Raw genomic sequence first — 71640 nt, forward strand, 5'->3', positions numbered from 1 at the left:
TTAATATCAGGAATGAAGTCTGACTGTAAGAGTGAAACAAAACAAGATACTTGACAAATTACAACTTGCGAAACAGTTCCTAGGACATCTCTTCTTGTAAATTACAGTCCAGATATACTCGGTTAGCAAACCTTTCAAACCATCTCTTAACCCTTCACACCACCACATTCGGAATCCCTTCAGTTCCACTTAATTTCTTTTGATTATGCACAATCCCTCACAATGTTCAGCCAAACTAATCAGATGCATACGTCCAAATATAAACTGCCATCTGTGTTACAGTCAACAGAATCGAATCATTTCTGAGAGAAAGCTAAATAGTTATTCTTATATAAATATTTGTATATTTGTGTTGCATTCATGTAACCATGTGGTGGTATTGTCTGGATGTAATATTTTCCTGGGGTTGTGATTGCTCTCTGTCTGTAGACCACGTCGTGTGTTGCCATAGTGACTCCATGGTGATTGATGGGATATTTTTCCTAGACAGCTCTTCACCTCTCTGAAGAAAATGAAAGCTTGTGGCACTTAATGTGATTAATTTGTTTGTACGGTGCCATTTTGAAATTACATATGATTAATATGCTAAAATCACCATGTCTGCAGTTTACATCACTTCACATGGAGAGAGAAGAGTGGGCATATTTTTCTCAGGACAGTTACAGGTGTTTCATATGGAAATAACTGAATATTATTATTATTATTTCATTTTTCTTAATTATTGTTTTGGATAAGTGTTTTGCTAGTCTAAGTCTGAATCTGCAGTGCATGCTGGGACTTTAATTGCTTGATTTAATCCAGTCAAAGCAACTGTTTCTTGTTCCTCAACTCTCCAGACGAGACTCAGGAAGGTTCAGGAGGTGCTGAAAGATGGCTTTTCAAACCTGTTCTTGTGTAATAAGGTAATTAACTGACAAGTGTGTTGGGGAAGGACAGACAACAATGTAACCCTCAGTTATTTCTCTAAAGGTGTGCAGGATTCAACGTGAAGCAGAGCTTTTGACATTCCCCACCCACAAAAGCTTTTTGTCTCAGGATTGAAGTATGTAGCCTATAAACCGCACACACACACACACACACATGAACTCTGGTTCCTCTCGTTGTCCTTATCTGTTACTGTCTCTTCTACTCTGTCCTCCCATTTTAATCTTCTCTCCCCCTGTCTACCTCTGCCCTTCCTCTCGGCTTCACTCTCTTCCTCTCTTCTAGATTCGTCTCTCCTTTTTTTCTTGCTCTGAGAAACAAACTGATATTTCCCACCATCATTTCCATCGGCAATTAAAAGAGCAATTCATTAATCCTCTTTAATGTGGCATACGTGCTTTGAGGTCTTTTATGGGGCAGTGATATATGGAGTTTGTCCACATCCATGTTGTTTAATATACAGTAGGCAGCAGTGTAATACTACGGTAAAGGAACAGGGCTTGTAATTTAGAGCTTGCAGGTTCAAATCAAAACTCGGGGCACTGCTGTTGTACCCCTCAGCAAGGTACCTGACCTTAATTGCTTCTGAAGCTACATAAATCTGTGACGAAGAGAAAGCAAAGTGCTATGCAAGTCATTTTGGATACGGGTCCCAAAGGAATATATTGTAATGATGATGTCACAATGTACAGTGATGTCAGAGCTCATGAAGTGTGGTGAAGTGTGGAAGTCAGTTGTAAATTGCATTGTGAGTTGCAGGTGGCAGATAAGGTGAGGTCAGTCACTTGGGGTGCCATCCATCTGCAAGGCACATAAAACCGTCTCTTCTGAATCTGCCAGTGTCTTTACTGTCTCTGACCTGGATTTACACACCCAGGTTTTTGGCTGCAAGCTCAGATTCCTGACCACTATGTCGAAGTGCTGGCACTCATGGTCTTAATAAACCTCCAGGTTAGTACTGCAGGCTTCCTGGCATTCCTGCTTGCGTTATGACTGACAGTTCAACACACCCACTCTTTGACTGACATATGAGCTCCGTGTTAATGGCCTTAGACTCACTCAATTCTGATTTGCTCAGGTTCCTAAGACTAAGACATAACTACAGTGTCTTCTCTCCCCATTTTTCTTACATCCCTTTGTCCTCCTCCCTCCCTCTGCCCCCTCTTTCCCTCTCCCTCTCTCTCTCTTTCTCCCCCCCCCCTCTCTCTTTCGTAGATGCAGTGCAGAGGCAGGTAAAGGAGACAGGGTTCAGGGCCAGGGGGATAGGGTTACAGCTCGACCGACAGCTCTGCACAAATTAGGCCTTAAATTCTCAGCAATGGTCAAAACATTTAACCCCTCCTCACCTCCAAGACTTATAAGAAAACATGTGTTCTCCTTCAAATGCTTATGACATTTAACACAGACACAAACACACACACACACACGTGTGCACTCATACTTGCATGAGCACTCACAAGTGTAGACACATATACTCATTAATTTATACATATAAGCATAGATAAACATAATAAAAAGCTATCATAAACACAGATACACTGAACAACTCATGCAACAATACACGCAGACACCCACAACACAAACACACACAATTGTGCGCACAGAAATATAAGAAAATATTGATCTGATGGAAACATTTACTGCAGTAATTGCCTATATTTGCAAGGAAAATTAAGTCTCTGGAGAAGTGGTGTTTTTTGGCCTTTCCCCTCACCCTAATGACCCAGGACCAGGTGCAGGTTCAATAACGGCCATTTCTTAGCTTTTGAGAGAGAGAAAAAAAGATTGTTCGCAAGTTCCAAAAAAAAAAAAAAAAAGTATTCCGTCAGATAATGAACACACATATTCACGTGAAGTGCATGTTCAGTGAAATTAAACCCATTCTCATGGCTAATGACCTGCAGAAGTTTAATGATGTTTAATGGGCTATGAGATGTATGGGTATAATTCTATAGCTCCATTCTACAAGTCCTCCAAAGCTGGCATATTCTGAAAAGGCAATTACTTTTAGAAAATTGTGCGTAAAAATGGTTGTTTGTTGGGGAGCCGCAGAGCTTGGGTCCCTGGGTGTGACATCGCTGTTGTACCCTTCACTGGCATCCCAACTCGATTTTCTTCAGTATAAATCCAGCTATATATATGAATTTTGTAAAAAAAATTATAATAAATAATAAAAAAATATATATATAACTATATATAAGCTACATTAGTCACCATGGACAAGGGCCCCGGTCAAGCACCTGAAGCAAAGGTGCACTTGAGCGGGTTAGTATCGGAGGAGTAACGGACCGGATTCCTCCTGAATCTGGACCGCCACCCAGCGTGAGTCATTGCGGGGCATCGTTTATCCACACAACCGTCTGCACGCTGTCCTGAGCCGTCCCCAGCGCTGCCAATTTGGCCCCGAGACCTGTGGCAGGTTTCTGTGTTCGGTTTCTGTTGTACCACAGTTCAGTCGCTCCCAAACATTTTCGTTTAAAACGGACACCCTTTGGCTTAGGGCCCCCTATTGTCCTTCAGCTAACGCTTGTTAGCATCTACTACTCTGCAAATATTTAACACGCTAACACATGGAACTTTGTCAAAATCATGATGATGATACCATTATATCATAGTTCCATTTACGACATTCAACTATTCAGTGCTATATAAATATTTACTAATTGCAACAGTTGCAACAGTACCAAAGATTTGTAAACCTGACAAGATTTATTTGAAAGTATAGCGTATGTGATTTATAAAAGACAAAAACAGTTTTCTTGAAAGGGAAAATGTGTTGTTTTTTCCCCCCATTTTGCTGACCTCAATCTGGGAAACTTCTTGAGTCCACGGTGGCTAAAATAGTGCCTATAAACTAGACACAGCGTGTGCTCTTGAACCGACCTCAATTTGACTCTGTTTCGAATATCACCAGGTGAATAATCCCACAAGGATAGAAATTATGGGTTTTAATTAAACATCGGGTTGTGTGAGCTGGCTGAAAATAGCAAAGATCTCTGAGCAGAGATTTATTGAAGGGGGAAGAGAGGAAGGTGGAGGCACTGAAGAGGGCGTTAATGAGACGTTGATGATATCAGGGCGAGGGGCAGGGTCTCGGTTAGACCAGGGAGGTTGAAGGTCAGACAGCAACATTTAACAACGGTGTGATTTATGGGGTCATTCCCTCTGCACTTAAAACACAATGAAGGTGCTGTACCGCGGGCCTGACTTTCTCTGCCGAGAGACAGACCAGGAAACTAGGATTTTATACCAGGCCCCTACATTTTTTTCTCAGTGCAGTCCTGTATCCGGAGTGACACGACTTACCGACGTTCATTCAGGTGAAGCCTTCGCTTTGGGGAGACGACAGCCACGGGCGAGCTCAGGCTAAAAATGGGAACACTCTGGTCAGACAGCTTGCTTGACCGCCATGTCACATTGTTACATACGCTCCTTCCCAAGCTAATAATGAGTGTTTGCTTTGTTCGAGTAATTGCGGTAACTCCAAACTGTAATGTTTAACTCCCAGCCCCGCCGCTCGCCGGAACGGAACCGCTGTCCGCCTCAGCCGCATCAGCACTAATGGCTAACTCCCTCAACCACAGCAGACACGGGAGCGGCTACTGATTACAGCCATTAATGCGGTGTGTGCTTATGAACAAGAGAACAAGGCCTGTTCTCCTGTGTGTGTGTGTGTGTGTGTGTGTGTGAGAGAGAGAGAGAGAGAGAGAGAGAGGGAGAGAGAGAGATCATTAAAGACTCCTCGACTCTGACATGCTAAAAGGGAGGGGGGGGGGGGACACAGAATGTCTTTTACTGAGAATTGAACCATCACTAAACAGAGAAAGGATTCTGTGAGGGCAGGGTTTGGGAGAGAAAGAGAAAGCGAGAGAGAGAGAGAGAGAGAGAGAGAGAGAGAGAGATGAGGTTCCAGTAACAATCAGTGCCGTTTATTAGCACCTTGTGAAAGAAACAAAAGGGTAAAGAGGAGGGGAAAAAACGGCCTCTCTTTTTTCTCGGAGGCATCCGCTGCAGCAGCTGCTGGGAGCCAGCGGGAGAAAAGCTCCATTCAGGCTCCAGCTTCGTACGGAGACTGTATGGGCTCCTTCCTTTTCTCCTCTCTTTTCTTTAAACAATAGAAGCCGTGGGATTAGTGCGAGCAGACTGTGATTTCACTGGTCAGAGGGTGATAGCTGGTCATCTCCAGCTTCGGATTGTGTGCGAAAGCCCTTCTGAGAGTCCAGGCGTGCAGTGGCTCTCTCACAGGCACACCTTTATCAATCTTTCTTTCCCCCACTAAAGGGACCACAAGCAATATCCCAGCAGGACAGTGGTATCTAATCCAGACCTCTACACTGCTAACACCCACCCCCCCCCCTCCCCCCACAACAAAAAAAACAACCTTCACCAGGAGATGAATGAGTGTGTTCTCTCTGGCTGTCTATAGGTCTGTTTTCAACATCCCTTTGCGTGAATGTTACTCAAATGCCCAGCTCCTCCTATCCCAGCCTGCACTCTTAGGCTTCCTGCAGGTGTTAACGCTTGTGTTTCCTTTTCATTTTTGAAACCAAAAAAAAAAAAAAACCAGACCATATATCCCAGACATGCAAGTTATCTGAGGCACTCGAAGACATGCGAGCGTAAACATTTGAGGAATCTGAACTTTTTATCCCTGCAGGAACAAAAGCCATGTCAATCACCTTATCACCTGTGGACCCAGAGGGGCTGGGGGGAGGGAGGGTGTCTGGACCCAGTCTTCAGTATCTTCCAGGACACACACACTGATTATGGCCAGTTGGAGGCAGGTCTCATGGAAGTTGTTTGTCTGGTGTTGTGTTTCACTACAAGGTTTAACATTCAGTTGCCCACCAGAAGTGTATAAATCTAATCCTTTCCCTTGTAACTGTGAAGGCGAGACATGAATCTGAATGAAATCATCGTTATTTATTAAGAACATAATTATCTATGGAGTTCTGGAGACCATATTTAAATTTGCTGAAGTCTACACTTGATTCAAACTGAAATAACTGTCTGTCTCTGCATTGGTTTCAGATTTAATGCAGAAAATGAGGTCACTGAGATCTGATGTTTTAATTACTTCATGAAACACACGCGAGCACATCGCACCATTACATTTAGTTTAACTTTTCTCTTTCTGCCTTTAAAATATTGTAGCTACCCGGCATTTAATGTGCGCCAACCGTAAAAAAAAGATAAACTTCCACGACCTGAACTCTGACAGGGGAGGGGGGGTTGTGGATCATGTGACACCCTTCTCAGAACAGCGGTGGAACACGCTGAGGTAACTTCCAGGTCTCTGGCGCTCATGCACACGCTACCGCGCCATGTCCTACATCATGAGCGCATTTATTGAGATTGAAAGCGCCGTGAGAAGAAACTTCTTAAATGAGCGGAGATACTGCAGGGTCGCTGGGGGGCTGCAGGGCTGGGTGTCGGGGAGATTTTTTTCTAGAATAATAAAATAGATTTGTTGGCTTCGGGACTGGCGGCTGTATCAAAGGTTGTGAGCGTGCTCACTCTGCTCGGTTGTTCCCTTAGAAAATCTGCTTGTGGTGATGTAGCCCATTCTTGTTCACATTTACAATACAGAATAATGCAATTTGCAGATGAATTTACGGAAACTATAGAGTAATAACCTGAGTATAATGTGTAATGGCTTACAGTTACTGAGCCAGATTAAATTCCCTTGAAATAAAATACGATTGTTATTTTTACTGACAAAAAAAAGCATAGAAAACAACTAATATAAATCAATTATCTAAGATCTGTGGAAAGAAAAGTCACGCCCTGGTGTTAATTAGCTCACAACACATTAACACGTCAACAACTGAGCTATCTGCAAGTGTGATGAGACTAATCCTGGGTACACAAATCACACCGGTACGGACTGATTTTTCAGTCTGTTTTTAAACCACAACTTGTTTCGCTTCTCGTCTTGCTTTTATTTATTCTGCACTTCATGTGAGATTTTTATTGACAATTAATTTTGGGAGCAGGATAATTAAAAATCTTTATAGTTTTCTGGCATCCGTGTTTTTTCTTATTTTTATGAGAAAAAAATTGTTTAGTTTTTCTGTCTTCGCTTCGTCTCATTGTCTAATTTCTCTGTCTGCTGTTAAGGTCCAGGAAAGGGTGGAAAGAAAATGAGGAGGAGGAGGAGCAGGAGACGAAGAAGACGGGGATGGCAGCGATGAAGAGGTGCTAGCGAGAGTGACCTCTCCCTTTTCTCCTGGGACCTGGTGGTGCGCTGAAAGGAAGAGTGCTCGCGGCAGTGAGCACCCACAAATAAAAGGGGAGAGCGTTCCTGAGCTAAAGCAATAGGGGGGTGCCAAAGAAGGGCTCGGCTGGGGGGCCGAGGGTTTGGGGGGGGGGGGGGGGGGGGGTGTCTATCTGTGAAAAGCTTTGGCTGGCCTTTATTTCCACAGGAAAACCTACAGTTGTCCTTCCTGCCTTACTGTCTAGTAGATAGTGACCTTACACAGTGTGGGGAAATATATATATATATATATATATATAGGGAGAGAGAGAGAGAGAAGAGAGAGAGAGAGTGAGTGAGAGACAGAGAGAAAGAAAGAGGGGGAGATGGGGGGATGGGGGAGCAAGCGAACCCTATTCAAGGCACCCCTAGCTTTATAAATAGGGTTATTAGACTCCCCATTCACAGTCAATGGGTGTGTTTTTTTAAAGAGGCTCCAGCTCCCCACTTTGAGTGAGAAAAAAAGCTGTGAACAGATTAGCCATACCCCCCTCCTCTGCCTCCCTCCATCCCACCATCTCCCCTTTTCGAAGTCAATTCCAGAGACAACTTGGACCGGCACAGAGAAGGGGTTCAAGGGGCCCTGTTTCCCAGTTTTTGAGAGATTATTTGGGGGTTGCCCTCTGAGCCAGTCTGTGGAGAGAGAGAGAGAGAGAGAGAGAGAGAGAGAGAGAGAGATTAATGTAATAGAAGAGTAAGTTCTGACAGGGAAAAACTAAGATAAAATAATATTATAAGTCAAGTGATAATGCTTTTGATCTTCAGATATCTGATTCTGTTATCATTTTTTTCCTCTTTTCAATAAACTATACTCATACTCAACAGGTAATGTGTAGGCTATTAATTTTAATATTTAAGTAGGCATGACACTGAGAAATATATTTAACTACTAACTGAATTTGTAGTTATCTCTCCATTTCCCTCATGTTTCTCATGATTTATATTGAGTGAGCACCAGTCTATAATTTTGGTATTATATCCAGAATTACCTTTTATTATTTATTATTTATTATTATTTATTTTATGCTTGAATCTGGAATAACACGAGACGCCTAAATTCCATCATTATTTATTTATCTGAATGTCTCAGGTCACATTTGCAAAAGCAGAACAGTTTCAGTGACTTTATTATTTTCATTAGACTACATCGCTACATGTAACTAAACCTGTTTGCATTTTCAAATTTGTAATTACGTAGTAGGCTACGTGTTATAACATTTTGGAATTGCTTTCTGGAAAGGAGTTTTGTAACTGTTCTTTCCATCGAGTGCGCTGCATTCGATTGTTTATTCATATTAACAAATAATATTAATAAACAATCAAGATATTGTCGTCCTTACACAAGTACAGCACAGTCCTTTTCATAACTGCAGGATGCGCCAGTGCGACGTTCCACGCGCGTTTTCCTGTGTGTATCGGGCACATTGTCCACATGGGGGCGTCGTTACTGTTCGTAGCGTGGATGGGCGCAGGCTTGACCTAGAGGGAGGCAGAGCGAAGCGCTTGGGAACCCGCGATAAACTTTGCCGTCTGCAAGCAAGTTGTGCATTCTGTACTCGGCTGAACGAAGAGGGCGCAGAGCCGGGTGAGGAAAGCGCACTGGCTACACTTCTACCCCGTCAAAGCAGAGCGAAGGGGAGAGAGAACGGTATTTGATTGGCGGAGGAGGTAAGAGCCAAAAACTCCGGCCAGGAAACGGCTCGGGTTTCAGGGGGAGTGACACTCCGAGGAGCCCTGGGAGGGGGCTATAGGGAGCGAGTTTGTGGGGACGTAAGGAGAGAAAAAACCTTTGTAAACCTGACAAAGCGTCTGAGATCACAGCAAGTATCCTCGGAGGAGGAGAAGACGTGCAGCCGACGGAGATTCCCAACTTTAATGGATTCTGTTTTTTCGGAGGACGTCGAAATCTCTTGCTCGCTTTAGGCTACGCACCAGTCTACCCCAAAACTGTGCATTCCTTCTCATTTAGGATGAAGTTTGCAGTACATGGGAAGATTAACATGTTTCTGCGTTTTTGTTTATAAGAAAGTACTGAAAAGTTGAAGGGAGAAGTTTGGCGGACGTATCTCTTCTACGGAACTGCGTTTATTTTTTCGGAATATACAATCACAGGATCCCACAAGAATTGTAGACATGCACGGATTTTGGAATTTCAGCGCAAATTGTCCCTGATCTGAAGGGTGGTTCGGCGGATTTTGGGATAGTGAAACAATCGCTGCCTGGCATTTTTGTTGCAGCAGAGAGAAGTCGCCCCATCGGGAGTACACATTCCTCTCTCTGTTCGGCTCATGCACCCGCCTGCCGTTCCGTGCATGTGGATCGAAACTCAACACTTCAGTCCATCGAGGTAACTGTTACCACAGTAGTAGTATATTCAGTATGTTCGTTTTAAAAACACTGGATGTGGAGGTGATTGGATTATTATGATGTAACTTTTTAGCGGTGTTTGCTGACTGGCGCAAATGTAGGCTATTCTCTAAGCACGCGCAATATCTATTGCCAATTAGCTGACTAGCTCAGCATCTTTGAACTCTGGACAAGCATTAGCTCCCTATAGTGAAATATTTCTGCACTTGCCCGTGGACAGTTCAGTTTATTAAAAGCATTTTTGCATTTGTTGCCCAGGTTTAGTTATTTAGCAGTTTATTTATTGATTATTTCAAAGACGTATTTATTTTATATGCATTTGGATGTTACAAAGATACGCAAAACAATCACGTTTTGAATAATACACCTCGATGTAACGAATTGTGGCAGGTTGTGTTTTTTCTTACTTTTCTTTGCTTACTATTTGATTTCGGTGATCTAGGATACTTTGCACTACTTAGCAATAAAACTGTTATGCACTAATGTTATGAAGCAACATGTTTCATCTTAGGAATTTTATTTATATGTATTTGTGAAGTGGACTATATCTCGGTAGCTTGTCTAATCGTTTGTGTGGCCACCTTTTTGTGCAAGTAAACATTTATGGCTAGAATTTCAGCAAGTTCACTGTGCAGCAACGAAAGCTGCCCACTCAGTGTTTATTTGTCAGCTAAACAACACCGATTTAGGTGAAGTCACGGTTTGTTACCGTTAGCTGGGAAACTACCTAAATCATGGCTTTATTAGCTGTATGTGTTCATTAAGGAATTTACTTTTAGTTATTTATTACATATTTAATTTGCTCCGTTGCGTTTATTGTGTCAATTATCTGAGAATGGAGTAGCTTTTTCAGCGTGGAGAGGGGCATAAATCTCTTGAGCGCACTGCCTGCGTTTTCATTGTGAAGAAGAAAAACTGATTTGAATTTCAATAGGAATCCAATCAGCGCCTGGGAATTGCGCTTAGCAGACCCGATACAAATGCAGATTCCCTTTGGTGTAATGACTTTGAGGACCTATTGAGAAGGGCACTCAGTGTCCTGCTGCTGTTGCGAATGAAATAAAAGGGGATATTTTAAAACTGAAATAAAATATTACGCAAAAAGTTCATCAATGCGTTATCCATTATTTAATTAGACTGATACGCGGGAGTCAGGAAAAGCTTAGTTACTAAACATTATTGGAAGGTTTTATTTAGAAATAAAAATGCAATTAAATAGCCTACATTTTGAACGGAGAATACTTTTAACGCAGTTTTGAGTGAGATACTATTGCCTACAAGAAGGCACTTAGAACATATTTCTAATAGCATTATTAACTTTCCAGAGGAGTATTTTACAGGTTCATGAGTAATATGTAGCTACGCAGTTCTATTTAATCGCATTAAAATTTATTGGGGCATCAATGTAGGCCACCAGGTCGTCTCGGAGAAGATAAGACAGCTCCCTCACGTGTGTATCCACAGTGATGTAATTATGCGGGTACATGTGGTTTTGTTTTTCTTCAAAAACTTGAATAACATTTATCGCGGCTCCTTAAAATGCATCGGCAACTATTATGATTCAGACATGAAATAGGTAAAAACAAGCAAAAGCAAAAAAAGAAAAAGATTGATAAAAAGATATGCGTTTCACTGTCTTGTCGGGTCAATATAAATGAACCAGAAACTGTCAACACGTTTGAAAGTTGCTGTCTGCTTGTCAAATTACACGCATTATAAGGGTAAACCAATCAATATATAACAGCTGGCGCAGAAGGCGCCCACGAAACCATGACCACGGCCGCACTGCGTCGAGGTCTAAAAACCAAGATTAAACCGCTAAAAAGCAATTAAACCGGTTGGACGGCAGATGTGTGGCCACCAGGCAGATGCACATTTTAAGATTGGTGGCTAAAATTGGCGTGGTTTTGGTGAGGTACAGTCTGCTTTAGAACTGAGAAACAAATTCTATCAGGAACTATTGTGGTGAACGCAAAGTTTACTGACAGCATATCCGATCATCGGGTCATTTCATCAACTAGGTGATTATTATCAGGAAATTAACTGTATTAATCCACAAGGCACTGACTGAATTAATCGTTGTTGACGGATGACGCCGCAAATGAAAACGCAGGGGAAAACTGAGAGGGAATAGGCTACCTTTAGAATGTATTATGTAGAGGAATTACCGTAGTTTACAATGCTAGATTGTTCGGAATAAAGGCGCATCAAATCTTTATCTTTTGATGAATATCTATGTTGCTTTTATTTTTTCAGTGCTTTATTAGTAGTTACATGCTAGTGAAATATCAACATAAGCGAAATGGTTTTGTGAACTGTGTTCACTCAGCCATGAAACAGCAACTTGCTTAGCAAAGACTTCTACTACTACTGCTGCTACTACTACGACTACTACTGCTAATGGTAGTAATAACAACAACATTGATTGCACTCTAAGGTTTCTGCATCTTAAACAAATCCCTACACGCACAGTGAAAGCAAAAATTTCTCCTTGCATTGTTTCTGGTGATATCTAATATATAAAATTTGCCATTTTATCTGTAACATTATTCATGTGATTTAATATTGCATACCACTGAAGTTGATGGGAAGATTATTTTATTGCCATTTATATGTTTATTTTGACGTATATTTTAATTAGTTGTTTATGTTGTATTTGTTTCTTTTTAGAAATTGTACAGTTTGAGATTTGTCACTGTAATGTGATGTAACAGAGGAAATGGGCTATGTCCTAAAATAAATAAGTAATTATTAGTAAATAAGTAAAATCATTAGTAAATAATTTACTTTTGTAAAGTGAAGATGTTTGCACATAAATCAAGCAGTATATTCACACAAGAAGTAGTTTGATCTACAGAATGAGAAGAAGGCAAGAGTTACTGTCTGAACAAGGGAGTGAGGCAAAGAATGAGTGGAGGAGAGAAGTAGGAGAGAGACCGAGAAAAGACACAAGAACTGGAGTAAGCTCTAACCCAGTTCGATAGTGCAGCCGCTTTAGTGTTGTATGATATGTATAGGAGTGCTTCAGCTCTAAGGTATGTTTGTGGTAAGGCCCGTTCTACAGCATTTCAAAACTCACTCCTGTTTTCTCGTCATCTTTCTCACTCTGTCTCGCTCTGTCGTGTTCTCTCTCTCTGCAGTTTCAGTCCTGCTCCTGTACAGGTTCCTTGTAATTATCAGTGATGGTCATTGTTGTTGTTGAGTTTGTCCCCTTAAGATGAGTAGAGGGTGAAAAAAGCCTAAGAGACTATGGGTGGAAACATTTAAATGTATAGAAAAATGAGTGCACCCAGGAGCAAAATATTCCTGAGAGAAAGAGTGTGTGAGAGAGAAAGCGAGCGAGAGAGAGGTGGTCCAGGGAATACGTCTTTAGTGACATTTTGTAACTGTTGCCTACAAGTTTGGAAATTTGTGTGTGTATAACAGTGTGTATGTGTGAATCTGATCTTTTTTCACAGGATTCTAACTTTTTTTGTGTTTTTTTTTCTTCTTTTGTCTCCCCACCAAATTCTATTCTTTCTTTGGACTTTCGTACCTGCACCTCTCTCCTCTCTCCCTTTCTCCTCTTCTACATCCACTCTCATCCCTGTTTCACCTCTCATCCTCCTCTTCCTCACTTTTGCCCCGCCCACTCTCAGGTCAGGTGACCGGGGGACATTCCTGTGAGTGACAGGCCGGACAGCCTGCAGTTCATGGTTGGGTGGAGCTCCTCAGATGGGGTCAGAGTCCAGGGGGAGGCGGAGGAGGGTGGGATGGGGAAACACGCCCTCCAGTAAGGGAATGTCCATGTGGGCGTGGTTGCTGGGCGTGGTCCTGCTGTCCCTGCTAAGTGTTGCCACGGCGAGGCCGCCCGTCACTGCCACCGAGGAAGAGGAGACGACGCTTGAACCGGAAGGTGAGGAAGAACTCGTATTGGGGGAATGAGAGAAAGAGGGAAAAGGAGAACAAGGCTGAGAGGAGTGGACTGATGGAGGTTTAGGGAAGAGAGCATGTTCATGCTCATGTATGTGTGTGTGCGTGTGTGTGTTGGCATATGTGGGTTTTTGGGGATGGGGGGAGCTTCACTACTCTACTTTCTCTTCCCTTGTGTCAGCCGTCAAAACCGTGACAATTCTGTTTATGCAAATAAAAGCCCCGTTGCGGTGATTTCATTGAAGGCTTGACGCAGGGAACTGAAATGTGCTATCAGAACTATATTAATGAGGTGCCAGAGTAAAATGTTCAGTGTTAAATCAACTCTGACAGAGTATATTTTATTCCGACAGGGTACATTTACACCTGATTGTGCTCGTGCTGTCTTTGCTTGAATCGATTTAACACTGAACATATTACTGCTTGCCCATTCCAACATTTCTGTGGCATTGGTGCTCCTGCCTGGATCGTACAGTGTTGGCAATATTTAAAAACGTGTGTTTACTGAGAAGTTTCACTGAATGAGGTGAAAATTGGTTAGAAGTGAAGGGATTACCCACAAAGTGTGAATGATTAAAGAGCAGGAAGGGCCTGTCAGTGGGTGGGAGTTTATTGGGGCCCTCAGTGAGGGCCTTTCAGGCTCAGGTAAGGGCTTGGCTCTGCTGCTGTAGGTTAGCGGTTCCTCTTGGCTGCAGCCTTTGACGAGAGTTGATGAGAGCGAGAATGTCACATACTTGTTGGGCAAGTGTTTCCACTGAACAGAACCTCGGAGGTTTTCCAGGAAAAGCAAACGCAGTTCCCCAGCGGAGGCGCATGGATGTGGCAGTGTGGTCGCCAGACCGCCCGCTCTCTCTGCTGTTTGCTTTTACGTTGAAAGGGCTTAATTCCTTCATATCGGTTCCGTATCCTGAGACAGCCAGCTGGCAGGCCGCGGTCTGTTTGTGTGCCTCAGGTTTTACAGAGCTTCCTTCAGGATGGCTTAACCTCTGATCATAAAGGCGCTAAGTGATTTAGGATTTTATTTTGGATTGTAATGGCCTATTGGATGTTTTTGTGTTGGCACTATTGTGTGTGTGTGTGTGTGTGTGAGCTGGATGCAGGCTCTGTGAAGCTGGGTACTGTGTGTGTGTGTGTGTCTTTGAGTTAGGCAGTTTGGCTGCAGGCTGTGAAGCTGGGTAGTGTGTGTGTGTGTGTGTGTGTGTGTGAGTTAGGTAGTTTGGCTGCAGGCTGTGAAGCTGGGTAGTGTGTGTGTCTGTGTCTGTGTGTGTCTGTGTGTGTGTGAGTTAGGCACTCTGGCTGCAGGCTGTGAAGCTGGGTTGCCACACCCTTCATTCCTCCTGGATGGGGCCAGAAACCCACTTCATCAAAGTCCGTACAGCAGATAAGGAGTTAAATTCCTGGGATTTGTTTCCCAGGCCGTAACCAGGGGAGGGTCTGCATGATGTAATGCTCGGAAGTGCCCCTGTGGCCCCTGGCTCCCAGGTGGGGGGCTGGAGGGGGGCTCTCTCAGGTAGCGCTCACCCAGGTGTTGTGTTGAGAGATGGTGAGAGATTGTGTCTGTGATGTCACAGTCCCACAGATTTATTCCTTTTTTGGACTTAAAACGTTTTTTTTTTCTTGCTCCTGGTTCTCTCAGTTCCCAATTTATGGAACTTTTTAAGAGGATTTATGCAGGAGCTCTTAGTCATAAGACTGGATTAGGGGAGAAGGGAGCCAGGGTCATGTGACTGCAGATTAGGAAGGAACAGCCAGGGTCATGTGATGAGGGATTAGGAGGAAGAACCTGGGGTCATGTGACAGGGAGGATCTCTGGTCACATGACTGTAAACTGAGAACTCAGGTGCTGTCCTGTCACCTGTACAGGTAGTAAGGATGTCATGAGTGTAAGGCCACCTTGTCTGCCATCATTACCCCAGGGGTGTGTAGTAATACCCACTCCCTCACCCCCCCCCCCTCCTCCACTTGAGGCCTAAGGCAGTGTCTATGGGAGGGGTAAGTGTTGTAGTTTCCATATCAGTTATGCAGCTATGGACTCTGACGGGCATGCATTCAGGTACTGCCAGAGTCTGTAACTAAAGTACAGAATTGTCCTGGTTGTTTTGTTTGTGTTTTTCTCTGGTGTGTGTGTGTGTGTGTGTGTTTGCTGTTTCACGTAACACGTAAAGTATAGCGTGTTTTTATAAAGGCTGAAAGAGATAGCTCTGAACGGCAAGAGTGCTAAACAGGTCATGGGAACAGACTGTGTAAGGAACAGACTAAGAGATCAGACTGTGTGTGTAGAGGGGACAAAGTTTAGGGCTCTGCTCGTCTTTATGTCAATCAGGCTTGGTGACAGAAAGGGGACACCCCCCTCCCCATCTCCCCTAATAATGGTGATGCTAAACACAGTAATTACAGTGCTAATGATGGTGGTGATGATGGCCATAAACCCCCATTCAGAGTAGCTCTTCACCTCCAAACAATTATCCTGGCTCCCCAGTGCTTACCAGAGACTAGTACAGGTATAGAACCAGAATTACAAGATTGGTATCAGAAACAATGGTGAAAAATGTGTGTAATTTGGACTGGCTTATTAAATTGGCTGAATCAGAATCTGTATTCAGACACCATGTTCATGCTTTGTATAAGACCAGTTTTGTTTGTGAGTATGAACACACTGCGGATAGGTAGTAGTCGAAATGTGTCCGTGTAGATTGTTGCATCTTGTAAATAAAATGTATCAAAAAGACGAAGACTTGCACATATTTGGCGAGTGCTGACTTTTTCTCTATTCTTAAAATTGTATTTTTAGCCTTAGCAACCAAAGCCCAGTTGGACTATATTTGACTTTAGTCATTAGAGCGCATCGGACAGCCTTTGTAGCTCTGTATTAACTTTCCACTTTGTGACCTGAAGATTATATTTGACCGGATGGTGACATGTCTGCGGTTGAAGGGTTGTGTTTGTGTGACATTTTGGGGTCCAGTATGGTCACCACCCCATCCTCCTGCACCCCAGTTCCCTGTGGTCTTTCTCCTGCCTCCCACACTATTCTTCCTCTTCATCTGTCCCCCCCCCCTCCTTCTCCCCCCTCCCCTCTGTCTGCACCCTTTCTCCTTCTCCCTCACTCTCCCAAGTTTTCTGTCTCCCTCTTTCTCTTTGTCTCTTGGTCTTTCTGCCCTTGTAATTCTTCCGCAGTGTCTGGGTAATTTTAAACAGCCTGTGAAATCCAGAATTCCCAAACCTGAAACAGTGCTGCTAGAAAGAATGTTCTGGACCCCACCGTGCAAGAGGTCTTCAGCATGTCGGCAGCAGGGGAAAAAGTGCTTCTTTCTTTCTGAAGTGTGTGTGTATGTGAGTGTGTGTATGTGTGTGTGTGTTCATGTGTTAGTATGTGCATGCATGTATGTGTTCACGTGTGCCTGTCAGAGTGTGTTCAGTGGGTTAGGGTTAAGGACGTTGCGGGCAGTTTGATGTTTTAAAAGAGTAGTCTAAACTGTAAAACCATCGACCGTTGAATGTTAAGGTAGCAGCTTATGCTTAGGGTTTATCGTCTGACCTTTTATTGTCTGTGTGTCTCACTGTTAGCAGAGCAGAACTCTCCCTCTAAACAAACTCCTGATCCCTATTTACAGTGCAGCCTGGGCGGCCTTGTGCTGCTGGACAATACGAAATGGGCTTTTATAGCGCTTGTGTGTGTGTGTGTGTGTGTGTGTGTGTGTGTGCGTGTTTATGTGTGCGCGACTATGTGTGCGTACGTGTGTGTGTGAGTGTGTGTGTGTGTGTGGAGAGATATATTGTTGTCTGTTTGACTTGGCTGATACACCTGAGAACACCTAGCTCCGCAATCTCAACCCGGGCTGATAAAGGCGCTATAAAAGAGGCTTTGTTGTAAGATGGTTTGGCCCCGCTCGCGGATCAGCTCGGAGTGTGGACCGCAGACCACATCTAATGAATAAGGTCAGCTGGTGATCTGAGAATCAGACTTTGCAACCAGACAGTTGCAGGTTCAAGTCCATAGCAGGACACTGCCACGTTTCCTTTCACCCTGAATTGCTGCAGTTAAAGATGTATTTTAAATTGATTCAAAATAAAATGGGAGTTTTTTTAATATGATCTCAGGGGTGGGGGGTGGGGTGTAATAAAATAGCACGTGTTAATGCTTCCCTCATGCCAAAAGGGTGATTTAGGAATGACAGTGTTGCACTTGTGACCAGAGTGTTGTGGGGTTGATTCCCTATTGCTGCTGTGCTCTTAAGGGAACGGTCAGTGTTTAAACCCTGAGCAGCAGCCTGGCTCCTGGGTTTGGGGATGTGACCCTGGCTCAGGGTTCGGGTGCGGCGCGTCGGTGTGAGACGAGGCTGGCTCTCTGCCTGAGGGACACGGAAGGGACCCCCGCCCATTCAGATGGAAAGCAGACGAGCGGAGGTGCCCGGATTCGGCCATCTTGTCGGGCTGGCAAGGTGCCCCTTAGTCGTCCGCGGAGAAGCCCGCTTTTTTTTTTTTCGGAAGGGGGCCTGCTTTTGTGATGCCAATAAAGGCTGCAGGAATTCAGCAATTTGAATGCAAAAAGTGGTCGGAGAGATTAGAATGAAAAAGAGCTAAAGGTTAAGGACGTGACCGGTGAATGAGGAAGAGAGGAGGATGAGACCTGGTGGGGGGTTGAGTGTTCAGACTGTGGGACTGGTACATATCTCCAGCAGAGAGAGAGAATGAACAAGGGAGGAAAACTGAAAGAAGGGAGTGGAAAAGATGATTATTAAGGAATATTTTATCATAGATTGTTACATTTTCACAGGGGGTGGGGCTGGTTCTTTTAGACTCTTTTCTACCGTAGACAGTGTTCAGTATTCCAGCACTAACCTCAGTTCCATTAACAGACAGTGACAGACAGACAGCCAGACTGTGGGGACAGCTGGCTGGCTGAATGAGGTAAAGGAGAGATTGATAGTGTGAAAATTGGATTCTCAGTACCTCTGCAGGTTTTCGGGAGCCAGGCGACACCAATCAGAGACTGCGGCGGAGCTGTGAACAACATGTGTGTTTGGGGGGGGGGGGGCAGAGCGGGGGCCAGCCGTCTCACCTGATCATTGCTGAGCTGGCCGATAATGGCCGACAGTCAGCTGTCTGCGTGAGAGACGAGCTCACTTCAGACTTCTCTCCCAGGGCAGGGGGGTGGGGCGTGGGGGGTTGCAGCCTGTGTGTGCGGGTTTCAGCGGGTTTCAGCGGGTTTCAGTATTGTCCGAGCCTTCCTGGAGCAGAAAAGGAGGCCGCGTTTCTCTCCGGCCCTCAGTGAGAGACGCGGCTTTCTTTCATCCGCATTCGGGCCATCGTGTGGAGGAGAGGGAGGGACCCTTTTCTGGCCGCTTGTCTGGACAGAGGTGCGGAGGTTCCCATGAATAATCTGGCATCCTCAAGGTGTCAGAGGGGTCGGGCAAGGGTCAGGGGCAGGGTCAGGGGTGGCCTTTTGGGGGAGGCTTGCAGGCAGGGGTGATGAGGTGAGAGACATTTGTCACTGAGATAGGGGTGATGAGAGATGGTTTTAGAGGAAGACTTTTTAAATGTTAAAAAAACACTCTTTTTAGTTGTTTTAGTTTTTCTTACTAGCTTTGGCAATATGTAAATTATATGCATATTTTGCCAATACATCACTTTGAATTGACCTGAGTGAGAGAGAAAAAATACATTTTACAGTTTGTTTCTGTTACTGGTTTTTTTCTGTAAAGTTTGGAAAATGTATTTAAACATTTGATATTATTAAAATTAATTAATTTAATAGAATTTAAATTAGTCAGAGGAAAGGAGAGTGTGAGGTGCTTCACAAAGACCAGATGACATTTGTAGTCTCTCTCTCTCTCTTGCTTAGGCTTTCTCATTCAGTATTTGATATATATATATGTATGCCCTGGCCTGTTAGCCTTGCCTCTTGTAGCTCTCATTAGTCTGTCTCTTGAAGCAGTGTCTCCTGGTGTAGTCCTAACTGCTGTACAATATCAGACGGTCTCCGCGCTGAGTTGGAGCGACAGAAACACCTAGCAGCTTGTGCGCTGTAGAGAGAGTGAGCCTTTCCCCTCAGGCTTTCATCATGGAGTACAGGGAAGCACACAGTCAAAAACGAGCAATAAAAACACCTTAGCAAAAGAAAACAAACAAAACAATCAAAACATTCATTTCGTGGAATGAGAATTCGAGAGTAAGAATTCAAATTCCATTGATCGATGACGACACTCTTTCCGAGACTACGCATTCAAAGGGAGAAACAAAAGCTTAATTATATCCGGAGTGAAAAAAAAAGAAAAAAGTGGTGTTACCGGAACCATACCTGCGTGGGGCAGTGTGCCCGGGGGGAGTGTTTAAGCTCACGTGCTCTGGCCCCAGTCTCCCCTGTGCGAGTGAAATGGCTTTCCCTTCCTGCACAGGGGAACACTGAGTACACAATGGGGGTGGAATGCTTTTTGGGGGAGGTGTGCTGGAACAGGAAATGCTGGGAGTGCCTCAGTGTCTCTAATTATTTCTGTCTATCTTCAGCCAAAAACGCACGAGACAAGTCCCGAACACGTTTTCTTCCCCCCCCGTATCATTATTAGTTTTTATTGTTGCTAAAGACTTTTTTTTTTCCCGCTAACTTCATTTCATCTCACCCCCTTTTCCTGAAAAGGAACACACACGTTCCTTTTCAGAGTGTAATAAAAAGGGACTTGAACCCTTGCCAATTTTTTTGATAATAAAGGGTTTACTGTGCGTTGAGGTCTACAGACTTGAGTTGACTCGGAGGTACATGCAGTTAGAGGACTGTGTGTGTGTGTATGTGTGTGTGTGTGTGTGTGTGCGTGCGCACGTACGGTATTAATAGCAGTTTTTTGTGTTGACTCGAAGGCTCTCTCGTTGCCCTCCTTCTCTCTGTCTGTCTGGGAAGCCCGCCTCTATTCTACGTCTCTTTCTCACGCGGACTGCTTTTCATTCTGTCGGGACGAGGGGGGAGGGCGGAATTAAAGGGTTAATTCTGGCCAGCACAGCACTTCCCCGCGCTCTTAATTCCATGCACTTTGCTGGGTTCATAACTGCATGCCTGAGCAAAAGGGTGTAATTATGGCTTACCTGTGAGAGTAAAGTGAGCTTAATGTGGGATCCTCACAGGGTTACTCCAGTCGCTGCTGCTGCGATCGTCACTGTTTATTAATTCATATTTATGATAATATTGTTATTGTTGGGGCTTCTGTTCTGCCTGCATTTGTTTTAATTCAGTGCATCCATGGGGTTTGTGGTGGTTTTTTTTTCTTAAAACTGCTGCTTCTTCCTCTCCCACCCTCCCTCTTTTCTGTGCACCCTGTCACCATTCCTACACCTCCTCCTCCTCCTCCTCCTCCTCTTCCTCCTTCTCCTCCTCCTCCTCCTCACTCCGGTCTGCAGAGCCTCCGACAAAATACCAAATCTCTAAGCCGACAGTGTGCTCCGTGCACCCCGGTGAACTGGTGAAGCTCAGCTGCCCGCTCCCCGAGGCGGGCACCGTCACCTGGACGAAAGACGGCTCCTCTCTGGGGCCCAGCAACCGCACCCTGATAGGCCAGGAGTGGCTGCAGATCCGCGACGCCACGCCCAAGGACTCGGGCCTGTACGCGTGCACCGCGGTCGGCCCCCTGGGCAGCGAAACGCTTTGCTTCATTGTAAACGTCACAGGTGAGTCGTCGGCGGGAGCCGCCGCGGAAGCAGCGGCGCGGGCGGCGCAGTCGCCGAGGGCGACGGGCCTCTGGGGGGGGGGGGGGGGGGGGGCAGGTTTAGGAGCGGGGTGGATGGGATTTGGTTGGGGAGCGATTGGGTGGTGGTTGGGTCGTGGCTTGTAATTGACCCTGGATTAAGAATGCGAGAACATAATGTTAGATGGCGAGAACAGACTGTTCAGCCCCTTCAGGATCAGTATTTTACCGCTGATCTCCAGTATCAGGCTCGATGTCCTGTCTGGTGCTGAACACCCCCGGGCTTCTCTGCTTCTGCCACAAGCCCTGACAGGCTATTCAGTACGTTAGCGACTGGTTGGCTGGAGTGGCTGGTCTGAAACCGAGCAGAGATGGGTGTTCTTGTTGCCTCTACCCTAGCATTATCCTCAGTTATCTAGAGGGACACTTGCTGTGTGACAAACTGGTGAACTCCACCCCCTGACCCTGCACACACATCTCAGATCTTGAGGATGGACTGCGCCCCGTGTTAGCTGTAGAATGCAGTAGACATTGCAATTGGGTTATAAGCTTTTAGCTCTAACGAGAGCTGATGTTTTGTAGCTCTACGTTGAACACGTCGCTCTCGCTGTTGTGTAGATTTTGAGGTTCTCAAGCTTGTGCTGTAGTTTTGTTTTGCATAACCTTTTCAGGGCCAACTTTTTGACTGGGTTGAGCATGTAAGGGCACTGTGGTGAAAGAGACATTTATAGAAAAGGGAGGTTGAGTTTGGCAGCGTCACCTGCTGGATTGGATTGGCCAAAGTTAGCGATGCTCACCGTCCAGCTGTTGGTCTGGTTCGTCATGGCAGCAGGTCCGAGCGTTCTGAGCCCCGCCCCTCCAAGAATCGCATTTCTGCGCCTCGAGCTTCTCGCTGGGGTGGCGGCGTTCCGAGCTCCAGCGCCCCGAGCGCGCCCGCATGATGATGGCAGCCTTCCACAGCGCCAGCGCGCCAAGGCCGCGCGCGCTATATTTAATAACTGGGCGGAGGCTAGCCCCGTGCGCTGCCATCCACCGCTTCATTTTCCAAACTCAGGCGCCCCTGCATGTGCAGCACAGCGCTGCGGAACACCTCACGCTGCAAGCTCTCCAGCTCCCGCCCCTCGTCTCACACCAACACAGCTTCGTTAGGTAGGGTTAGTTCCCAACATGGTGTACGTTCTGTGTAGTGTGCTGCATGCTGAAGAGTCCCAAGACAGTAATCTCACACTCGCAGTGCAGTGTTGGAATTCTCAAATGTCATAAAATCATGGGTTCTGAAATGAGGGGGTGGAGGGGGGGGGGGGGTTGTAACACTGACCAGACAGACAGTCCGTCTGGTTCACAGGCAGTCAGTGGGTGTACAGAAAGGCGGACTGATTTGGCGAAGGTTGTTACGTTCGAGCAAGTTGAGCGTGCGTGACCCCCAGCGTTACTAAGAGGAGAGCAGCTCCACACGAGCAGGTCTATCCTGAGTCTGTCAACTGCAGCCGGGCGGAATTTTGAAAGAGGTTTCTTTTAAGTGGTTGAGCAAGCCTTCGCCTCTGTTTTTCAAAGTTTTGAAATTCGAGAACTATTTCTTGTAGTGTGTTCTTACCAAACCTGTGTGTGCGCATGTGTGTGTATGTGTGTGTGTGTGTGCTCACATGTGCGTGTACTTCCTTAGACATGTTGACACTGTGTGCTCTTCTGAACGGGCGGTGATCTCAGTACTAAGCACCGTGTCCTTTTGCAGACGCCATCTCGTCCGGCGATGATGAAGATGACACCGAGCGGTCCGAGGACGTGCCCGCCGACGGCGAACAGATGCGTGAGTACCTGGGGTGCGGGGGCGGGGCCGCGGGGGCGAACAGATGCGTGAGTACCTGGGGCGTGGGGGCGGGGCCGCCGACGGCGAACAGATGCGTGAGTACCTGGGGTGCGGGGGCGGGGCCGCGGGGGCGAACAGATGCGTCAGCCGGAGTCGGGAACGGCCGTGCCCTCCTTTTTTTTTTCTTCTTCTGTAACCTTCCTGCGGTCCTTAATCTGCAAAGCATGATGGGAATGTTGCTCAGCACCTATGAGCTTTGTGAGAAATGCCACAGAGCTCCCTGCTGTTGCTTTCCCCCAGTGCAGCAGTAGATCTGTAGCGTTAGCGTTAAGAATTGGCAGAGAAAAGTAATAAAAATTGGTTCAGAGAAGTAAAAAAAAAAAAAGGTATGGGCTGTTCAGTCAGGTACTTTAGTTCGACCTCTGTGAATGCAAAAATGTATGAGCACAGAATTTATGTGTGTGCGTGCGCGTGTGTCTTTATCCGACTACGTGATGGCAGCTCCAGACTTCTTGCTGCTGTTATCAGCAGGTGATGTGATTTTAGCTCCGGGGGCTGCAGACTGCTTTGACGGCGGTGGAGACGTGGGGGGGGAGGGGGGGGGAGGGGGGGTGCTGTTTGTAAGACGGGCAGGCACCTCACAGTCAGCGTCCCAGCGTCTGCAGATTCCTCGGATTCTTTGAGTGCGCTCAGGTACAGGGCCTGGAGGGCACTATCAGCTGGACTCCTCCATTATTAAGCCCCCACATGCTGTTTGTCAGATCCCTGATGTAAGACACGTTTTGGAATTAGGATTTGATAAAGATTTTGGGGGGGGGGGGGGTGTGGAGAAGACAGGGCTGCTCGGAGTTCTGGGAAAGTAGTGGGGGGTGGACATGGGGGTGGGCGGTGAGAGGGCACATAAAGTGGAGTAAAGATGGGGGCTTCTTTGGGTTGTTAAATTTCTCCACACAGATCCCATTGCGTTGAGGGTCTCTCTTCGGCACAGATGGGCCATAATTGCTAGAAATTCATTAAGTATGTTAAAAAAAAAGAACTTTAAAAAGTTATGCTGGTAATAAAGCTGTTTGAAAACAAAGCACAATCTGTTCTGGCAGGGATATCCAGTTTCGTCCTGGTGTTTTGAAAAATCAAAACCTAAATATTCAGAAAAGAAAAAAAAGATGAAGGAGGGAGGGAAAGGCTTTTAACTTTCAGGCTCTGGTTTAGATCAAGACCAGGCCCAGCCTGTGTGTGTGTGTGTGTGTGTGTGTTGTTTGTGTGTGTGTGTGTGCATGACTGCATGTGCATGTATGCGTGTGCGTGTGCGTGTGTGTGTGTGTGTGTGTGTGTGTGTGTAGTAGGGCCCTGCAGGGTTGTGTTTCTGCCTTGTCTGGAACACAGTCATATCGCTTTCTGAAAGAGCTAAAACAATGGAAAAAATTCTTTTTTGAACCATTAAATAAATAAATTATTGGATAGAGCTTCTCTTTGAAATAGAGTGCAAGTTATTGGAGGAGACGTCGGACTCTCGCTTAAAGATGATCAACAGGTTTTTGGCAGATGATTTTGAATTTGAAGAAAAGGCCAAACACACAGTTTTTTATGCCTTGTTGGGGAAATTCTTGCTTATTTTCTTTCTTTAAATTTGCGGCTGGGTGCTGATTTTTAATGTGGAGCAGAGCTGTTGCCACAGTGGCAGTTGACCGTGCGCGTGCTTCGACCGGGGATGTGAATGCAGTTCTGGTCTTAACAGCTGTTAGTCTGGAATACGGTCTGCCACAACGTCCATCTACAAAACAGCTCACCTGTGGGGCATCGTGGGTAAAACTTCTCTGTGAGAAGGGGTCGAAACAGATTGGGTGGCTAAACAATGCAGAGCCACTGGAGTAGAAAAAAAGAGCGTCCTGTTTTCAGGATGGGAGCATGTTCCATTTGAGGATCGGGAACGTCCCTTTTTAGGAGAGGGGAATGTCTGGCTTTCCGAATAGGCGAATATCCTTTTTAGAGGAACATTCTAAACTGTGGATGCTGGGATGCTATGTTATAGCTTCCTAACATAAACCATTCATATACATGTGAGGAGAATGTAATATACGTAAAACTGAGTAAGGGCTCAGTAGAGTATGGACAGAATTCAAAGGAAATTTGGAATGAGGATGAAATCAGCAGGTTGTAGGGTCAGTTAAGGAACAGGATGAATGGGGCATGTCTGTGTCAGGGGGGGGGGGGGGGCGTGGGGGGGCTATCATCAGGTGGGTGGGCGGCTTTGATGTCCATCTCCTCCAGACAGGTTCTCTGGGAAATGCGGTTTTGTGTATCAGTCTCCCCTGGCCTGGCTGCAGCTGCCCCAGCTCGGGTCAAAGTTCAGCTCGGGTCAGAGTTTTAAAATAAAGCGAAGGGACGCCGCGCCTGCCGTTTCATCTCCAGCGGTTGATCTGGGACGGGGAATGAAAGTAATTGGCGTGGTCCAGCGGCGGGGAGGAAGCGTCTGTTTACTCCCCGATTATGGAGGTATGCGCGCGCTGTCCGGCCGCGGCTGCCAGCCGAGACGTCGGATCTCTGTCGCAGCGCAGCGCGGACGCGACGCGGTCGCCGCGGCTGAGGGGGAAGATGAACAGAGGAGAGGAGGTGAAAAAGAAAAAAAGAAGAAGATGAGTGGAGGTCAAAGGAGAACACTGCTTGACTCAGGGTTCTCATGAAGACCCTGCTCTCTGGCTGTTGGCTGCTTTTTTTCCCCCCTTTGGGATTGGGGAGGCTCTGTGCTCCTTCGAGTGACTGTCCTGGCTTTTGGGCCTTATGGGCTCCACCCCTCCGCTCCAGGGTGGGAAGCTCACAGTTAGCTCCTCCCTTTGCGGCCTGTCTCTGTCCTCTTAACCCCCTTTTCTCTCCTTCTCTCTCTCTCTCTGTCTCTCTCTCTCGCTCTCGCTCTCACTCCCTCTCTTACTCTCTTACTCTCTTGCTTTGTTCTCTTGAAAAAAATTTTCGATATCAGTTTTCTGAACTGGCATAGCAAACATTCACATTGCCAAAGAGTGTTGCATAATGCAGTGTCAAAAGTGGAGAATATGTCATGCGGTAGAAAGAATAAAGGAAAATAAAATTGTCACATGCTTCATTGGCCCAACACATTTGAGTATATTTCCTTTTGCCAATGACAAGAAATCTCAATCAATAAGGCACAAACGTGCACATCTCTGTCTCTCTGGGAGAGTTGGGGAGGTATTGAAGTGTGACATGGCAGTGATTGACACCAGTGGGACTCCTCCCCCTCTGTCCCATCCCATCCCATCTGCTAGAGTGGTCAGGGGGTCATTCACACAGGTGTAAGGGTTTATTTTGGATGGAGTGGCGGGTGGTGGTGGTGGTGGGGGGGGGGGGGTTTCTGGGATCTCATTAGAGAGAGAGTAAAGACAGGAAGAGAGAGAGAAAGAGAGGATTTGTTTGAATTTCTCATAAAATATATTTTCTGTCATTCCATTATATATTCATAGTATATAGGTATTACTCTTTCCATCTTTCTGTTTCATTCTGTGACACTATATTGCATTTTAATGTTAAATGTCTCTATTTTGGTACTCAGAATGCATTATGCTAATACAGCAAACTGGATACTGAGAGGAGAGGAGGTGGCACTGGACACAAAGACAACTGTCTTAAGTGTTTTGTTGTGTTGTAGTTTATATGCGCACCGTCTGAAATGCTAATGCGTTGCCCTGTCCGTCTTGCCTACTGATGAATTGTAATTGAATCATTTAATTGGATTGCATTATGCTGAACGGGATTGGGCTGAGCTGAACCGATTTGAACTGATTGAAGTTAATGGAGTTAGATAACACAGAGGGTATGGGAGGCCAGGCTGGGTTTGGGGAGGAAAAGGGGGAGCAGCCTGCTGAGCATTTAGGCCCTGGAGATGGGGGGGGGGGGGGTCAGGGGGACCTCTCAAAAAGCAGAGCAGTCCTCTCAGCTGCATTCTCTTTACCGTCCCGAAAGCAAGTAAATCAGGTCGATAAACGCGGGACCTGTTCTCCGTCCAGAGATAAGACAACAGAGTCTGAGCAGAAGGTATTTCGCTAATGAAAAAGAAAAGAAAAAAAATAGAATAAATAAGAACCTCACACAGAATGAAATGAAATTGAATTGGACGCGGTGGTCTGGTTACCTTCTTGGCAGCGGTTTTGAAAGTTCCCCCCGTAAGAAGCGGCGAAGAATTATTGCGAAGAAACCGAATATGTTTTTGTTTAAGTCCCCCCCCCCCCCCCACCCCCCCCCCCCCCCCCCCCCCCCCCCCCCCCCCCCCCCCCCCCCCCCCCTTCACGGTGAGCGGCGGGCCTCTTGTTTAGCGGACGGTTGGTGTGCTGAGGCTCTCCTCCGGAGTGTGAATAACCGTTTTCGTTTGCCCCCTCGGTCACGCCGGGCCTGTTTCCCCCTTCCCCCCCGCCAGCCCGGGGGCCCCATTTCCCCCCTCGATAACAAAAAACCGCGAGTTCTCAGTTTTAAGATAAAACGAATGGTCGAAGTGAATTTTCCACTTTTCGGTGGTGTAGCTGTACAGCTCCTCCCTCGTCTCCCCCCAGCCCCTCTGCGTCTCTTCCTCTAATCTGTGTGGCTTCTCTGTGGCGGTTGTGGTGTTATCTTTGGAATGTTGCCATGACGATCAGGTTGGGGTGAGCACGGAGAGACGCAGACAGCGGTGGGTGGGGATTGGAAGGGGTGGGGGCAGGTGAATGTGTGGGGTCTGTCTGACAAGGCTTTAAAAACTATTGTGTTTCTCAATTAGTGTGCACTAGTTAGGATTTAACTCTGTCTGGAGGCTTGTTTTAAATGTTTAAATGTGTGGAGCTGAAGTACCTGTAGGCTGGAGTTTTCATTTTCCTGCCAGCTGTGAACTCAGCTGTAGCCTGGCCCGCAATAGAACTCAAGCAATACAACCATGGAACACAAACATGAGAAGGGGAGAGAAAGGGGAAAGCAAAATTGTGACCTGATGAAGAATTCCATTCCACTAACATCTGTAATTCCATCTCTTGACCTGTAGGGGCACCGTTCTGGACGATGCCGGAGAAGATGGAGAAGAGGCTGCACGCCGTGCCCGCCGCCAACACTGTGAAGTTTCGGTGTGCGGCAGGGGGGACCCCCCGGCCCAAAATGCGCTGGCTGAAGAACAGCAGACCCTTCCGACAGGAGGAGCGCATGGGGGGCTACAAGGTAACAAATGTCAGCCTAGGGACTCATGGGAAATTGAGTATGTTGACATGACTGCCTGAACGAAGTGAGGTGAAACTACAGAAAGTATATTTGTAGTTGCACCTGCGGATTTCCCAATTGTCACAGCTGTTCTTTATCTTCTTTCTTTTCTTATACATTTTAACATAAGGTTTTTAATGAAACACACACTCCATCGATGGTGAAAGAGGGAAAAAAATAAAAAATTCAAAATGTTCAAAATTAGCTATACACTACAAATAAGGCTGCGGACAACCTATATGGCTTCATGGCGTCAACAGAGAGACATAGCTTGAGCTGATTGGACTAATTTCTTCTGGTCTTAAATCAACATGATATTTCCTTTACATTGTTTGGATTCATGATTTTTGTTACGATTTCCTTCAGTTGCCTTTGGCAGTATGTACTGACTTCTGCAGACAGGGGGTGCCCTACCGATAGCTCAATGACCCGGTGGGAGTGGGGAGGGGGGGGACACAGGGGTGGTGATAGGAGGAAAGGGTGTATGGAATTGGGCTCGCTCAATCATGCCAATGCTAGAAATGGGACATGCACCCTCCAACCACACCCCCCCTTCCCTGCCGCCACCAGCCCCCTCCATTTCCTGACAAAACCACATCATGCAAAAAAAAATGTATATGAGAGAATGACTACATAAACGAAAATGGAAAAAGCACTTTTAATTAGTGGAGAGGGGGAATGAGTCACAGAATATTATATTGAAGTTCCTCAGATATTAAAGCATTGGGAAGTATAGAAAGTTGCATCCAAACCCATGTAAATGGACTGGTTAGCCACAGAGCTGAAAGTCATAAACCCTATAGAAGGCATAGTGTGAAGGGGGGCATTATGGGAAGGTTCATTAGCTGTTCTTTCAGTGTACAGCGCAGCTGTTTACCACATCGCTAAAACGGTAGCGTACCTTCGAATGGAATGTAGTGTTTTCAGAGAGCTTCTAAATGCGAGCGGTTAAAGTTTAACGCAGGACCGGTGTTCCAGTGACCTGTACATCAGTCCTGTTTGTTCCTCTTTCTACACAAAATGAAAAAAAAAAAAACTGGAGAAGCAAACTTTGAGAGACAGGCCGAAAGGTGTCCTTGAACCCTGGGCAACAGGAGTTACCGTGCAAAGAGATTCAGAAGTAAATTAATAAAAATGGAAAGAGATCATTGTGAAACTGATAGTGCCCATTTTCATCCAAGTCTGTGTGACTCCCCTCAGTGCTGTCTGCACCAGGTGAGGCACGATGAGATTTTTATTGTCTGTTTGGAATAGCTGAAGGCAAGGATCATGGAAATCGCGAATATCTCAATATTTTATTCGCTGTCGGTGGTAAATTTACTCCGAGAGGCAGTTCTCCCGAAGATCTTGAATTCCATCTCTGTGACGGACTGCGTTTTGATTTAGGTCTGGTGATTTTTTTTTTCTGGGTGAAGGTTCAGTGCTGTTTGTGTTCCTTTCTGTGTGCTTTTGGATGGACCCCATTCCGTGAAACTCAAAGCAGCATTGTCAGAAACCAAGAGGACACACAATCCTGCTCTTAGGTGGTTCGGGGCCTTTTTCCGAGCTAAACATAAGACTTCAGTCAATGGCAAATGGTCTAGAATGATTAAATAAACAATGGTTAATGGATCCTGAGAACAAATCCCGATAACCTTTCTCGTTAAGGTAAACAAACCTATTAATAATCTCCACATACCTGGTGGTTTTGTCTTTATTTGATTATAGCACTGTGCACTGCTTCATGGATTTAGGTGCATAGGTCTGTAAGTTAGTCCATCATTAGTCTCTCAGGGTGGGAGTGGCCAGTGACATGGTGGGAGTGGCCTGGAACCCGGGGTGGGAGTGGCTAGCTCACCGGGGGTCAGAGCCTCACTCCCCTGCTCACTCTCGCCTCCTCACAGAAACAAAGTGCTCACGCCAACACTTTCCCAAGAGTTTATGATGTGCTGTTTGATGTTTAATGGGAAGGGGTGATCACTAGAGCTGGAGCTCTCTAAGGGCATGGTGCATGTATATATGCATGTATCGCTAAATGCGTATACATATTGGTCCATGTACTGTATATTGTAGTGGATGGATAAATGTGAGAGATAAGCTGACGCGATGGAAAGTATAAAAATTAATTGTTAGATTTCCGGGTTGTTATTTTGCCTTCTTTTTTTTATTAAAGTGGGCCCAGTAAATTTAAGAGGAAAATGTGTTTTGACCCATATTCACAATTGGCAGGACTGCACCAATCAGTTGAAAGGTTTAATTCTCAAAGTTAGAACATCTTGAATCAGCTGATACACTGTAGGTGTGCGTGCAGCAGGTTTGGGCTTGGGTCAGCGGGACCAGGATTCCTGGGGTGGGGGCGGGCGGTGTGTTTGGGGTCGTTCTCCGCACGCTTGAGGTCACTTTCCCTGTAATGTGGCAGAGAGAGTGCAGGGCAAGCAGACCTCACAGCGTGAGCCACAGTCATCTGGGTCAACCCCTGCTTCTCTCTCCTCCCTTCTCCTCTCCCCTCCCCTCTTCTGCTCGCCTCTCTTCTCCTCTCCTTTCTTCTCTCTGCCGTCTCATACCCGGGATTCCCATCTTTATTCCAGTCTGACAGGGCCCCAGCAGCTGAACTAAACAATCACTGATTAAAAACAAAAGGGGGCACCACAAAGATTTGGGTTGAAGAAGTCCCAAACCAGCTGTTTGTTTTACTGGGGGCGGTTGTGTTGTTTTGGAGTTTTGCTGCAATACAAATGTCTGGAGTCAGTCCTCAGTGCATCACGGCTTTTGTGCGGGGTTGTGTGTGTGTGTGTGTGTGCGCCCGTGTGTGTGATGCTCTCAGTTCTTACATTTCGTCTGCTTGCAGGTACGACACCAACACTGGACCCTTATCATGGAGAGTGTGGTGCCATCGGATAAGGGAAACTACACTTGCCTGGTGGAGAACCAGTATGGATCCATCAACCACACCTACACTCTGGATGTAGTGGGTGAGTCAGCCGATGGAGCCTCGCCACCGTGTCTCGAGATCACGTTGAGGAGCATCAGCAGGGACAGGCAGACAGACAAGCTCACGTGCCTCCACGTACAGGCAGACAGGCGGATAGGTCCAGGTGTGTCTGTGCCTTCAATGTGTATCTGTGCAGTCAGATGTCCGTTGATCACGTGGCCTAAATTGTGTTGGACGAGATTCGCGAGGTCTTTATGCAAGCGTCTGCGTCTGCCCCCCCCCCCCCACCCCCCCCCCCCCCCCTCCTCTATCTGCCATGACAGAATTCTCAGTAGGGGACAAAGCAAACACATTTACAGGTTGCTATAATTACAGCCGTGACACCCGGAGGTGACGCTTTTAATATCGTCTAAACATTACTCATTTGACGCTCAGTTAACGCTGCCCTTTGTAACAGCTTTACAGAGTGCATCAGTGCAGGATACTGTGTGTGTGTGTGTCTGTGTGTGTATGTGAAAGTGTGTGCGCATGTGCATGTGTGTGGGGGTACGTGTGTGTGTGTGTGTGTGTGTGTGTGCCTGTATGTGAAAGTGTGTGTGCGTGTGCATGTGTATGTGTGTGTGTGTGTGCTTGCATGCATGTGTGTGTGTGTGTGTGTGTGTGTGTGTGTGTGTGAGAGAGAGAGAGTAGTAGCTGACTGTGTGTACCTGTGTGTGTCAGCTTGGTGGGTTGGTACAGAAGTCAGCAGATTGGTAGCATTTCCTCCCCTTAGCTCTCTTCCAGTGCAGCATAGATACACTCTGAGTAAACCAACCCCCATGCAAGGCAAACACTCAGAACTTGCTGAGTTCACTATGAGCTAATGAGCAACAGAAGTCTGGTTGAGGGACAGGATTTGGACAGTGATTCATAAGAGGGAGGGTTCCCGGTTACACACTACTATGCTCATGGTGGCAAGCAGTGATATTTGTTTAATTATGATCAGATTTCACCCTGGGGGTTGAGTGAACAGGTACTGGGTGCTCGGCAGAGGTCCTGTCCACGTTGTAGGAACCAAGGTAGAGTGACTTTTGGAGTATGTGGCTGTGGCTGGGAGTGTCGGCAGTGAGTGTTACTGGACTGCCTGGGGCTGTGACTCAGTTCTGGGGCTCTTGGGAAAGAAGTGATGAAGCAGGGGGTGGTTTGGTAGCACCCCCCCCCCCCCCCAGGGGTATTGATGGGCAGCGTGTTAGCTGGATGGTCCCATTGCACGGGCCAGTCTTAAACACACATACACACATGACCGTGAGCAGGCCCACCTGTAGGCTTCTGGGTGAAGAAAGGATCCTGGGATAGCGCTAGCCATGTTGCCAGGCCTCTGCGGGATACAATGGCGGGAATGTGAGTAACATAAATCCCCTCCCTCTCGCCGACCTTGCCGGCCCTGAAAAAGGCCGTTTTGGTTTAGTCTGGATCTCCATGGCGATGGCGGTTGAGGGACTGCTGGGGGGGTAGGGTGGCCGGTCAGGTTCTGCCTGTGGGATCCTGTGGAATTGGGTTCTCGGGGTGTTTACCCAGATGGTTCACTACACAACCCCCCCCCCCCCCTCTGACGTCCACATACATTTGCGCATTCTGGCCTCTCCCCCAGTCAGTCTCTGGGATTAACTAAAGCTCTCTTTCAAACTCTTTAGCTCTGTTTTGTTCTCTGTTTTTATTGCGGAGCTGTAAACCCCTTCTTCTGTGTGACTCCACTCTCTCCCCCCCTCCAGCTCCCACTCCCTCTGTTTTATTTGTTCTATTTCTGAGAGAAAAACACAGAAAGAGAGAAAGTGAGATGGGGTGGAGAGAGAAGAAGAAAAAGTGAGGGAGAAACGTCCACATCCATGTTTGAAGCGTTATAGTGTACAATTGTTTTGATTGCGTAAGTACCTGCAGTCGAACAGCGTTGCTGGTTGTTTTTGTAAACCCGTTGAAAACCCTCAAGTACGTCGTGCCAATAAATCGCGTTTTTGATGGAACTGAAAAGTGGGTCAGGGCTGGGGTGTGGGGCGCGAGGGGTGTCTGGTAGACGGATGGCACCCACATTCCCCTGGACGCCCTCGGCCTCTTTCTCTGTTCTTCCTCTCCTCCATTTAGAACCCCTATATTTGGCCCCCCAATTTTCCTCACAAGGCAGCCCATGCAGATGCCCCCTAAACCTCGTCCCCTGGTCGTGACCCCCGGAACAGGCAGTGCCAGGCTAACAAGTTACCCAGAGTCCACTGGTCCCGCTTGGACACCACGGACTGTCCCATCTGTCCACCTCTTCTCCAGCCAGACACGAATACCTCAGTAATGACTTCATTGGCAGATTTATTGAGATTTGAGATGGACGAATGGCTCCTGGTCACAGTAACCTGCAAACGGCCCTCCATTTAATTTTTACATAATGAAACGTTAAAATGTTTCACCATGCTCTACTGGGTTTGTGTGTGTGTGTGTGTGCGTGTGTCTGCGCGTGCGCGCGCGCGTGTGTGTGTGTGAGTGAGTGAGTGAGTGGAGAGGTGTAGTGGTGGCCTGGCCTTGTGTCTTTGGCTCTGTAGACTCTGCCTGATTGCCCAGGGCTGCTTTCATGTGGTGTTTTAAAAAAAGACTTTACACTGCTAGACACAAACCATGCACACACATACACACAGACATGCTTTTACTTTTCTGCTTCTTGGATGTGGTTGCACACTGTTGACATCAGTCTCCTTCTGTTGCCTTTAGTGGTCACAGAAAGCATTAGGTGGATTCATTTTGTTATTCTAATGGTGTTTTTGTTTCTGTTGATGAGGTGAACTTTCGGTGCCCTCTTAGTGCGCCCAGGGACTGGAGACAAATACAGTCATATTCATCTTAAAATAGAACGGGTAGAGATGGGAATACTTTTTCTCCATTGCGCTGTAAGTGTGTTTTATATGTGTGTATGTGTGTGCGTTGTTGTTTGTGCGTAGCAGTACATCAGCAATATTTGGCTGATGTGTGGCCATGCCAGTATAGTATATTTGAATTTGGGTATGAATGAAGGTTTGAATTTGATGGAGAGAACAGCCGTCCGATAGTCAAAGAAACACACAGACAGGCATACAGAGAGATGCAGAGACACATATAATCAGTCACCAAACTAAAGGGAGCAAACTCCTGGCCTTTCATTTACCCTCTTTCTTCCTTCTTCTCTTTCTTTTCACTCTCCATCTGTCACATTCTCTCTATTCTTTCCATTATTTTCCCACCCCCTCACACATCTCTCCCTCCCTCTCCCTCTCTCTCTCCCTTTCTTATCTTCTTTTTGCTCCTCCCATCTCCTCCCCCCCCTCCACCGTAGACCCCTGAGTCTGATGTTGGGGGGCAGAGTGACATCACACAAGTGGGAGGGGGTGATTGTTATGGAGACAGTCAGCATGTGAAAGAGTGTATTGTCCCTGCTTTGTTTGGATTTGCGGACAAAATGTTTGCTGGAAAAAGAATGTGGTGAACTTTGGTTTGGGTAGATTTTGGGGGGCTGTGGGGGTGGGGGGGGGGTGAGGGGTGGGAAGTACTGGATGGTTTTTTAATGAAAAGATGCTTATATTATTCCTGTGACTTTAAATCAGACTGCTCATTTATTGCTGTCTTGAGTATGAAGGATAGGTAAAGGGAAAAAGAAAAAGGAAAAAATGTTGCAATAGAGTTTTTATTGGAAAAGCGTTCCGCTGGCTTTGCGGATGGGTTTCTTATCCAGCGGGGACCGAGCAGCTTGCTTGCTTTGTGAGGGAAGTAATCACAGTCTAATTGGCTGGTGGTGTTGGATATAGTGCAGATCCACTGTCTTTAAGCCAGTATCCAGCATACGCTCTACTGCTGCCACAGCACCCTCAGGGAGAAATACGGCACCCTGGCGTCCTGTCCGTTCCGTTCTTTCTTTATCTTGAGAAATGTTTTTGATGACATCACGTTAAAGATGCTGAAACGCTGCGGCTACTGTCCCGAACCGTCAGGCGCTCCCAAAGTCTCCCATGGACTACTGTTCGCTGCAGTGCTGAAAGATGCGTTTAAATGGTGGAAAGACGAGGCAAGTTTTGTGGACATTACCCAATGAGTAATGCCCACACATCCTACATGCATTACTGCATCTTATGTGCATTACTGATTGGACGGCAGGGAGGAAAGAGGAGCCATTGGCTGGGAGGAGCTGTAGCAATCCAGGCCTGAAGGTTCCAGGTCTGAGACCTGATTGAGGCTTTCTTGCTGGCATAGTAACAGTGGCATGGTACTGTTACTGCGTTACTGTTGCTATGCCAAATGCAACAGTGGTGCAGCACTTTGAATAGTGGAAAATTACTTGTTTAATTCTAATTAAATGAATCATACGGTTTCTGCCCTGGTTGACGTGGTACTGCTTTTGTGTCTGGTGTCTGCATGACATAGCTAGGGGAAAAAATTTTAATGGCCACTCCCCTCAATCTTTTTTTTAATTTATTTTTTTCAGAGCGGTCACCCCACCGGCCCATTCTGCAGGCGGGGCTGCCGGCGAACACCACGGTCCGCGTGGGCGAGGACGCGCGTTTCGTCTGCAAGGTCTACAGCGACGCCCAGCCCCACATCCAGTGGCTCCAGCACATCGAGAAAAACGGTAGCCGCTATGGGCCAGACGGACTCCCCTACGTGCGCGTTCTGAAGGTATGACCCCCCCCCCCATTGGTAACCCCCCTCCTATTCCAGCAACTATATGCTCCTGTCTTCTTCTCTCCATTACTCAGCTTGGGACCTGAGGCCAGCTGTGACTGCATTGTCTAGGGCAGCGATTCCCAACCCTGTTCCTGGAGATTTGCCCTCCTGTAGGTTTTTCATTTCAACCCTAATTTAGCACACCTGATTCTACTGACTCGCTGCTCAATGAGATCTCGAGCTGTTGAACGAGGTGTGCTTTGTTAGGGTTGGAGTGAAACCCTACAGGATGGTGGATCTCCAGGAGCACCGTCACTACCTCTGGGACGACAGTGTAGTGCAGTGGTTAGGAAACTGGGCTTGAAACGGAGGTTTTAGGTTGGATTCCCTGGTGGGGCACTGCCATTGTACGCTTGAGCGAGATGCTTGAATTTCAGTACTAAAAAAATTCAGCTAGTAAATGGGCTGTGTTTAAATAATTAAGTGTGTAAGTCACTAGATAAGAGCGCCTGCTAAAAGAATGAAATGTAAAAATAAATGTACCTCCTACAGCCAATCACAGTGTCTGTAAGACAGCTTTGAGCCAGACAGGAAATGCTATTGTCTGCTTTGATTTCATCACAGTCCTTCTCCTCATCATTGCTCAATGTCATCATCTCAATCGATCTCAATCGATCCTGGCCAGATTTTGAGTTGGTTGGTGCAAACTGAGATTTTTGTTTGTCTCAACCCGTCTTAAGAGCAGTCTGCATTTTTGTGTATTTGTGAATTTTCACATCGGTTCAGTGATCATTTACCATAAAGTATCTGTGCTGTCTACTTTTACACTTTCTTTCCCCCCCAACTCAAGACAATTTTTTTTAACACTACTATTTTTTTTTTTTTGCCACATTTTTGTCCATTTGGTGGTGGTCGCTCCCCTCTTCCTCCCTCTTCTCTGTAGAGGTTTTTGTGGAAAAGTCTGAGTGTAACCCGAGTATCTTCCCCCCCCCCCTGTGTTTTTTCTGGCCTGGTCTCCAGCGGTCGGGCATAAACAGCTCTGACGTGGAGGTCCTCACCCTACACAATGTCACACAGGAGGACGCTGGGGAGTATATTTGTAAAGTCTCCAATTATATTGGGGAGGCGAGCCACTCCGGGTGGCTGACCGTGACAGGTAAAGAGCAGCACCCCCTCTGACCTCTGACCTTGTGACCCTTGACCTGCGCCCCGGTCCCCTCACTCCCTTTTCGGGTTTGGTCGCTGGCAGGGGGGTTCTGGGCTGGTTTTGGTGTGGTGATTCTGGTTCCCGGACCTGCGTCTGCTCTCCCTGTCACTTCCAGCATTCCGCTGGTGTACTGACAGTTACCATGGAAACACCCTGAGGCCCATCTGCCCCTCCCTCCATCGCCTGCCCTTCCAGTGCCTCCCCTCTGGTCCTGCCCCCGTGTCTCCTGTCCACTGTTACCCATCTTTTATGTTTCACTTGTCCACCCTTCCTTTATGGATCTGCCCCAGTGTGTCTGTCTGTCTGTCTGTCTGTCTTTGTGTCTTGTTGTGTTTGGACCGCTTGCAAACCTTAACTCCCCACCATTGTGTCTGTGTCCTGCGGTCCAATGTGTGTGTGTGTGTGTGTGTTTGCGTGTCTGTCTGTGTATCATTCCCCTCAGTGTTTCCTGGTTCTGTGTTCCATCAGCTGTGAAGGGCGTGGCAGTTTTGGGGCGGGGCCCCGGAGCAGGGGCGTGTTCCATGCGATCTTTCCCTCGGTGGCTCTGTGTGCATGAGGAGGTGTGATATGGATTTTGGCGGGGCTGTGTTGGGTGGTGTCGGGACCTGTTTCCATTTACCCCTCTTTCGTTTTAACTGGTTGGCCTGGGACTGTTATTATGGAGGGTGTGTCTGTGTGTTTTTTGGGGGCTCCTCACCCCCAATTTCCCTCAACTCCCATCTAAACTTTCTCTAGATGGGACTGCACACCCCCCTGATGGTGGACGTCACCCCCAGCTCTCCTCTTCTGGTTTTGTGGGTCTCATTATCTTTCTGCTTGTTTCTCCTTTCTCTCCTCTCTCCACCTCTCCTCCCCTTTCTTCCATCTCCTGAACCTATTCCCTCTGTCTTTGGGTCATTCTTCAACCACTCCGCTCTCCTCCTTTTTCTACCCTCCACCTCTCCTTTCTTTATTTTCCCATCTTTCCTCCTCTCCACCTGTTCTCTTCCTCCCTCTTTCCCTGCCTGTCCTCTCCCAGACCGCAGGTGTTAACACCACTGATAAGGAGATTGAAGTTCTCTACTTGCCCAATGTTACTTTCGAGGATGCTGGGGAATACACCTGCTTGGCGGGTAATTCTATTGGGATCTCCTATCACACTGCTTGGTTAACGGTGATTCCAGGTATATATCCGTATATACTGCTACGTTTATTTTCCTGTTTGTGGTGTCATTTATCATCTTCTTAAATTTACGTCTCCATGACGATTTAGGAAGGGAGAGAGCATCTGGTTCTCGAGAAGGAAAGACACTTGAACCTTTAGCTCAAGAGAGTCAAGACTCCAGATTGTGTTTTCCTTTAGCAGTCAAAAGAGGATTGATTTTAATGCCCACTTTTGCTCGGCACAGCTAAATCAACACCCCAGATTGTGACCCGATATTTTCTAATATTCCTGTAAATTTAAGTAGTATCATTTTGAAAGGTTCAAGTGCTTTTTAGTCTGAGATGCTGGGAACTCTCTCTCTTTTTAGTCTCTGTCTCACTCACTCGTTCGGGGAAGCCTGTTGGTACTTAAAATCTTGGCCGTGTGTCTTCTGAATGCATGCCTTAAACCAGCATGTCTGTCTGTCTGTCTCTGTCTTTAACCACAGCATGGTGTCACTCCATGTTGTTGGAGGTGACGTCATTCTTCTGGCTGTCAGAAGAATGGCTGTCATCCTCGCTCTCACTAAGATAACCCTTGTCTCTTTTCTCTCCAAAATAAAAGCAAAGTTTTTGCCTCTGTCCTGGCATTCACTAGCTTGGCTTTCACAGTTATCAGGGCTGTTTATTTAACTCGTATTTGCCTGTGAGTGACTGCTTATGCAAAATGTATGGTTGTCACAGTGATTGAGCTATGGGGTTGTGCTCCCCTTGTATTTATTTGCATGTGGATGCTTGTGTAAGTATGTGTGTATGTGTATGTGTGTGTTAGTGTGTGAAGGCCATGTGCTTTGTCACAAGTAAAAACTTCCTATGGGGAGTAGGCTGTGTGTTTGTGTGTGTGTGTGTGTGCCTGACTGGGGAAGAACACTGAGTGAAGTGGCAGTTGAAAACAGCTTGCACATACAGATTGCTTCTATGCTTGATTAAGGGTTTTGTACCAACAGTGTTTACCCTTCCTCTCTAGTCCTGAGTGTAGGTGTGTGTGTGTGTGTGTGTGTGTGTGTGTGTGTGTGTGTGTGTTAGTCTCAGTATGTGCACCTCAGTCTGTTTGGAATACATGTTGGGAGGGGGTTCTTTTCCCTGACCCCTATATCCACCCCTGAAACCTCAGATGGCCCCACAGACGGGCCCACCTTGTTGCCTCCGGACTACGTGGAGATCGCCATCTACTGCATCGGAGTGTTCCTGATCGCCTGCATGGTGGTGATCGTGGTCGTGTGCCGCATGAGGACCACGGCCAAGAAGCCTGACTTCAGCAGCCAGCCGGCCGTGCACAAACTCAGCAAGCAGATCCCTCTGCGCCGCCAGGTAACAGAAAGTAGATAAAGAGTTCCAAAAACCTTATACACAAACACAGAAACACACACACACACGCACGCACAAGCTCACACACACGCACACACACACACACACACGCACATATAAGCACACACACACACACACACACACACACACACATATATAGACACACACACACACAGTCATTCACAGGGCTGGCTGGATGAGGTTGAGATCTTAATAGAGAAGGGCTTAACCCCGTTAGAGTAATTTTTCTGTTCAACGGGCAAGAAGACAGAGAATCATTCAGGCTGTAGAAGATTGGAAATCGCTTGATGTCCACCTGCAAAGACAGTCGAGTGCTCTTCGGCAGTGATGCATGCAAGCAGACTCTCAGATAACTTTAAATACTTGTCTGTGTCTATATATATATTTATTTATTTATTTTTGTAAGTATTAGTAAAATACACTTTGAATATAACAAAAGGAGAGTTATTATGTGAAATGTAAAATTGGTCCTTTAACTGTTTTGATAGGGTACCTTGAACTGAGCAGTCAGGTAAAATTGAGCTGTCTGATAGGCCACCTTGTACTGGATGGTCAAGGTGAAATTAGGCTGTAGGGTGTAAAATACTCTCTGGAATGGTTTCTCACCTTAAAGCATGTGTGACCATGCCGCTTGCTCGATCGATATGTGATTAATACTTTGCTTTGGAGCGAAAAAAGTAATACCTGAAAGGCGTAAAAAAACAGTGAGGTACAAGGCTGTAGCAGATACCCCCATCAAGGTAAGGACAGAACTCCACCTTACGAGAGAGAAATGGCGGCGTATCCCTCCATCCGAGAAGAGGAAGAAGAAAGGGGTCTTTCAGCTTCCCACTTTACTTTCCATATATTGTGACGTTTGTCCTTCATAATCTCTTTCTCTGTCTTTAAAATAATTTTTAAAATTCAATTTAAAATGACAAAATTACCTGCTTACTTAGCTTCCAAAATTACCTGCTTACTTAACTTCCAAAATGACCTGCTTACTTAACTTCCCTGGAATGAACGGTACTGTGGAATGTATAAGAACACGAGCGTCTGAGTGTGAAACCTCCAGCCCTCGCTCACACACGTTAGCGGTAGGACCGCGCGGTCCGGCTGGCGGTTCGAGGTGATCAGCCGTGTCTCCCTGGTCCCGCAGGTGTCCTCGGACTCCAGCTCGTCCATGAACTCCAGCACGCCGCTGGTGCGCATCACCACCCGGCGCTCCAGCACGCAGGAGGAGGCCATCCCCGAGTACGACCTCCCGCAGGACCCCCGCTGGGAGTACTCCCGCGACAGGTGAGCGACGACGGCGGCGCCTCTGACGCCAAACCGAATGCCCCTCCCTCAACACCTCCCCGTCCTCTGGCCCGTATCCTCACTCTGATGTCAATTAAAAAGAACACACATTTTGCATCCATGCAACACTACTTCCCTCTTATTTTTCCCCTCTTTGTATGTGTATGTGCGTATCTGCATTACCATGATTTTATGGGCTCGAGAAAAGGTACTACATGAATAAAAATTATTATTATTATTATTATTATTATTATTATTATTATTATTATTAATAACCACGGCTCACAACTTCCTCAAAACAATCTTGCAGCAGTCCCCTCACACATATTTTCTCAAGTCTGTCATTTCTCTAATACACATCAGAACGCCCGTGCTCTCTGATACATCGCAGCGATCGATGTTCGGTCCTTTTCTGAAATGTTACTCCTGCACTGTTGTGCATTAGCAGAGTGGTACTTCACCGCAGTTTATTTCTGGACGATCTGTCATCCGCGGGCATGTTTTAATCAATCAAAAGACTCTGCTCTCCACCGCACAATACGATTGTTCACATCATGTGATGGGTTGTCTGGTTTCCTGAAACCTCGCTTTCTCCTCTGTGGCTTCGAGTGTGTGGGTTTATAAAGCGGAAGCTGATTGGATTTGTGGTTTGAGCGCCGCGTCGGGAGTTTGTGGGCTCACGTCCCAGGTAGGCCATCGAGATAGGAGCGCTGCTCTACCTGATAGCGGGTGCACCTGGCCGCGGTACAGTACAGCGTTAGATAAAGCGGTGTTGACACGCTGGAAACGGCTCGGGGAATGTCATGCCTCGATAAAGCAAATCGCAGTTTCATACGCGCTGATACGGAGCGGCGGATTATTTGGCGGGGACCGTGTGGCACCGGGCCTTCGGTTCCATTACCGCTTCACCCGTTCAGTTCAGGCCCTATTAAACGCTCGTGTGTCTGACTTTTAGACGTCAACCTGAAATTCTGCTGATCTAATTACCGAATAATAGAAATTCCTTGGCGTGTGCTGTTCCGCGCCGGCCTGACGTAAGCGTGTTTCTCACCTGCCCTGACACAAGCGTGGCATGACGCGTTCCGCAGGACGGTCCCGGGGTCGAGCGCTGCGTGACGGCTTCGCTCGTAACTTTAATGTTCTGCGTGAGACGTGCGTTTCAGCCCGGGCCTGGAGGTCCCAGAGTGGAAAAGTGAATTATTTCCCTGTTTTTGCCGGGCCTTTTTTTTTTTTTTTGCAGTGCCAGAGAAGGGGGGGGGGGGGGGGTTTGGGGACTGAGGCTGTAGAGTTTGTCATTGCGGCTCTCTGGCGGTGAATAATGTAATTAGCCCACAGTGTTTAGCGACCGTGTGTGCGCAATTTTAACAATGTAGTTCAAGTCATTTCCACCCTGGTGTGGAAAATCCAGATTCAGCCGCCGGTCCATTTCTGTGGCCGAAGCTTGGTGCTGTAGCCGCCGGCAGCATGGTGCGAACAAAGAGAAAAACAGCACCTTGACAGTTGGCTTTTAAAATATACGGTCTGAATACATGGAGAAGTCCAGATTGCCATATCAGATCCAAACCAATTGGAAATATTATGTTCATAATGGTATTATTGTGCTTGAATTTTGTTCAAAGGTCAAAAGTTGATTATTTATGTGCTGCAGGCAAAAGGTGCAGAGATTCTAAGAAAAATGTGAAGCTCTCTTGTTTTTGGACGGGACAGGTTCAAGCAAATCACATTTCAGTCAGCGGCGGCTGTAAAGCCTTTCTATGGTTTACCACGTCTGGTAACACTGAATCTGGTTCTTTGTGCGCTAAAACTACTGTAATCTCTCTCTCTCTCTCTCTCTCTCTCTCTCTCTCTCTCTCTCTCTCTCTGTCTCACACATACACACGCGCGCAAGCACACGCACACACAGGCATTCAGTCACTGCCGCCTGCCTTCGGGGCATTTGCTGTAAATGTGGAAAATTCTGGAATGCTAATGTTTGTAGAGGGTGCGGGGGAAAAAAAACCTCAGAGCAGGGAAAGAAAAAATAACATGGCTTATCTGTGGTGAGCGCGGTGAAAGGCTGCCATTGAGAGAGGGGCAGCGGGGACGCACGGGGACAGAGCGCGGATTGTGCTAGCGCGCGGGGGGGGACGGCCCGGGGCCCCCGCCTGGTGTGAATGTTTGCACAGCCGGGGGGCGGGTGGGGCCCCTGACCTGGGGGGCGGGGCCTCCACCTGCCAATCACACGTCATCCAGGGGCGACCAGGGGTCAGGAGTCAGTGAGTTGTAGCTTGAGCGTGAGTAACACTTTTGTTTGTTTATTTTGTAGGGAGGGCAGTGCTCACTTTTTAAATACTCCATGTTTAAACTAATGTGAGCACTCTGTATACTCTCTAACCCAGCAATCATTTGTAAATAATTGCATAATTTTCTTGGAGCCATGGGAGAGGTCATGCTTCCATTTGCCTCAGTATGTTTTTTGGGTTACGGTCAGAATGTGTTGGCTTTTAGGCAGCTTTATGCAACAAGTTGTATTGCACATTCGCTGTTTAATATTAATACACCATTAATATTATATATTATTTGCTAATAATGTTCTGTATTAAGTAGTAACTTATACTTTGTGTCTCCCAGGTTTTGGGCTGATACTCAATAAGCAAGGAGACTAAGAGCAGTTTTTTTTGGCATTTTATCAAGGCGCTAGTCTGCGCGCTAATCGCAGGATTCCGCGTAGCATAATGGAGGGATGAACCCAGCAGGTCTCCCTGTGGCTCGGGGAGACGGAGAGGTGCGATTAAGACAAAGAGAAGGCTCAGGCAGACGGGAGGGACACGCCTGAACAGGAAAGTGAGGCTGCGAGGCAGAGGCCCTGGTGGAAGCCGCTCTCTCTCTCCCGCGGCCCCGGAGGGAGGCGGAGGAGCTGCCCTGCTGTGCCGGGCCGCAGCGTAGCACGTAGCGCGTAGCGCCGCGGGGCTAGGCGTCGGGTTCCGTGGCTCAGGGCAGGACGCGGCTAACACTGCTACCGCAGCGAGGAAACACGTCGTCTCGCTCGGCGAAACTCTCCTAATTGGGCGATAATTGTCGTCCTGTCGTCCCGTTACCCTGGCAGGCTCTTCGGCCGCTCGTGCCAAAACAGCACTTTGGATTTCGGTTAGATTGAGAGGCCTAGCACATTAATGGTCTAATTAAACCAATGCACTGTTCCTCGGTGCTCACCGCTATATAATCTTCCCCCCTGTTTCTTTCATTCATTTAGGGATTTGCTGTAGCCACCTCAGCGCGCGTAGCCGAATTTGTGTATGAGAGAGCGTGCTCTGAGGTGTACCCGTGCTGTCCCCGCAGGCTCACTCTGGGGAAGCCGCTCGGCGAGGGCTGTTTCGGCCAGGTCGTCATGGCGGAGGCCGTCGGCATCGACAAGGAAAAGCCCAAGGAGGCGGTGACCGTGGCCGTGAAGATGCTGAAAGGTGAGTGTTTTCCCGTGTTATCATGGTAACGGGGTAGCAGTGACTGTGACTGTTGTAGCAATGACAGGGTAGCAAAGCAGTTTATATGTTTAGTTAATATTAGTTAGCTTATGAACAGAAAACAAGTAAATTCACCTTTGTTAAATGTACATATTCGTATCAGAGAAAAAAATCGCAAGGCTATAATCAAAATGTATATTTTTCATAAAAAGGAAAAAAGTATAAGGCTATAATTTTAAGAATGATTGAACTGAAAAATGTATATACCTGTGTGAATCCCAATGCAGATGAGTTGTAAAAAACAACTAATTTTAATCAGTCAGATTTTAAATGGAGGTACTTGACCATGCAAATGATTTCTGCATTGTGGTAGCAGTGAAAGCTATCATGCTGTTCCGGTGAGTGCGTATTATATAACCACACTGACCCAACAGCAGGTGACTCTTATCACTCAGAACCCTCAGAAGCACTTCACTCAGGAAACAAAAAAACACGTAAACATGAGGGGATTTCCACACCGGCACTTTTATTGTGTTCGTGTCACTTTCGATGTCTTAGGGCACAACGGTCACTGTTTATCATTTAACTGGCAGAACTGAAAATATGACCTCGCTCTTCACTGGAGGGTTTTTGCAACTCTTGAGTTTTTGCCTTTATTTTCCGAAAATAAATTGTGATTGCGAGGGTTTATTTTTTTTCATGAATTATCTGTATTTTAAAAGTGGCTCTGGCATTGAGAGTTGAGAGTTTAGACAAGTGAAGGCTGCTTTGTGTCTACCAAAACAGTTACAGAATCAATGAGTGCAGCAGCGTTTGTTTATGAAGCGGTAAGGGTCTAGTCTGCTGAACGGATATTAATTCCGTCAGTCCGGGCGCCCGATGAGTCCATTTGTCATTATAACTCCGCGGTGATAATCGAAGCGCTTTGCGCGGCCCGTCCCAGAGCGGCAGCGTGAACAGAGCCCTATCTGAGGGGATCCTGTTCAAGCGCGCGCCCCCCGTACCCCGTGCCCCTGACCCGGTGTGGATGTCACGGGTCTCCTGCCCGGCCGCGGTCAGGCGGGGCCACCGGGCCGCCGTTATTTCGTGGTGCTGAATGACGGCCCGCAGAGGTGGGTCAGGGGGTGTCCGCATGCCTGACCCCGTCTGCTCCAGCTGCGCAGTGCTCTCAGCACCTGCACAAAGAGGGGGCTGGGGGGGGTGGGGGCGGGGGGGGGGTGGTGGAGAAGTTGACTGAGGCCTTATTTGAAGGAAGCTCCTGGAGGGGGAGGGAGGGAGGGAGGGATGGAGGGAGGAGGAGCGGAGGGGTAATTGTGGGGAGGAATTTGAGCGATGCGATGGCGGTGTGACCGCGGCAGAGGCAGTCACCAAGCGCTAATGAAAAAGAAGAGAGAGAGAGAGAGACAGAGAGAGACAGGGGGAGGGGGAGGGAGAGAGAGAGTCAGATAGAGAGAGAGAGAGAGAGAGAGAGAGAGAGAGAGCGCATGGAGGGTAATTACTCCAAATTGAACGAAGGCTCATAATACCCCCGGACCTGAAAGGATGTTTCTGTAGTCTCTTTAAAGAGAAGATAAGGGGGGGCTGGGGGGGGGGGGGGGGCAGGGGTGCACCCGTAACATTACACTGCGTTGTCTGGATGCTTCGCTTAATTACAGCGATGCAGGGAAGTGGGCTGACTGTGGAAGGACATGAGGTCGGGGGTCAGGGGGTGCGAGGGGGGTGGAGGGGGAGGGGGGGCAGAGGGTCTTGTTTTGTTGTTTATGTGGTGTTTGTGCGGCTTTTGTTGTTGTTGTTGTGTTGCTTAATCCCCGCCCCTTTTTTCCCCCTCTGCATCTCCCAGACGACGCCACAGAAAAGGACCTTTCTGACCTGGTGTCCGAGATGGAGATGATGAAGATCATCGGGAAGCACAAGAACATCATTAATCTGCTGGGAGCGTGCACACAGGACGGTGAGCTGGCTGAGTGGGCGGTGCTTGGTGACATCACAGCCTCTCATCGTACCAACAGAGCAGAAGAGACTCCACACAATAAACAGAGCTTTTTATGAGCCTTGTGAAACAGCAGTCTGGTGGGCTTGGGGGTGGGGCTTAGGGGGTAGGAGGTATAGATTCCTATTGGTTTTGATTAGGATCTGAAAACCTGAGAACCTGCGACCATCTGAGGACAATAAACATCACATGATGAGTTGAGGGCAGTTAAGGCTGGGGACCTGTTGGGAATGGTAGTCTTTTCCCTTGGGAAGAACAGCACCTCTCATTTGGAACAGAAGTCTTTTCACCCCTAGATTGTGCTGGTGTTGTGAGAGGCATGGTGGTTATCACACACAGGTCTCTCCTCCAGGTGTGGTGTTAGAGTTAGAGTCCCCCCCCCCCCCCCAGCAGCAAAGAGCTCTACCCCAGTCACAGACTGTTAAACTCTCCCACACAATGTTCGCTGCTCCCAAGATAGCTGTGAGCGCTCCAAAGACAACACGGCTCCAGCCAGGGGGAACTCCGTCAGGTGATGTGCAAACACGAACGTGAACTGAGACGTGCGCTGAGTCGCAGGCTGTTTGAGGACGTGTCTGTAAACAGCGACCTGCGACCTTCATCTGAAGACCTGCCCGGCTCATGGTGCAGCTGATTTGTTTGTCTTATCGTCCTTGTTTAACCTCTTGTACCTGCACTGGCGCTGAGCATTGCGCGGTCGTGTTGCGTGCCTTGATACGACCTTGCCTTAGTCGCACCTGATAAATTCAGCGGTGTAATCAGGCGACAGAAGGGCTAATGTTAAAGCTTAGTGAGTCTGGGTAGGGGGGGACCCTGACCAAATGGCTCACACACGCTCTGATTATACTGTGTCGCCTGGGCGTGTGGGGCGTGGTCGCTGACCTCATTCCCGTGCACCCGGCAGGTCCCCTGTACGTCATCGTGGAGTACGCGTCCAAGGGGAACCTGCGGGAGTACCTGCGCGCCCGCCGCCCGCCCGGGATGGAGTACTCGTACGACATCGCGCGCGTGTCCGACGAGCAGCTCACCTTCAAGGATCTGGTGTCCTGCACCTACCAGGTGGCCCGCGGGATGGAGTACCTGGCCTCGCAGAAGGTGAGGAGGGCGGGGTCGTGCTCCCCACCTGCCGCGCTTGTTTGCGCTCGCGGGGCCTGTCGGATCTCGCCGTTGCCCTGTCGCGCGGTTTGTTGCGCTGCCTGTATGTGTTTCCTGTTAGCCGGTGTGAAGAAATGAGTCCAGGCGTCCTGTCTCTTCTCTCAGTGTCTTTCTAGTTCAGCCGGAATGTTTCTGTATTTAAACGTTGCATTGTGATGTCACAGTTCAGTTACGGTTTTTTAATTCCTTTCTCTTTCTGTTTCTCTCCCCCACCCCCAATCACGCTTTCTCTGTGTTGTTTGTTCTGTCCCTCTCTTTCTCAGTGCATTCACAGGGACCTGGCCGCCCGGAACGTCCTGGTCACGGAGAGCAACGTCATGAAGATCGCAGACTTCGGCCTGGCCAGAGACGTCCACAACATCGACTATTACAAAAAGACAACAAATGTAAGAATGCAATGGATCCAGCATGTGCGTGCATGTGTGTGTATGCGTGCACATGTGCAGTTCCATCCCCTCTTAATACCTGTCTCTTTCTCTCTCCCTCCCTCTCTCTCTCTCTTGCCCCCCCCCCCCCCCCACCCTCTGTGATTGAGGGGGACGAGGGCTGGCTGTAAAGCCGTGACTGGCTGCCCAGGTAGCACCGGTCTTGTGAGCACTTTGCGATGCTGTGACAGGTTTTCATTGGACAGTATGATAATGATGATGGAGAGGATCTGAAGAACAATGATTGGATTATCTTCTCCCCCTCCGTTCAGCTGCCAACATGTCAAAAAACCACAGCTTAAATAAACACCAAAGGAGGAATCAGATCCACATCCATTTACAAAAGAAAGCTTCCATGTACAGGCCAGATTGTATTTTGAAAGTTCAGAACTCCTCTTATGACATCATTCTTTTTCCATGTCGATTTGTTTTTTTTCCGCTCTCCCTCTTATTCTCTTTCAGTCTGTCCTGTTCAATTGTTTTTTACATCGTGTTTACCAATTTCAGCTTTATTACTGAAAAAAGCTAACGTATTTTCTGTAGCCGTTACATATATTACTACGCCTTTGGGAAGTTCAATGCAAGAGTGTACCAGGTAGTTTCTTTTCATGGATTTAATTTTCCAATTATTGGTCTTTCCTCTAACTAATGAAACCTCGTGTCGATCAGTGGTTTATGCAAATTAACCTTGGTGCTCGTGAAGTATTGATATTGTTTCAGGCAAATAAAATTCCCCAAGGGACTCTTTAACATAGATGTTTTAATACAAAAACTCATGACCTCTGACCTGCTCTGACCTCAGGCTTGTGTTTCTGTCCACAGGGTCGCCTACCAGTCAAGTGGATGGCTCCAGAGGCCCTGTTCGACCGAGTGTACACACACCAGAGCGACGTGTAAGTGCACTTTCTCAGTAAAACACTCACACACACACACACACACACACACACACACACAGTTATTCCCTAATTGAGAACTAATGCTGTCTGACTTTTGTTTCCTCAATACTTAATTGGCGCCACAGGCTTCTAGTACGTTTCTGTTAGAATTGAAAAATCAGCTCCCTGCCCAAAAATGAAATGGTGTGATCCATGAACCAGAGAGATTAGGTAGGGCAGTACAGAGTAAGGACTGTTCTTAAAAAAGGCAGCCATCCAAGAGACCTTCTGAGATTAATTACACCAGCAGAACGTCATCCCTCAAAACAGAACCATTGGGTGTCCCAGGTTTGGAGATCTGCTGTTATTTTGGCATTTTTGCAGCCTTGCAGTGAAGGCATCTGGACTGGTTTTGGTTCTGTTCTGTTCTGTTCTGTTCTGTTCTGCTGAAGCCTGGGTGGCCCACGCTGTTATGGGAAAATCGTTTTCACACCAGAAGGTCAAAGTAAAGGAGTGCACAGCTAGTGCAGTGCCCAGCCCCACCAGTCTGAGGGCTGCTGGTACACTGGGAGTTGTTTTGGCCAACTTGGGGGGGGGGGGGGGGTTAAGGGGGGTACTGAGGGGGTGGAGGCTGGGCAGTGTGTCCTGAAAGTGAGGATTTCACGCTAGACTTGTAGCCAGTGCCGTGTTACTAATCTACCCAGCTTCAAAGGGCAGAATGGGGGCTAGTGCCCACCCTCTCAGGGGCGGAAGCCCCCCCCCCTCCCCCCCACCCCAAAAAAGCTCTTCACACATGTCTGAGCGCAACAATATCATGGCTCAGAATGGCTGCCCCTGCACCCCATACCCCCGCCCTAGCCTCATTTCTTGTATCTTCTGAATGTATTGTCTTTTTCTCAAAACAATTCTTTTCTTCTGAGTATATCTGTTTTCTGTTTTTGTACTTTTTTTATTAAAGAGGATTCTGGACACTTTTGATGTTGGGTTTTCCCACTGACTGACAGCACTGTTTCAGTGTTTCTGTCGTGCTTTTGCAGCACAATGTGTGCACCAATTAGATAAGTGCTATTCATGCTAGCCCCTGGGAACCGCGTTCATGCATGTGTATGACCTGAGCTGTGTGGGTGTGTATGTGCATGCGTGCGTGTTTGTATGAGTGTGTGTGTGTTTGCTCGTGTGTGTGTGTGTGTGTGATTGTTTTGTGTGTGTGTGTGTGCACACGTGCATGTTTGTATGAGTGTATGTGTATTTGCTTGTGTGTGTGTGTGTGTGTGTGATTGTTTTGTGTGTGTGTGCATGCGTGCGTGTTTGCATGAATGTATGTGTGTTTGTGCATTTGTTTGTGTGTGTGTGTGTGTGTGTCCGTGCATGTTTGTGCATGTGCGTGTGCGCTTGTTCTGTGTGTGTGTGTGTGTGTGTGTGTGTGTGCACGCGTGCGTGTTTGTATGAGTGTATGTGTATTTGCTCGTGTGTGTGTGTGTGTGTGATTGTTTTGTGTGTGTGTGTGTGCATGCATGCGTGTTTGCATGAGTGTATGTGTGTTTGTGTATTTGTGTGTGTATGTGTGTGTGTGTCCGTGCATGTTTGTGCATGTGCGTGCGCGCTTGTTCCGTGTGTGTGTGTGCGTGTTTATTCTATGCGTGTTTGCATGCGTGTGTGTGCTGCCTCTCTCTGATCAATCGGCGTTATGCACTGGGGGCATGTATCTGCTTAAATACAGCGAGGGTCTCTTTGTCTGGCGCAGTCAGTAATTACATTTCATCTCTCACTTTCCCTAATTGGCTTTTCTGTGAAAGCCTCTGGGACTGGATTTGCATTGAAATCTCACTGAAAGCTGGGCCGATCTATAAATGAAATCAGATTAGATGACCGAGCGAGTTTAGAGAGACGTTCCCACGACATTGGCTACGCAAACAAAAAACGAGCGGGGCTGAAATTGGGGAGGTCCGTGCGGGGGCTGCGCCTGGTGCGCCCCTGTGGAGCCGGAACGGGGGCGTGGTCAGCGCTGCCAGCATTTTTCTCACAGAGCGTTTGAATTCGACATTGATTTATGAGATTGAAGAGCATTTATTAATTGGCTGAAAGACGTTGCCAGTAATTTTCTTTTGTCGATGGGCGTTTTTGATGTTTATTAACGGTGGAATGATGAATGAAGGATACTGACCCATTTTTCATGTTAATATTGAGACATCGTCTGTGCAAAAAAAAAAGAAGTGCAAGTAAATTAACAGAATAAAAATCAGTTTGTCAGTTGAAGGAAAACTTGGAATGACTTGTGGGAATTGAACAAGAATGTTTAATTTATATTTAATTTTTTACTTTTGTGACTGATTTGCATCCTTGTGATTTTATTGTTTTCTGTTTATTCTGTTTAGTTTGCTTAATATGGTATATGTAAGGTGGTGGTGTAGTGTAATGGTTAGAGAACTGTCAGTTTGATTCTCAGCTGGGTGCTACTTTTGCATTCATCAGTTAGGGTCTTAACTTAAACTGCTTGAATACATTTCCAGCTGTGTAAATGGTTTGTTTGTAAAAAGTTTCCCTGGATAAGTGTCTGCTAAATCCCAGACTGTAATGTACTGAGAAATCAGAAATGAGGACTGCTCTCCATCCTGGTGCAGACCACAGCCCCATACACCAGATAGTGTCAGGTGTGTGTGTGTGTGCGTGTGTGCGTGTGTGCATTAGGGCATGTATTACTATCTTTGTGAGAACCAAATGTCCCCACAAGGATAGAAAGATGAGGAAAATTACGCATGCTGGTCCCCACAAGTTCAAGGGGCTGTGTTAGGGTTAGGACTTAGGGTTAGGGTTAGGGTTAGAATTAGGTTAAGGTTAGGGTTAAGGTTAGGCATGTAGTGGTTGGGGTTAGGGTTAGGGTTAGAGGTTACGGAATGAATGTAAGTCAATGGGAAGTCCTCACAAGTATAACAATACAAACATGTGTGTGTGTGTGTGTGCGTGCATACGTGCGTGCGTGTGTGCATGTGTGTGTGTATTTTAGGGGCTGGTCCCTGGTAGGAGTGATGACTAAGCCTTTGTTTGTTTGCATGATGTGCTGGAATGGATAGAGTAAACAGACAGATACTAAATGTCATGGAGTGATGTGGATGGAGGGATCACATAAATGAGAGGAAGAGAAAAGTTGGTCTGAAATTCATATCTGGATTAAATTAATCGCTGATCTTTAACTTTGACTCCTAAGTATGTGTGACTGCTTATCAAGTTGAACGCATTTCTTTTTAATTAATTTCAGTGATCTTTGAACGAGCCTGACTGTGTTTGCAAAGAAGAAACTATCGCTTGCAGTTTAATTGGAAAAGGTTGAAGACATGTGTTGATTGAATCCAGTCCTCAGTGCTGGCTCATGTTTCAGTGTAGTCTGGTCTGTGTGCAGTTTTTAAGGTTGCATTGTTTTAGTGAGGGCTGGGCTTAGTCTGTGAGTATGCATGGTTTCACTATGTATATTAGTGTTGGGTTGCTGTGTGTGTTTTAGTAATGTTGCTGTGTGTTTGTCAGTAAGCTTGTGTGGCTTCTGTATGTTAGTAAGGTTAGACTGGTGCGTGTGTGTATGTTTAAGTAACATGTTGCTGTGTTTGTCAATTACATTGATTGCATTGTGTGCATATTATAAGTAACGTGTTGCTGTGCGTTTGTGTCCGTAAGATTGTGTTGTTAGTGTGTGTCAGTAAGGTTGCATAGGTGCATGTGCGCGGCGCGTGTGTAGCTGCGCTGGTCAGCGTGTATCAGAGCAGCAGCAGAGTCCGTGCCCAGAACTGCCAGTTCTCCCAGGGGGGCCCAGTGTCGTGTGGGCCGTGTTTGTGTTTGTATGGGAGAGGACAATGGGGAACAGTGGCAGCGGTCAGCCCGGAGACAAAAGCCAGCTTTGACAAAGGGGCGGGGCGGGGCGGGGTGGGGGGGCACGGCACGCAGACATCTGTCGGAGCGGCCCGGTCCCGCGGGTGGCTGGAGGAGGCCGGAGAAGGAGCGGATTGAGCTGGCACAGGCACGCCGTTGTTCACGGCGATGGCCGCTCCCTCCGGCACACGCTATACGATTAGCCCCCTCTGCACCCCTGACCGCGCCCATTCCTGGGATCCTGGTATTGGGCAGCCATGCCTGACGTTACCTAGGAACTGTGATGTCAGTAAACAAACCTGGAGTAAAGAATCTAGATGTATTGGATGCTGACTTGTACAAGACCTGTAGCCTAAAGGTGGCCTTTTTCCATTTGAAAAACAGAACCAAAGTAAGACTAATGCTCTTGTATTAGTAGGCTGATGCTAAAAGGTTAATGCTCACTTTCGTTACTAGTAGATTAGACTGCTGCAGTGGTCTCTACTCTGGTCTTCCAAATACAAATGTGTGAGTGTGGGCATTGTTTGTGTATAATGACTATGTGATCATGTCATGTCATGGACTAAGTGAGGGCTGATTGTGTGTGTGTGTGTGTGTTTTTTCTGTCAGCTGGTCTTTTGGGGTGCTCATGTGGGAAATTTTCACACTGGGAGGCTCCCCGTACCCTGGGATCCCAGTGGAGGAACTCTTCAAGCTGCTGAAGGAGGGTCATCGAATGGACAAGCCAGGCAACTGTACAAATGAACTGTAAGGACATCTTACCCTGCCTCCCTTTCTTTAGCCTAAAATTAACCCATTATCCTCCAGCCACACCTGACACTCAACCTCATCCACCTTCCTACTTCTGTACACATCTATTTATCCAGACACTTCTTGACTGTGCCAGTAGGGGGCAATAGCTGCAGTCATTGCCGGAAGAAGTGCTGACTGGGGCTCCAAAAGACTCTCATCAGATCCGTTACCCTCTCAGACTCTGACCCCCACACGCGTCCACTCCGTCCAGATGTTGCGGACGCAGACAGATGTGCAGGGAACCCTTATCAATGGGACCATTCACTGCCTTCCCCCTCAAAGCGGGTTTGACAGAGGTCCGTCAGTGTGGTCCAGTACAGTAGGAGCTGGGAGTCCCACACTGTACTGAGCGCTGGATGGCGGCCGGGACTGTGGGAATAGAACCGCACGCTCATGTAAACCGTCCCCACTGCGGGACAGTTAGCGATCGAGTGTTAGCGGGCTGATATTTCCTGGCTCCGCTTCAGCAAAGAGCCTGTCGTGACTGGAACAGATTGATATTAAGATGAGTCATAATAATGCTGACATAAGACCCTTCACTATTAAAAAGCACTTTTCTAAATGGTATAAACTAATATTCAGTTCAGATTCTGCTAAGGTTGGTATTTTCAGTCCTGCTAGTATTGAACACAGAACGAGAGCCACTGGGTCACACCAACAGTGGCGACATTGACGATAAATCCATGTCAGCCCTACCAGAAGTGATTCATGCACGCTTTGACTGTGCTAGCATGTGTGCTGGCAGTTTACTTTCTTTAAAATGGAGCTGAATGACTAGAGGTAATGTGGCTTTTTAAGACCGTTCTACTCTACATTCTGTTTGGTATGATGCAGTTGCTCTGCTATGCAGGGTAATAATCTGCTGCACTTTTATTGTTACATTTTTAACCCTATTCTTCCACTTCACTGCTTATTTAAAGTAATTATGGATTATTGTTATTGTGCCTGCTGTGTTGTATCTAATGTATATTATTTAATTGTATAATGATAATAATGAGTAATAAGTGCTCTACAGGTTGAATGAATGTAAAGAGTAGGGTAGGTAGGTTAGTACAGTAATCCTCACCTGTTCTCTTCTGCAGGTACATGATGATGAAGGACTGCTGGCACGCCATCTCATCCCACAGACCCACCTTCAAACAGCTGGTAGAAGACTTGGATCGCATCCTCACCCTGGCAACCAATGAGGTGAGGACACACTAGTGACGCCCATTCACAGTCACTCCCATTTACTCTGCCTACACTCAAACCAGAGTCACTCCCATTTACCCTGTCTCCGTTGAAACCAGAGTTACTCCCATTTACCTTGCCTTTGCCCAAATCTGTGTCACTCCCATTTACCCTGTCTGCATTGAAACCAGTTACTCCCATTTACCCTGCCTACACTCGAGCAGAGTCACTCTAGATTTAAGCCTTCACTCTGTACAGTGACGTATTATTTATCATTCCGTTGTTCCATTCCTTTCTTTATCTTCAGTAAATTCAGTGACACTCACAGGTATTGTATGTACCTGAAACACAGACACACATCAGCATTGCTGTTTTTTCTGCCAATAGAGAGCATGTGGATTTTTCTTAAAGCTTATATTCTCATTGTGTGAGTTTCAGGTCTGAACAAAGCGGCTTATTATGCTGCACAGGTCCAAACAGGCAGCAGCACTTTCATAGTGCTAAACGCAAACATATACAGCTATGAGCTATAATTATAAAGTTATAAGCTCTTCTGAAAAGGAAAAGACTGACTACGACACGTAGTCTCCATGCATTAAAAAAATGTTGCCAGCCAGATGTACAGAAGACATTAGGAGTTTAGAAGTGTGTGTGTGTCTCAGAAGTCTCAGTACTGCCCTGCAATAGGCTTGGTGTTGCTCTTGCTCCAGTACTGAAGAGTTTATTTCTTCATAGTCGAACGTTGCATCTGTGTTCAGGCTTGAACCGTCACCTACAATATCCATCCAAGCATGTCTCAACTGCAGAAATCCATCCAGGGCTCACTGAGGGTTAAAGTGGAATTCTATAGATTATGCCAAAAGCCAAACTTTGAATTTGAACTTTTTTGAAATGTAATAAAGTTTTTTTTTTTTTTTTTTTTGTTTTTTTTTTTGCCCCAAACCGCTCACAGATGTGGAGGGTTTTCAGTAACGCGAGTTGCCTCGTGTTGAGCTGGAAAATGGGATCCAGCACTTGTTTCAGAAACCAAAACCTTTTCTTCTTCCTGCAGAAACTTTTCAATAACTGCCATTACAAAAAAAATCAAATATACAAAGAAGAAAAAAGAAAATCAGCACAAGAACTTGAAGTTGAGAACTCATTAAGGTTTTTTTTTGGTTTGAACGCGTGACCTTTTCTTGCTCGCTGGAACGGCCGCCAGGGTCGTGGCATATTTTTTTCCAGCGATTTTTTCCAGCTGTCACATTGCGCTGAAATGTTCGGTTCCAGTTTCACGTGTCGAGTTTATTTTCCTTTGGGTCGAGAGGCTGACAGAAACCGTGCCCGTGCGGTAGTGCCGGGGCCTTGCGGTGTCCAGAGTCGTACGTTCTGTTTGAACAGCGCTCGCCTGTGTGCGGGGCACTCTTCCCTCCGACACACACTGAACCACTTTGTGCAGAGGCTGCAACAGCTAGGCCAGGCCTTCCACCAGTGAACTGTGCTGGAAAGTTCCGCGCAGTTGTTGATACACGTTAGAGCTAAGTATTAGTTTTAGAAATATTTTTGTACAGACCAAGTTTTCTTCTTCTCTGACATTACGCATTTGTTTATATCTGAAGTCCCTTGGTAGCGACCATGTATATTATGTCTTATAGCAAACGTTCAGCGGTTTTAGCAAAGTGTGTAAGTAAAAGACAGACTCTGTTTCTCGGCTGTCCTTCAGTGGAATATTACGTACCTACGTGTATGTCTGGTGTTCATGTGAGATTCTAACTTCTCATCCTCTCTTTCTCCTTCCTTCTCTGTCTCTTTTTTCTTGCTCTCTTCCCCTTTCTTTCTCTGGTCATTCGCAGGAGTACCTGGATCTATGTGCCCCAGCAGAGCAGTATTCTCCTAGTTTTCCTGACACTCGGAGTTCGTGTTCCTCTGGCGACGATTCCGTGTTTTCCCACGATCCCTTGCCCGACGAACCCTGTCTCCCCAAGTACCAGCACATCAATGGAGGGGTGAAAACATGAGGGGCGGGAACGCAGACTTACCCCTCCCTGCCTCCCACCCCACCCTTCACCCTCTCTGGCACCCAGAAGACTTCAGGATCCAGCGGGTGGGGGGGGTGGGGGTGGGCTGGCAGCTGTGCTGCTGTCGAAAGTGAACTGAGGTGTGTGGGGAACACACACACACATACATACACACACCTACACGCATACACACGTACACACGCACACACACACACAAACACACACGTATGCACAAGCGTGTGAATCAAGCTCTTAACAAGAGGACTGTCCTCTCTGGGTTTCCCTTCACTGACCGACTGAATGGCCATTCCAGGACTTCACTCTTAGCAGTTTTTTTATTGTTATTATTTTGTCTTATGGTTTTTTCCAAGGTTCTTGAATTTTTCCTGAAATTTTCGTCATTCCGCTGACTGGCATTCCAAGACTTTTTTTCCCAAGGGAAGAGCGAAATGAGGGATGCAAGAATGAAAATAAGAAACGAACTGAAAGACAAAAAAAAACAAAAATAACAAAAAAAAAAAGGAAACAGGAGAGCAGAACACAGACACTGTCTCATTTATTTTGTAATATTGTTTCTTTTCTTCTTCCGATACGCCCACACAATTATTATTTTGGAGCAGAATAACACACGGTATATAGTGCTGGGTATATTTGTAAATATATTCAAATATGTATAAATATATATTATATATTTACAGTGAATTATTTTTTGTATGGATTCCCATAATAATCCCCCCCTCCCTCATTCTTGGAGGTGGAAGAGTGAGATTCTGCCCTGGTATGGACCCTGTCCTGAGTCTCACACGCACCTGTCCGTCACTCAATCACAACAGTGGAGTATTGGCCTTCAGGGAAAAGAGGTAGCATGTTAATTTATTGACTTATGTTTTTAAAAATGAATAAAAATGTAAAAAAAAAGAAAATGAACGAAACACAATAATAAAATAAATAATAATATTAATAATAATGATAAATAATCCATTCTGTTTATTGTAATTTAAAATGATCTTTCAGTGGAGGTAACAGAGAAATATTGTAGTGGGTACTTGAAAGATCCTTGCTTTGTGTGTGTGTGTATATATATATATATATATATATACACACACCCACACATAAATAATTCATATGTTAAGTTTAAATTCTGTACAGTCTGTACATTTTAGAGTCCACAATTCCCATCCATTCATAGATTTTTTTTTTCATCTACTTTGTCCACTCATAAGTTGTATTTGAAATGAGAAAATACCGCATATTAATATATGATGGACAGATACCCACTACTGTTCAGTTACTTCATCTAGACTAAATATAGATTCCACAGTGTTCTCATAAGAAAAAATGATTGAAAGTGAAAATGAACAAAAGTATTAAAAATCATTCATGTTTTCTACAGGACCAATTAAAATGTTTTCTGCAGGTGTTCATTTTTTTGACACTTTTGCAAAATTAAAGATGAAAATCTTATGTTTGTGACTGCTTATTTCACTCAAAAGGATTCATTTATGACATATTTTCATACGTCTCAGTTGTTTTTGTTTTTTGCGTTGTAAAACATAGTTGCTGTTTACGCAGAACAGAGAAGCCCACTAACGATATATTTGCGCATATTTGTTAAGAAACTTTCATAACTACGTACATGCAGACAGTGAGACACAAAGCAGCATCAACTACAGATTTAATTTAGGGTAGGTAACATTTATTCAAGTTGAAAAACAAAATAACAATGAACTTATTTTCCAGCGTTCACATTCACACATACACAGGACTTCAAATGATCACCTTAAGAAGCGAGAAATGGGTTTGACGATTTGACCGAGGAAGGGATGCAAACTTAACCGCCAAACGGAAACCGTAGCCGGAGAGTGTTCCGTCTCGTATCCCTGGGAACTAAGGAAACGCTCCCTGGTTTCCAGGAACCAGCGACGGTTTCGAGGGAGAATGTCGACTAACAGCAGGGGCGGAAAAAGCCTTGGGGGAGAGAAGTCGCAGAGTGAAACCCGCGCGGACATTCGCGCCTCTCGTTTGTGAAGTGAGAGAGGGATTAAAATGTTCGGCGCGCGCGGTTGTGGTCTGGGTGCTCTCGGTGGTCCGGTGCAGCCCGGTGACGCGTGAGGCTGCCGGCCCTGCCGGGAGGGCAAGGTGAGCTGGAGCATGGAGAGAGCCGGGGCGCTACGCCGCGTTCGACGCGCTCCGCTTGCTCACTGCAGATCACAGAGATACGCGCTCATGTACGCGCACGCACGCGAATACGAGCACACACACACACACACACTCAACCCTCACACTGCCTTCGGGTAGATTTGAGCTCAGATACATAGAGGTGTGTGCACACACACACACACACACACACACAAGCATTGAGATCAGGGCTGAAACTAGACACATGCCCATTACAGAATACCTAATGTAGTGCCATAATGTAATGGGATGTTCTATTTGTATTATATAAAAATCATTTTAAGCTTATGGGACAAAGATTGATTTATCATTTGAAAGTTTCAATTCATAGAGTGAAATGAGGTTACTTTTAAACTTTGCAACAGCTTTTTAGTTCTTCCTCCACCCACCTCCCCCAATCTCCCTCCTTATCCTGTTATCTGCCCTCTCTCGAAACCCCCCCCCGCCCCTCGGCCCCCTACCATAGCCATCTGCCATGGCCGCTGTGTTTGCCCAAGGCCCAGTCCTCTGGAATGTCAACAAGGGCTTTGTCTGTGGCCCCAGGTGCGGAGATTCATTGCCCTTCTAGTGAAAGGTAAGGGCCTGACAGCATACAGAGAGGGTGGAGCAACGGCTCAGCTCGGAGTTCTTACGTTATCTTACTTTACTACGAGTTAACATTCAACCCAAACCACACACAGTGTGTGTATTGCCAAAGAGTGCATCCAGAGTGCACCAGTTGAGCTCATTGATAGTAATGGTTGTAGTTAGTGGTTGCTAGTGATAAGCAGTGCTGGTTATAATAGTAGTACTGCCTCTGGTAGGAGTTGCAGGATTAGCTGCGGAAGTAAATGGTCATAGTAGCAGTAGTAAAAGTTTTTGCATTCATAGAATAGAACGGTTGTAGTAAGCAGACGTCAGACACACACACATCTCACACAATATCAGAATTTTCAGGGAGATGTCTGAGAGGGATTATTTTGGGCCGGGGGGTCAGAGGGGTGGGAGGAGTTGCTCAGAACCTTTCGGTGGATTTCTTTATAATGTATATTTTCCGTTAAACAAACCAACTCATCTTACATCGTGCTGAGATTTCAGCAAAACGGTTGTCTTCTGCGACAGAGAACCATTCCCAAGAGATTTTACATGGTTTTATGCAGTGTCGGAGATTATACCTAAATCTGGGAATGTGTTTAAGAACATTTAAGGGACTCAGTGTTGGTATAGACTGTGTTTAGGGTATAAGGGACTTAATGTTGGTGTAGACTGTGTGTTTGGAGTATAAAGGACTCAGTAGTGGTGTAGTCTGTATGTTGTTTGGGATATAAGGGCGGTGGTGGTGTAGACTGTGTGTTTGGAGTATAAAGGACTCAGTAGTGGTGTAGTCTATGTTGTTTGGGATATAAGGGACTCGGTGGTGGTGTAGACTGTGTGTTGTTTGGTGTATAAGGGACTCAATACAGGTGTAGACTGTGTTTGGGGTATAAGGGACTCAGTGTTGCTATAGACTGTGTGTTGTTTGGGGAATAATGGACTCATTGTTGGTGTAGAATGTGTGTTAGTGGGAGTATAGACTGTGTTGTTTGGGGTATAAGGATTTCAGTGTTGGTGTAGACATGTAGGCTTATGGTTGTATATTGTGTGGCAGTGACAGTGAAGTTGTGGGGGGTCTGTGAGTTTGAGGTCAGGAAAGGGAGACAATAGGTCTTCTGCTGTTGTTTGACAAGGGTTTACAGAGGATTGCGCCAAAACAATGTGTGTGTGTGCATACGTGTTTGTGTGTGTGTATGTGTGTGTGTGTATGTGTTTGTGTGAACATTATGAGATGAAGTGCAAGAGTAAATAAGGATTACTCAGGGATTAAAAACAGTATCCATTTCATAAATTGTTATTTTACTCAGTTTGATTTATTTCTAGGAGCATTACAGGAAAATAAACATATTGTTCCGCTCAGAATATTGACCCAAATTCAGCAGAGCTAAGAGGGAGATTCTCTGACTTTTAAGCTGTCTTTTGCTGAACAAAACAATATGCATGACATTATTTTTCAATTTTAGCTCATTTCACCCATTTTCCTTCAAACATTCTGCCTCCCAGTTATAATTGAGTTGGAAAGATTGAACTTTCGTTACATTCCTTCTCCTCGGCACAATGTTGTATTTCTTTTCCTATTTCTTTAAGCACAAACACATTGAGAGAGAGAGAGAGAGAGAGAGAGAGGAAGAGAGAGAGGGAGGAAGGGAGGGAGAGAGAGAGGGAGACAGCAAAAGAGAGAGCATGCAGCACATTTCCTTGCAGGAGAGAAATGGTTCAGGCATTGTTTCCATTGTTCAATTTCCTCAAAGATGCCAAAGTTCTATCCCATCAGGCCTCCTGTCTCACAAAGATGACATCATTCATGACATCAGAGTTGTGCAGCAGGATCTCTAAGCAGTAGAGGTTGTCTCATGTGTCTGTCACCCGTACCCTAAATTTTCATTAAGTGACTGGACAATTGATAAGATATCAAGTGACTATATTTTGTTGGAGTCCGCACCGATGTATGGTGTGTGTGTGTGTGTGTGTGTGTGTGAGAGAGACAGAGAGAGAGAGAGAGAGAGACAGAGAGAACAAGAGCAAGAGAGAGAGAGAAAGAGAGTGAAACTGTTGCTTTCTGTCCTGTTAAATGCCTGACCTGATGTAATGACCGCATACAGAATGCAGGGGTGTCTTTTGCACACAGAAATAGACATATAATTCTAGTCTTTCACAGATGGACTGTTTCTCTCTGTTTCTTATTTTCTCTCTCTCTCTCTCATGTAATATATCTCTTCCCCATGTCACTGTTGTGAAATTCTAAATGAAAATAAATGACTAGTGATACAGCTGAGCTCGGTTTCTCAGTAAAGTTACGGTCTCTGAGCTTGTTCTTGCCAATAAGAGTATTCATGGAAATAAAAAAAATGTAAAATGACATTTTAATTGGGACATTTTAATTTAATCTGCAGAAGCGCATTTCAACAGAAGTAGTGATCTCGGAACTGCACGATCACTGTGGAAAAAGATCTTTAAGCTAGAGGAGAAAGAGACGGGAGTGGGCCATCATCTTCAGTACTGTTGAAGTGTGTGAGTGTCTGTGCTTATGTTTACCATACATACAATTGTAACGTCTGGTCCAGAGTGTAATGATCTGGCGACTTCTCTTCTGACTGCAGTCATGGAGGAACTGACCGATGTGGAAGAGACTGGGATTTCCACAGCCTATCATAGTCAGTCCCTGAAATCAGGTACTGAAATACATTTTCAGCGTTTTCCTTAACGGAAGAGAAACAGAATGACAGGCCAGGGACATTATCTAGTGGCATTCTTCGTAACCCGCCTAGCTTGTGCTAGTTTCTCAGATGAAACAGAAGCATGGCTGTTGGTGATTTATGAATACTGTGACAATTCTGTGACGACAAGCATCAGAAGTTAATGGCAGACTGTAACCCCTCCACACCTCATACAGCAAACAGTTAGCCCAGTGTTCCACTAAGCAGTTAATGCTATAGCACTGAGGTTCCTAAACCTTCTAACCCCCAAAATTGACCATCCTTCCTGTTGACATTTTGATAACTTCGCCCATCATTAACTTCAGGTTTCAATGCAGTGAAACATAATACAGATGACAAACTAACACATGTAATCACGTCTAAAACACGATATGTATATGCATATGAATGTATTTATTTGAATTATTTAAATTTATGAAATATGGAAATATGTAGAAATTATATTCAAGTGGAAATTTTTGAATTTTTAAAGAATGAGTTTTGGAGCTCCTGCATATAGTGTTTATAACTATATCCACACAGCTCTCTCTCTCTCTCAACTGGATGCAGTTCCATTTTAATGTGGTTATTAAGTGTTCCGGATTCTTTTGGGCGGGTTATGAAGAACGCCTCCTAAAACAGGAATGCTCCACTCTCAGCAGTAAGACAGCGCGGTGTAATTAAATAAAAGTACTAACCCAGCGCGCCTCGTTACCTGCCTACCAGCAAAAACAAGAGCCACCTCTGTCCTGTTCAGGCAAGACATGGTAATTACTGCTCCCCCCTTAAAACCACTCCTCTTCAATCTCAGCTCTTGTCTCTCCCCCCTTCTCTCTCTCTCTCTCTCCTCTTCATATGTCGTTTGCATAACTGGGCATCAGGCCAACACAGATTAAAGTAATGCAAAAAGATTCCCATGTATAACTTAATGGGCCATTTTTTTTTCTCTCTCACAAAGACAATGCAAGGTGTGCAACTCTGGGTATCCTCAAAGAAACACTGTTCTTCCCTGCCAGCCAGCCCTGCGGCTCTGGATGCGCTCATAAGGGGAGTTCCATTCCACGGAGAGGTCAGATGCTGTGTGCTGTTATTTTCCCAACAAGTCAAGTTGCTCTGGAAGAGACCGGCTGCTAAATACATATAAACTAATGCAATTTAATGTCATATAGTACAACGCCATGTAATATAATGCAATATAGTGTCATGCAATGTAACATAATACAATGCAATGTAATATGTGCCTGTTTGTGCAGAGGTATGTATGCCACATATTTATGTGTTGCTTACGGCAGTAAGTGAATGGAAATGCATTGGAATCTATGAGGAAATATTTATTCAAAAACAGTGAAAAATACAACAAATCTGTCACTTTGAAATTAATGAAAGGTGAAATGAATGAATGAAAAAGTATTTGAATCATTGATTGCAGAAAAATATGGACAAAGTCACTGTGACGTCACCCACTGACTCTCCATGGGCTTGGTGAAAACGGTTTTGAAGCCTGGGAAGTGTAGTTTGTGGGCACCACCATGTTGTACGAATTGGAGCCAGGGACTGCACAGTAGGGATTTGAAGTCCAGTCATCCACTAAGCGTGAGAGATATAGTGACTCGATAGTGACACAACTGAGTGCGTCACTACCTAGTCACTGTATTTCACACATACATAAGATTATAGACTTTTGTTTATAATCAGATTAAAAAAAGGCAAATCATCTTTATTCAAAAATGAAATAAATGAGAGAAAATGTCTACGAAGACGTTTATGATGAAAAATTCACATGGCATATAGACTTTTAAAAGGTGTGCTTTTTGCAGTCAGTTGGATGGGAATCATGTTTCCTCATCAACGGGGCTGAAATGAATAAATGAAAATGTTTTTCAAGACAATTTTTATATAGATAAATATATACCTGAGAAAGACAGCAAGATACATAAGCCTATAGCCTTAAGTCCAAAAGTCAAATACATTTCACTACTTTTCACTGGAAAAATAAAAATACATTCAATACAAAATGCACAAAATTGCTTTAATTAATGTTAAATTGTTTTGTTTAATGTTTTATAACTGCCTTATTTAATTACTTTATTATTTCTTATTTCTTATTTTATTAATTATTTTATTATTCTTCTTAAAGAAATGTTTTAAATTAATTTAAACAAATGTTTTTAACTATTTGTTTTTTCATTATTGTCTTACCTAGTGTCTTCTCCTTTTGTTCTTTTGTTGTTATTCTGAGAACTAAGGGGCAATTACTTTTTTATATATGGGTGTTTGAACTTTTTTCATGAAATAAATGAAATAATCATTTTAAGAAATGTGTTTTGCGTTTGCTCAGTTTTCCTTTATGGAATATTACATTTTTCTTAAATATCAGATACAATTCAGTATGACATACATACAATAATACAGAAATGGGGAAGGGGCAAATATTTTTCACAGCACTGTGTGATATTTAATGACAAAATTTTTTGTGTCTGCATTTTTCAGTGGCTAGACTTTGCTTCTCGTTTCAGCTATTAATATATTTATGAAGAAAATGAGGAAAATAAGTCAAATAACACCTGTTTTGAATGAGCTAAAAATGCCTGTACTTTTATGATAACACATTTTGCAGTGTGAAAGGGTGTGTGTTTGTGCTCTGAGTGTGAATAAACTCATGTAGAAATTGGCTGTGGTTTCTCACCCTCTACGGTCTGTCAGCCAGAGCTGAAAATAAAAATTTGGGAAAAAAGAGGAGAAACGGAAAGGCCGACCTGGGGCCCAGTTTTCCTGCTAGTGCGTTCCTCGACCGGCTCCTGAAGGTAACAGGCCACAGAGTGGGGGGGGGGGGGGGCAGGGCCCTGAAAAGGTGCATTGTGTGGTTGAGAGGGCCTCGATCCATTAGGGTTGTGGTTGTAGGATGCCGGCCAGGCACTCGGGCGCTCGCTGGCACCTCTGAGGCCATCTGGCCCGGGCGACCTTCCCCGCTCCGCAGAGGGCGGAAAAATAAATGATTTTTCTCTGCAGAATTCCTGCGGCCTTCCCATTCCAGAGCGTGGACTGGAGCTCCACTCGCAGCAAAAAACTGCAAAGCTTACTCGGAACCCTGAGTGGAACCCCATTCCAAACTCAGAACCTTGTGGAAATCACAAATCGATTGCTTTCACTCAGGCATTCAGCAATATTCTGGAAGCCCTATAGTTTTCTATTTACTGTGAAATTCTAGAACATTCTGAGATCCAGAATGTGGCATTCTGTCAGGCATGAATTCTGGATTCTCATGGAAATCCAGAATAGAGGTCTTCTACTGAAGAACTCTAGAGCTTTATAAAAATCCACAATGCACTCTGTGACAACAGGATTTTCAAGCATTTTGATGATGTAAAATGGATATTCGCCATAGCTCAGGTTTGATATGTCTGACTGCACTGCTGTAGTATTGTTGATAAATGGCAGGCATACTAATATTGTCATCTGCTTTATTTCTGTTTTTGTAACTTGTTTTGCCATTGCTGTCGGCAGTCATCAGGGAATGTACCTCCATATTTGGTTTATAAATATTTCTTAAAATATAAATGCAAGTTTGCAAGTAAAATTGTGTAGTAAAAACAAGTGTGTAAAACACTTAGCACTTAGTAATCACGGATGTGTATCAAATTAACTTTAAGCCATCCTGGATGTGGCTTTTGATAATATTAATTACAGCAATACACCAGCTCAGCGGAAGTAGATTAGAGCATGGCTTATCATAATGAAACCACATTTATTTTTCCAAAGGTAAGAAGAGGTGAGTGAGCTCCCCTCCCACTCCCATTCCACACACACACCCCCCTCGGCTACTTCCTTTCACCAAATAAAACCTCTCGGCTTTTGGAGTAAATCCAAGCCAAGCAAATTATGGGACAGAATCTTTTATAGGAACCTCCGTCATGCAAAAGATATATCAGTAAACCCCAAACTAAAGCATGTTCTCCTTCCTCTTGGATGGGGAGTGGGTCATCCTGTTTATGCTCCAGACGAGTCACCAAGCCATTGGCAGAAAGAAAGAGACCTAAAGAATGGAAATATTTAAAAAACAAGCACCTATATATATATATATATATATATATATATATATATACATATATGATGTTTTAATAGCGCAGTTATCTGAAACATGAAGAGTAAGATTAACAACTGATGAAAAAACCAGAGTTGCTGCTTACAAATGCAGTATTTATTTTGGATTCTGGGATGACAAAATATTCCAGTAACAAGTAATATATTCCACGTCAAAACATTTCTAAATTATAATACAGTATTTTATTACTCCAAGTAAAATAATCACATTTTTATGTAAAAAAAAATAAAATAAGCAACAATAATCGTATGTGTACAACTGATGTAAACACCTGTTGTTTCCAGAAACTTCAGCGCTACTCATGTGAATCAAACAACTCTGCAAGGCCCACTTCCCCCAGTGAAATCCCTGATTCCGAGCGAGCAGACTTGTGTTACGGTAAAACAGCAGAGCTCGGCGTGCACACCCAGCTGAACTGTGCATGTGGTCTCGCAGACTATTATCCAGACAGGGGCTCTGGCTTCCTCTGAGCTCCCAGAGGGTGTTGAGGGTTCTGGGCTCAGGTTTTGGAACTGCAGATAAAAAAACAGCACAGAATGCACAAACAAACATAAAAAGGATAATTTGAGGGGGAAAAGCATGATTGTAAAAATGATGAAATTCCCAGGGTAAAAAAGGCATGACCTGGTGATCCAGTGGTGCATCACCATGGTGAGATGTTCAATGTTAAATGTCACCTGATATGAGTAGCATTTAAGGATCCTTTTTTATAAACTGTTTTGCCACGGTTAGAGAAGTATGTTATCATATTTTAAGCCTGAAGTCTTGGAAACACATTGAAAATGTGCAAATGCACTGTGATGGGGCCCCAGATCACCAGCAATGGGCCCATGTGGAATTGTTGGTGGCACAGAGGCCTGTGCTGACCTATGACCACATGACCTCTGGACACTCAGGAACCGTTCTCTAATACTTGCATTGCCATGGATACCCAGTACTCATTTTATTTGTTTCAATATATAAAAAAACCCCATAAAAAATATTACTCCAAGCAAAACCAAGGTGGTAGAAGCAACTGACATGAGAGAAAGTGCGTGAGAAATAGAGAGGCAGGCTCAATTTGACTTCTCTTCCCCTCTTTTCTGTCCCACCATCTTTTTTTATTTCATCACACCTTGTAAATGGTTTATGGCCTCTGGGCCGCTTGCATAGCGTAGTGCGCTCTCAGTTGGGCCATGAATGGCTTTTGAGTCCTCCAGGATCAGCTCAGAGAGAGAGGGGCGGGCAGAGAACTATCAGAGTAGCTGAAAAAGTTTGACTGCACTCACACACTTTCTCACACATCGTACACTGCACACTCACACACTCACACTTAGGCAGTATGGATAGGCATACTCACAACTTACAGATGAACACACTACAGTTCATTCGCATGCTGTCATTCGCAACACTCACATAAATACTCATACACAAATACACACATTCACATACCCCTGCACTGTATGCACACACGTACACAATATCTCTCTCAAAGATAATTATGCATACACAAACATGGTCAATCTGCACGCTGCTACTAAATATAGCTATCCTTTGCAGGGTCAAGGGTCACGGAACAATGTAACCATGTCAATAATCGCCTAAACTGAGTCACGCGATGTATGGAAGTTCTTGGCAGGAAATTAATAAAACCATAATAATATATTCAGACGCCACCCTTGCTAATTAAAATCAGGGTTAATTTACGGAGAGATTTATGTGATGCCGATGACCTCTCGGTCCCCCTTGGGCTTCCATGATTTGAAAACGAAAAGACGTGATCCTGACAAATGAGGAGGCCCCCAGCAACGCGCTGTGAGACCCTCAGGCCCCTCCCACCGACACTGACTCACTGCGAGATTACAGACCTGGGAATTCTACTGATAATTTACATTCCCACTGAACCTGTTAGAGCCGCATATCTGAATCTCCACTCCGACCGAGGGGTGGCCACTTCCTCCCAAATCCCAGTGTCCCACGTCTCACACACGCTCGTTTCCTGTGGCAACAGGTGACCCCCGGTGAACCCCGTCCCCACCCAAGACCTCCGGACGAGGACAGAACGCACTAACAGGACGGGCCAGGATAGCTAGATAGCTAGCGCAGTGCTGTCGCGGCTTCACCTCATCTCTGAGTCTGAAAGCAGCGATTTCTGCACTCCCACCACATTAAACCTTTATTTAATCCACTGCCTTTTCATCGTCAAAATAAAACAGAAGGGAGGGCCAGAGAGAGAGAAAGAAACGAAGGGTGAAAATAAAGCATGAGAATGACTAACTGTAGCCGGAAAGACGGGAGGGAGGAGAGGTGCTGTAAATTTGGGGAGGGGGGAGGGGGGATGTTGGGGGGAGGAGCCTGTCAGCGCAGGAGCCACGGGGCACGACCTGCTGCTGAGGCCAAGCAGACTGTTCATCATGGGGGCCTCCGAAATGGCACGTCCTGGGACATAGAGGGGGGCTGCCAAAGAGGCCAGGACAATTTCATTAGCTCTGTCCGAGTGACCCTGGTGATGGACCAATGAGGTGAAGCCGTTTGATGGCTGAACTTGAAACCAGAGAGTGGCGAATTCACCTCCTTTTTACATGGAAAAATCCAGCACGATTAGTCAGATTTTACAATTGGATAAGGCAAACATATTACAGTTTGGGGACTCTGTTTTAACCGTATTATCATTCTGCTTTTCCTTCCTGCCATTAATAAAATGGCTGAATAAACTGATAAATATGATAGCATTTGTGTGTGTGTGTGTGTATGCATGTTTTAAATGCATCCCCCTGTTAGCCCACCATATGTCCATTGAAATATAAAGGGATGTCTGCTTCCACTTAGAGCCCCTAACAACACATGCAGTATGGTACAGTACTCACATTGTGTCTAGAGCGAAACCAACCTTCGTTACTGCAGCGCTAACCACGCAATTTCAATTTCAAACTAATCACTTACAAATGAGTGAGGTTGAATGCTTTAGCAGCCAGACCTGTGGCTGCATTTTGGGCACTCACACTGTACATCTCCGTGTGTGTGTGTGTGTGTGTGTGTATTTATGTGTGTATTTATGCCACGTGTTAATACTGCTTTGATAGTAGGTGAGTGTACAGGCATGTGTGGATGTATATTTTAAATATTGGTTGGCCTATGTGTATGCACACATGCACGCACACACTTACCCGAGCATGCATATGTACTGTATATATTTGTATCCTGGCCTGGTTTTTATATTGGCCTCATTTGTGCTGAGGTTCAACATGGCGCCTGTTTTCATTTCACTCCCCACGTTAGTTTTCCAGGCAGAATGAATGTTCCTCAATCTGATTTCTTGTTCTTTTTTTTTTTTTTTTTTTGATGTGGCTCTAAGAAACAAATAAACAGAAATAAAAACTTCAATGAGATATGGTTCTGGCTTTGTGGGTGACCCCTGCTGAGAATGTTCCTAGCAGATGAAAAGAGAATGTTCTGAAGTTTTGGATGATGTCCCTCTTCTTTGTCTTTACCCTCAATGGAATTTCTTTCCCAATTTTACATTGCGATTGCCCATAGATTCTCACTGACAAAGCTCTTTTTTACAAATTTCTTTTTCAATCATACAAGCAAGCCCACCAGCTTTCCATAGTAAAAGCATATCTGAATAATCAAATAATTACACAATCCATGCACGCACATGCACTCATACTGTACACACATACACGCACACGCACACGCACACACGCACACACACTAACAAACAAACAAACACACATCCTATGTATGCCCTGACACAAAGAATTCCTTTGCTACAGAAATAGATTTTTTTACCAAATGTGTTTCAAGTTTTGTACTAAAAAAAAGGAAGTCTTCTGATTGAATCTGATTGATTGTCTCTGCGTGTTAGTTTATTAGGCCCTGATATAAAGGCTGACAGTTTCAGCATGTTGACAGTGATAGAACCACAGCGTTCTGTCATCATCTGTTACTGCTGCAGATGCTTTCGCTTTAAGGAACGCTTCAGGTAATTATTCCCCTGAAATCATCCATCACACTCATCTGACTCCCTTCTCAAACTCCCTCCATAACGGGGTATCCCCCCCCACCCATCCCTCCCTCACCACACATCCCCCCTTAACAAACGCGTCGGTCTCACCCCATTACTCCCAGAGTTCCCCCACATGCCGTAAAACACCCGTGTGGCGAGAACGGAGTGATGAAATCACACCGGTGGAAATTAACAGTACCAGACACAATATATCAGAGGGGGAAAAGTCCCGGAGTCGAATGTGTTCTTACTGGCACAGAGATCCCATTCATCCCCGACCGTGTCAGAGCTCTGTTCCCTCGCAATGCATTTTAGCTGGAGCTGCACCTATAATGTGAATATAAGCTCCATCGGGTCATTATTAAAGCCAGGGAAAAGATTTACTGAAGGCTATGTAGCAAGAATGCTTGTTTTTCATAAATGTAATATACTGGAATATAGTTCTTAGGATTAGTGAAAAGTGCAACAGTAGATACAGCTGGAAAAAAGTATTCTGTGCTCATGCACACACACACACACACACACATAGACGCATATGCACCCACACACACACACACACACACACGCACGCACATGCAACACACACAGGCTGCAGGTACAGACTGAATAAGGCATAGCACACGCAGTCAAGCACACAGGCACAGAAAGTCATGCAGACACAAGACACATTTGGAGAATTAGCAGTGCAGCAGAAGATGTGATCACTGTGATGAGCAAATAAAGTGGATCAGCGTGCCCTTTTCTCTCTATCGTCACGTAAAATATTCAGATTTTAGCAGGCCCACTGCGACTAGTTATGAAAAAGTCATATCGCAAGCATTTCACAACTGACAAATTACTTTAGCCTGAACTCATCCACCGTCTGCAGACCATAATTTTGTCTTTCTTTTTAAACCAAGCCAATGGTACTTAATAGATTAAATTTACTAACTATGATTCATCTGCTGCACAATTTCATTTTCCTGCATCATGATTTATGAGTATCATTATTGATATCAAATTTGAGGCAAACAATATGCATCAGTGATAACCCTGAACAGAAACCAAGATAGAAATATGTGTGTATGTGGGTGTGTGTGTGTGTGTGTGTGTGTGGGGGGGGGGGGGGGGTTCGTGGGTTGTGTGTGTGTGGGAGGGGGGAGGGGCATTGTGTCTGTGCATTTGACTATGAATATGTAAGGGTGAGTATCTGTGTCTCATGCTTGTTTGCTTATGTGCTTGTGTGTGTGTGAGTGTGCACACGCATCTCCTTCAGTCTTATCCTCAGGTTCTATCGGATCTGTAGATGTGTGTGTGCACGAGGACATGGGTCAGTATGCGTAGACTGCACTTGGTTCTATGGTTCTGGCGCAAAGCCCTCACGGGTGGGGGGGCTTAGTAGCACCAGAACATTGACCAATAATTAATTAAATAGATGATTTCAGTTCCTGTGAACCCTCATGACAAGAATTGAAATGACCAAAACAAACCCCGATTGTCACTCGTGGAACTTATTTTGAACATGCTTAGGCCACAAGGAAACATGCCCAAACCCCAATAAAATATAAAAAATTTGTTGTCCAAATCAAGGAGTAACCCTTGCCCTTAGCCTTCCCCTCACTCCTGGAAATAATCCTAAAACTTGCCTCACCCTAACACTTACTGTTTTCCTAGAGTTTCCTCAAGAATGAAATTTTTCT

At 45.8% G+C, this 71640-nt stretch overlaps 1 protein-coding gene across 6 annotated transcripts; it reads left to right on the forward strand.

Moving 5' to 3' along the window:
* Window positions 1-8708: 8708 nt before the first annotated feature.
* Window positions 8709-57888, forward strand: fgfr2 (fibroblast growth factor receptor 2). Of its 6 annotated transcripts, none has more exons than XM_035400266.1 (18): window positions 8709-9527; window positions 13186-13442; window positions 20849-21115; window positions 22865-22939; window positions 27957-28126; window positions 30993-31116; window positions 35548-35738; window positions 36747-36882; window positions 39230-39432; window positions 40583-40722; window positions 44041-44162; window positions 46003-46113; window positions 47057-47247; window positions 47571-47693; window positions 48555-48625; window positions 53075-53212; window positions 54340-54445; window positions 56260-57888. In XM_035400266.1, the coding sequence occupies exons 2-18, from the start codon at window positions 13262-13264 to the stop codon at window positions 56422-56424; spliced, it is 2514 nt and encodes an 837-aa protein (XP_035256157.1). In that variant the 5' UTR covers window positions 8709-9527; window positions 13186-13261; the 3' UTR covers window positions 56425-57888. The 6 variants fall into 6 exon arrangements, with proteins under 6 accessions (XP_035256157.1, XP_035256158.1, XP_035256155.1 ...); XM_035400267.1 differs by having other exon boundaries at window positions 39230-39426; XM_035400264.1 differs by lacking the exon at window positions 36747-36882 and adding an exon at window positions 37952-38096 and having other exon boundaries at window positions 8710-9527.
* The last annotated feature ends 13752 nt before the right edge of the window (window positions 57889-71640 follow it).

The sequence above is a fragment of the Anguilla anguilla genome, chromosome 18 (genome assembly GCF_013347855.1).
Source record: "Anguilla anguilla isolate fAngAng1 chromosome 18, fAngAng1.pri, whole genome shotgun sequence".
In the NCBI taxonomy this organism is placed as follows: Eukaryota; Metazoa; Chordata; class Actinopteri; order Anguilliformes; family Anguillidae; genus Anguilla; species Anguilla anguilla.

Bases quoted from the DNA above. Each gene is read 5' to 3' on its own strand.
- fgfr2 (XM_035400264.1), top strand. From the start codon at position 13,262: ATGGGGTCAGAGTCCAGGGGGAGGCGGAGGAGGGTGGGATGGGGAAAC. The intron at 35,739-37,951 runs GTATGACCCCCC...GTCCTCTCCCAG, and splicing joins CCTACGTGCGCGTTCTGAAG to ACCGCAGGTGTTAACACCAC. The intron at 54,446-56,259 runs GTGAGGACACAC...GGTCATTCGCAG, and splicing joins TCACCCTGGCAACCAATGAG to GAGTACCTGGATCTATGTGC.